Consider the following 72089-nt stretch of genomic DNA (forward strand, 5'->3'; position numbering starts at 1 on the left):
ACCACCGAAATTTTAAAAATTCGGCACTTTCCATGACCACACAGTAACCAAATACGTAGATTCGTGCCTTTGCCTTCCCATACTTTGGTCACCCGCCACTCATGCTTGTGTGGACATCTGTAGAAATGAATCGACTTAAAAGCGTCCGACGAGTTTGCGTAGCTGCCAGTGCAGCCAACAACGCACCACGTTTCGCCAGCCTTGTTTGGCCAGACTTCGTTTCACTGGACATATTCACACAACTAGTCCAACTTTCTGCTCTCTTGAGGATATCTATATTCACTCAACACATCATCTAAACCTTGGGATTTCCAATTTCCACACAAACCAACGACAAACAGCACGCTCCAATGCGCATTCCAATGACGGCTGGGGCCGGCACATTCCAGCGATTGAGCGAAGCACCGAGAGGCGGCGCCACCCGTTCAGATGTCCGGTCCCTATAGCTGATCCTGAGCTGGCTCTTCCCGGTTCCTTGTCTGATGGAATAAGAACCTGGTAAACGGACAGCTGCAATTCAATATTGCTGCTGCTTCTTAAATCTTTCAGACATTATTTCTTGTTACCCTCGCAAAGAAATGCCTTCCTGCCTAAAAAACATGTACCAGCGTTTAAAACGGCAAATGATTAGTTTTCCAGCGTATAATACCAGCGGTTATCATTTTACAAGAATGACAATTAATTCGTGTGAAATGAAATAAAATGATCAGATTGCAGCATTGAAATTCCGCGAGTTAATAAACCCTCTTAAGATCATGGAAACAAGCGCTATTTATGCTGAGTGCCCACTCTAAGTACCAATTTCGTCTTTGGAATTACGAAAAAAGTACTCTTGCCGGCAACATATGATGGTAAAATATTATTTACTATGCACAGTATAAGATTCAAAGGCTCATGAAGCAGATGAAATTCACCCTAAACAAAGAAATGGTTAGTACGGGAAACAAGCACTGAAACAAAATGTAAGGATAATTTTAATTTCGCCTATAGGGATATGACACGATAGCGTCTCTATCCTTTCGAATGAGCAGGCATTTTTTTAGTTCTTTTATTCACCACAAGATAGACGGGTCATCTTTTAACCGATTTAGAATAACCTGCCTCCGTGGCACATAAACACCGTGCCCGGTTCGCAAATTAAGGATCCTGTAGCAGATTTCTTTCTCAACGCATTCGATTTCGTTCATTGTCTTACACATCATAATGACATCTTAATCATGTGGGGACTATATATTCACAGTTTATCTGATGTTGTATTCTATTCGAAATCCGTGTGACGTCACGACCCTGTAGAGCACGGAGCAAATGTGCATTGACGTCAGCCATATTGTTCTGAGTTATCGTTGTAGGGTTTTTAAATCGCCCGCCTGATGTCACGTGGTTGTAACGCCACTTCTCTCTCTACCAGACAGACTTTCCGCTCTGAACACGAATAACTTCGACCGCACCGATGAAGGCGGGGTTTCAGCTGTAAGGGACGTTTAGTACTGTCGGGTTAAAAGTAGCGGCGAGTACACTTTGCACGCAATTGCGTATGCAGCGTGTCGAGAGATTACGACGCGCAGTTCTTAGTGGCAGTGTGTTATTCTTTGCATTTTTTTTACGGCTGCGTCCGGTTTTTTTTTTCCGTTCCTGCAATGTGTGATACCTCATTTTTCATATCGCCCCTATACGTACTGGCATGTGGATTACGGAGTCTCCATCGTGTGAGAACTGTGCAATAAAAGGGTAATCAGGTTGCCCCTCTCTTAATCTTTCGAAATCGTTATGCGCAAGGTGTCAGTCATCATCATCATCCGTAGTGTACCCACTGCAGGGCGAAGGTCTCTCCCATTTTCTTCCAATTTACCCGGTACTCTGCTAGCTGTCTCCACTATCAATGCAGGCATCAGTGAAGGAATGTAAAGGCCTTGTTCAACGCCCTCAACCTTAGACTTGGTTCGCTGACTTGACACACTCACCAGCACCGGATAATCTAGCAAATTGTAGCAGTACATCGCGTAAATTGTAACCTTCAGGACAAAATCAAAGTACGAGGTAATGTATTTTTGTGGTAATTCTATGGTTGATTCATCCGAAAATGCCAAATTTTCATTACTTGCCCCTCTAGTTCATTTTCTCGTCTTCACATTAAGCCAACATGGCATCGCCTGCTCCTTTTTTTATTCTATCTCTATCTGTTTAATTAATGCTACAGGTTGCTCAGAATGATGATATTTTTTCTCTTCTCATTCCCTCATGGTGGTCGCAGTGCCGCGTCAGTGACTGCAGTGAAAGCAGTTTAGAGCGGACGTGACACGTTGGATCCAACAGAAGTCGGACAGACACGCCCGAACATATTCGAGCTTCTCAATGTTCTTTGTTGCTTCGTCTGACACGAAGAAGTAGAGGTTTGGGTGGGACCATCATGTCGCTGCCAAACATCAGTTTGAGTTGTTTAGTTTGACGCATAGTGGTATAGAACGGATAGGGCCCGTGTATAGCTACAAGACGAAGTCACTAGGAACAATAAGAAATAAAATTCTAATTAGCAGGCGCATGCTCCCTTATCTTATTAAATGAGACTGAGCCCATTTTTATTAATTCATTCTTTTGCCACTGCCAGTCGAGGCTTGCTGCAATCTAAGAAGAATATGTACACACAAGCCCAGATAGCTGTGTTCCATGAGCGCAAAAAATTGACTCGTGACGACGATCGGTTCTGATTTGACAGGATTTTGCGGAGCACAAAACCCTCCCCCTGCCCAAGTGAGAGCTGAACCAAACCCCACATGAATCAAGCCTGCTCGAATCCCATTACCACTGGCTGTATTGTGGGACATCGGATTGGTGAAAACACAGTCCGAGTGGTCAACAGATGACCGCGGTAGATTTGCTTGCGGTGCACTGCAAAAACAATGGGCTATTGACAGCGTCAACTGACGCCACAAGCCCTGGAGGAAGTCTGTTTCACAACTGTCGCCGTCTCAAATATTATCGGGCATACCGCTACGGAGACGCCGTGACAAGGGTGCAAATGGCGCAAGAGATGTGGGTCATAACCGTTCTTCATCACGCGCAACTGGCGAGCCAACGCCCGCAACTAACGGCGCAACCGCTCTTCTGCGAATTAGGCTGCCTTATCCAAATTCCGACGCGCACTGTCTGCCCGCCCTTCGGCCAACGCCGACATCAGTGTCCCTACAGAAGGAATGAGAGCAGCGGCAATGAGCCGCAGTGAGTCCCTGCGAGGATCGACGGACGCCCACGCTGCACATACGTGATAATCCTACGGAACTCTGCGGGAGGCAGCCCTTCACTTGATATGTTCACATCCCGTCTTCTCCTCGTTCCGTTCATCGCCATTGCGTATTGTGCTTCCACGTTGTCCTTGTTAAAGACTACAGGGAATTCTTTTTTTTTATTCATGCATACATACATTTTTGGGGTCTGCGTAACATATTTTTGGGGACGTTCTTTGGAGTTACCACAGCCTATATTCCCAAAATCAGTTTTATAGGCATTATAATATAAGGATCTATTTGAATTGGCCATACATATTGGTTTCAGTAGGAGCTACGGCAACCTGACGTGAGTATGAGAGGAGCGTCATACGAAAGCAGTAAGCCGCCAGTCGCGGAATTCCCAACGCATTGGGACTTCCGTCAACATATCCGTCAACATATTCTTAGTCACTTGTCAGAAGCAGCAGTCTTTTACTGGCTGCGATATTCAGACGGTTGCGAAGTTCGGTAACCGACAATTAAATGGTCCGGCCGCTTGCGACGGGTGCTTTAAAACCACAGCTATAGTAATCTAAAATACGTATGTCAAGGGAACAAATGCATCTTTGTTGAATGGGGCCTCAGATTCCGGCTTCGGATAACAATAGAGCATTAACGCGATAACACAGCCTCACATCATGCAATCTCGCTTCGCATTATTCCTGACGTTGCTGATTTAAGGAAGGGGTGATGACGTCGCACGATGAAGTAACATTGCCAAATTGGCGTGCGCTCTGGCAGGTGGTATTTGTCAGGAGACGTTACTGAGGGCTGATTGGTTGTCGAGATGTGCGACATCATGAAACCACGTTATATGGCCGAGCTTGCGCTGGCAGCAGCAAGTTGACAGTCATGGGACGTGTCGCTAGAAACGGCGCTGTGTTGTGGTGCTAAGCAGAGGTGGAGAGGGGCCCTCGTTAGAGGCCAGCCATTAAATCATCTTTCACGTTGTCGCCACATTGTGCTCTCTTTTAGCTTGCCGCCACGTCTCATATTGGTGGAATGCGTTTCGTCCTCATCCTCGTCTTGAAGCGTTGACGCCATCTGTACGCCGGGACCATCGGTCTAGAGCCCGTGGACATCGGCGCGCGGCTCCGCCCCAGCACTTCTTGCCTAAGCCCAAAGAACCGCAACTCCAACCGCCCAACCCTTAAGCCGCGTTCAGACTACGTGCGCAACGCGCGTATCGTTCGTAAGGATCGTAAGCGTAAGCGCAAAAAACGTAATGTGTCTGTTCAGACTGCTCTCGCATTGAGCGTAAGATGCGTAACGTCCGCACCCAGCGTGGGCGTGAATGTCGGAGGACCCGCGACTTTTACGACTAGCACAGATACGTCTGTTACGCACGACCAATGCGCATAGCCGTTTCGGTTTTCCCTTTCCGGTCACAGGGCTTCCAGTCCTCCCAGATTTCGCGCGGCAACCACTAGTAGGCGACACCATCCAACGCTCCTACTCTGTGTCTCGGCTCGCCGGTGTTACTGGTGTTGTGTCGGTGATTGAGTCTGTGTCGGTGATTGTGTCTGTCCGCAGCTTGATCATGTGCAGTGCGGAATCTTCGCTGTGCAATTATCAGCCTCTCATAAGACAAGTTCGGCAGAGGCCGGCTCTCTACTACGAGTAGCTGAAATCGCACAGAGAGAAGTGCAAAACGATGCCTGGCTGCAAATTGCCAGTGCGCTGAGTCAAAGCAGTAAGTGGTTTATCAATCCGTTTTTTTTTTTCATGTGCGAACAAGCTCTCAACAAGCAAATGTTTCCACTAGTTTAGAAAATTGAGGTTATGGAGGCGGGGGATGCCCGCTTCATCCCCGTGCATTCTCGCATCCCATCGGCTCCGTTGACAAGTGAGGAAACAGTTGGCCTGCAGCGAAAGGCCGATGCGGGGCGGCGTTGCGGTCGGGCCGCAGAACGGAGCTGGCGAAGACTCGTCGAAGTTTGAAAGACGCTCACCGTAAAAGAGAAAAAGAAAACAGCATTTTCTGAGGGAGGATGAGGTTCCGCGGACGTTTCCGTGTCTGCCGCGCGCCCCAGCTCATTGCTTGTAGTCAGTACTACGGCCTTTGAGTCACCGCCCCGATCCGTCTCCAAGATCGCTCCGGGGCACTGGTAAAATCGCAAGCAGGGATGCAGGCGGACCGTACGCCTGTTTTGGTGCGAGGGAGTGCGATCACAGGACAACGAGCAGGAGTGCGCAGTACGTCGACAATAAAATGCGGGCGCGTGAAGAAATGTGCGAAGGAGTGAGCGGTGCGTCAGCACGGTGAGCGGACGTTTGAAAACTGTGTGCGAACGTGCGTGTGCGAAACGAAGAAGTGCATTTTTAATCGATGGGTAATTGTTAATATACCCATTGTTCGTTTTCGTATTTTATTTGTATGTCTTTCCTTTCACATCTCATTTTGAGCTTGAAGAGCCCCGATCTCCGCTATCAGCCGCTCGCTAACCGGCGCCATGTTGAGAGCGGCGATTGGCCGGTCGTAAAGAACGCATCTTACCGAACGGCCCAGTGTGAACATGCGCGGTCGCAAGCTACGTAAACGAGAGGTCCAGCCACTATGCGCACTGCGATGGATGCGATACTTACGACGGATGCGCACGTAGTCTTAACGCGGCTTTAGCCAGGACCTGAAGACAAGTAGGACCTGAAGACAAGTCGTACACACGACCCGATCACAGCCACGAACACGTCAAGGGCTCGAAGGACACGAACACACAACTCCCGCTCAAGCCGTCCGACGCGACCTTGAGCCGTCGAGCCTATGAGGCGTTGGTGGCGGATGGTCGAACAGTGCCGAGGAGGAGAATCACCCAAGCATCATTTAACGTGGTGGCAAGCACACTATTTACTCCTGTATTTCCTTCGACATACCGTCATGTTATCCTCAACATCGAGCAACTGACCGGGACCATCTCTAGGCGGCCCCGAGGAATGTTGCGAAGAAGATAGGCGGTGGCGCGAGAGCAGCCTTGGCGCTAGGCCAGCATTTCAATCATCTTTCATCTTGACGCCATGTTGTGCCGTCTTTTTGCTTGCCGCCACGTATCAATATCAAGTGACAATTGGAGAGAATCAAGTGTGGTTCAGCTATCTGTTGGGAAAATAACCGAAGCCTCTGGTGTTGACCTGAAACCTGCTAGAAGGGCTACAATTTTATTTTTGCAATCTAAAAACTTCTGTTAATATCTCTACGGCCGCCAAAACCATGTACGGGCTCCCAGAAAATATTTCTACAGCAGTGACGACTCCATACAAGCAAAATCAAGGTTTATGAAGTCTAACAACATTGATTACCAGCATCCGAGAGAAAACAGAGCAACTACTTCCCATATCGTTATTTTCCTTGACAGTTACCTTGTTGGTTATTCTGTTAGAATGCCCGCTCATAGCCCACTGGCTCTTTTTCTAACTTGCGGGTTAGTTTATTAGTAAATAATTCAAGCGCTTGTTGCTGCTCTCGCACTCACCGCCCTTTCCTAAATTCATTCACTTCCATATAAATCGTCGTAGGTGCCACACCGGGCATTAGTTTTGTGCCGCTGTCATACTTGGTCGCTACTTTGTGTTCTGTGTGTTTGCACCAGCAGTAAAGGGATATGCGTCTGACAGATAGCACGAGTTAAATAATCACTCATGGTAATGTGATCCCGAGAATCATCATAAGAAGGTGTTGCTGCGTACGTGTGTGCGCGTGTATGTGTGTGTGTGGTGTGTGTGCATTTTAAGATGTACGAGCACGACACGTGATGTGCGGTCACGACAAGCATGTCCTGACTAATCATGACTAACCACGGGATATAGAAGTCCAGGCTGGACATACTCTAGACGTCCGGTAATTTTTTCACGCCCATTCATCGATTTATTTGTTTGTGCTTTTTTTTGCTCGTCAGCTTCATTTTGCTAGAATTTCCCCTGTTCGCCAGTTAGAGCGCGCCCATGTTTTGTGATATGCTTTGAGTATTGTCCGTGCATTATTTAAGGGTAAAATAAAAGTGAGATAGCTATGTTTCCTCATCGCCTTGGCTTTATGGTTGGGTGATATGCTTTCATTCCAGCGCATCGCAATTCAGTAACCTTCTTGTGACTATGTTGTGATGAAAAAATATTCACACAGATTAATGAGATCTACCCGACATATGTGCGATATCGTCACTTTTCTCCACAATGCTCCACAATTTCGTTATCGCCTAGGTAAAGTTATGAAAGAGACATTGATGCTCGTGTATGAATCATTTCCGGCGCGGTGGCATTTTTTTTTTTCGGAGGTCTTGTAGGCGTCTACATTTTTTTTTTTAGAATAAGGTTTTGGGCACAAGCCGGTTACGTAGCATTATCGTCAAGCTCAGCTCGAAGAACCGCGAAGAAGCGGGAAGCTACACTCCCATCTCTCCTAATTCAATAATTACCCAAACAGAAGCTGAGAACCATCATTCATTCATTCATTCATTCATTCATTCATTCATTCATTCATTCATTCATTCATTCATTCATTCATTCATTCATTCATTCATTCATTCATTCTCAGAGAAATAGACACTCGCATTTCACTTCTCAGCAGCGCATGATTTTGATTTTTTCCGATGCGGGGAAGTATGAATGGAGCTGCACGAATTGGCAGCTTCTTTCAACTGGATCATGTCATATGATGTCATGACGCCGCACAAGCCGCCTGCCACTCAGTCACAAGTCTGACGACATCCACTGCCAGAAGAATACACTTGATTTTTCTAGGGTGTGAGGCTTCAGATGATCGACGCCGACGACGTCAATTGCCAGTTTTGTTTCGAAGTGGGCGTACTCACTAATGCCTTCGTGTAAGAATGTCGCTGGTTTCAAAATATGCAGGTTACGAAGTTTTCGTCTTGCCCGCTAGTTGCTTCTCAGTTACTGCTCTTTAGTAAAAGCCTCCATAGTTATGCTACTCTATCCTTTTCTCGTTCTACGTGCAGCCGCGGCGAAGTGTTATCTTTCCATGGTAGGCAGCTTCTTCTTTCCTTCTACGCGCTTTGTGCTTATGAAACTGAGCTCACGCGAAGCCGACCTGATACGACTGTGGCACATCGTGACAAAGAGGGCTCTACGAACTGTGGCCTGTGCTACATTACATCGCGTAACACTGGTTTTTTATACTCGAGCTCTTGTCTGCATGTGTAGCCTGCTTTACGCATGCGCATTTGTTGCTGATATACGCTGCTAGCTGAATAGCACAGTTTGTCGGTATGCTTTATATTTGCATTTGTATGGTTCATATAAAAAGGCGCGCATATATGTGACCCGTCCTATTGAACGCTGTATTACGAACAGTGCGGCTCCGTCAATGATTTATAGGCGATTGCAGTCTTCTGCTACACAGTCTATTTGCGCAAATATTTACAATAAGAACTATGCTTTGTATGCTGAACCTGTTTCTTTAAAAGTGTTGTTGGTTTGCTGCCATCTTGTGCTCTTTTTATTTCGGCCAGATATGCTGGGTTGCCAACGGTACGCGAACAGAAAGACTCAAGTACATTTGAATGACAAAGGTGGCCGAACGTTGGAAAGCCACTCTTAAAAGCACGGCCCCGTAAATAAAGCAGGGTGATCCAGAAAAGGACCGCTTCATAATATGCGTCAATAGAAAAGTGAAGGAGATGTTATTCAACGTTCTGAAATTACAATAAATAAACTGAGAAAATAAATTGTGTTTGAAGTTAATACGCACTCTTTATAATAATATGTTAGTTGATGTTTACCTTACTTAAAGCGAGGCACGCTATCAGAAATCTTTGTTCTGAAAACGAAAGTTTGATGCCAATCCTGCAAGTGGCGCCACTGAGACACTTCTTTGTGCATCAACTCGGAATGGGAATGCTATAGAGCACGGACGATTCAGCCACAAAAGCAATACCCAAAAATCACCAAAAAGGGTTTTCTGCCAGAGCCGCAGTGTGGCTTTGTGTCCTCTCCCTGGAAGAAGTACATTCTTTAGTATTATTTCTTTTGTCAAATATTTTCGTTTTGTTGTTATCATGGTTTTCTTGTTGCTGCCCTGTTCTCTCGGCCTTCGTACTTGGGAGAGTTTTTTTTCGGTCACATCCCAAGGGCGCAGTGCTCTTCCTGGTACACATTCCTCGCCACAGTTATTGTCCAAGTTCGGACTATCCCCAGTGGGTTTGCGTCCTGGATTCCGATGCTAGTGGTGCTACCCTGTATGAGCTCTGAGAAACTTAAGGGTGTTTGAGCAAAGCACCACCATTGATCAAAGAAATGTTATAACAATTGGGAACTTGGGCGGCCGAGCTTCGACTGGGCACAGGGGCTGTGTTTACGCTCATACTCGTAAGCTTCACAGACGAAAAGTGATTTTGGTTCTGTTATTTTTGCTCTTCTGAAAATTGTATGCTTTTAAGGCGAAAACCTTTATTGGTTCATACTCGCGGCGACAACCCTGTTCGTCGGGCAACTACATGGAGGAAGGAAAAAACTGGGGAGAGGCCCCATGTATCCCAGATGCATTGCAAAAAACGCGCCGGAGGTCACGTGCTTTTTTTTAGCCTAGATATGGGGCAAATAGCAACAGCGTCTGCGTTGCTATGGGGCAGCGTGGCTGTCGGCGCCGGCGTCGCGTCGGCGTCGGATCGCGCGGAGAAGCGCTCAGACGGGGAAGGGCACAAAGAGGAGTGCGAGGGGAAAGCTGCCCCATGTGTGGCGTCACAGCATTTCCCGGTCTCGGGACGGCGTCGCGAAAAGTGACGTCACGGTCTCTCCTCGGGTTTTTCCTTCCTCCATGGGCCACGAGAACTGCCACACTTCTTCGCGAGATTCCGCGGGATACCACGAGATTGTGACGTCATCACCTGGTGAGGTCATAGGCCAGTGTACCGTGTGGAAGATAGTTAAAAATATCTGCACCGGGAATCTAGCCTCCATCACTTGGATCCCCAGCCGAGCGCTTTAATCAGCAGCTCCACGCCCGGGATCGTGAAGTGGACATCATATTTCTTTTCCTTGTCTAGCGTGAGGATGATACTAGAGATCACAAAGACGCTACAAATAATGATAATGACATTAACGACATTAACGACATTAGCCGTGATAATTACTGTGCATTATTTGAAAATGATAATGAGAGCAAACGCGATGCACCGTATGCAACAACAACGCTTAATCGTTTGCATTTCTGCAGTGTAGATTCCACAGTGCTCTAATAATTGTTCCTGCAATTGCCATTTCTCTCTTTGTAGACTCGTCCCTCTTTCTGCGTAAAATGAAGCCTGTTACATGGAACGTTCACTGCATTTAACTCATCTTCTTCTATAAATCTTTTTGCAGTACCGAGAGTGTGCTTGATTACATTTTAAAGAATCTGCGAGCCTTTAAGTGGTGAAGAGGAGAAGTGCATTTTCGGATCTTTAATGCGCGAATCAAGGCTAGGTGCTTTTTTTATTGAAAATGGGCATCTACTAATAAATAGGGGAAAGTACAACAAATTATAGGCGTCCATTTATTTTTCTTTTATGAAACGTATGTAAAACCAATATACACAAAACATGATCCACGACGGCACCCAGAACATCGAACACAATTCCCAGCATATATTCAGCAGACCAAGCAAGAAGGGAGAAGGACGGCTTACTGACGCGTGACCGTCCTTTAACGCTACAGCGTTAAGCGCTCCATTCTCCAGAACATTGGCATCCGACTTCTTGGCGCCGGCATCGTCGCCATCATTGTTGTGAACGAAATATTGCGGCCAGAACCTAACAGGTCCTGTTTGCAGGTGATGCGCCTGTACACTGACTGATCATTTTATGAGACATCAAGAGACCACAAGACATGGCTTTTGCGGCAGGTCCTGCCAAGTGCCGCTTTGCCTTTGAAATTGAAGGAAAGGCACCTGAGCGAGTCTTTTAGACCTCTCGGAAGACTTCCAGCAGAGTTCACGTAGGTGATAGTAAAAGACAGATCTGAGCCATAACAACGGCCATCCTGATCTATATTTAGTGGCAGACCCAGGCTTGCGATAGAAGTTTCAGGGGTGCGTTGTAGAGGAGTATACGGAGATGCCAGTCCTGAAGTAGCTGATGCCAGAAAGTAACGATAAGAAATCACGGTTTAGACGACAGGTAATTCTTGATGAATGGGCATGGCCTGCAGAATTAGGCCACACGCGACGCCAGGTTATTTAGGAGATGAGATAGCGTGCGGTGATAAAGGCCTACCCGGCTCAGAATCCGTGACAGGTGCTTGCAGCAGGTTATTTGAAAATAAGTTGGAGTATAAATGACATAACCACACACGTTGCATACTGGCGGGCGGGCGAATGTAGCCCGACAGCACACTGACTGCCTATAAAATGCCTATAAAATGGTAACTTACGTCTTTATGACAATAATATCAAGGGAGAAGTACTCAGGAGTACGCTATAAACAATCAGCGGTTAAAAGAGTAGCAAGCCAAATGAACACGAATGAAAAACCGCATAAGCAGCCGGAAAAAGAGAGTCACTAACGCTGTCTCTTCATCTCCATCAACGGCGGGCTTAAGTGTCCGCCAAAATTTACAAGTAAATAACGAAAGCTTCAGCACTTCGAATTCCTTGTAGTTCCTATAAAAAAGAATAGAGTGGACCATGTTCATCCTCATCCTGATTACTGCTTTTGCAGTGTGCCCTCATGTGTCCTGGTCCTAATATTGCGTCAATAGCCACCCTTTACTTCATTCGCCGAACATTTATATCTCGACCGCTTTGACCAATGTCACAAATTCCGCATCATAACCGAATTCTCACCCCATTATTCCTGAAGGTCGTATACTAGGCACTACAAATTTCAATGGGGAGGGCAGTTTTTGAGCGGTGGCATTAGCAACACATTTTCTAAGTTTGCAGGGTTTATCCACCAGAGTAGCTATTACTATAGGACGTTGCCTTCCTCCGCCTCCTTTTCAGACGTTTGTTTCAGCTGCTGAACGTAGCGCAGTGCCAGCATCTAGCCACTCTTGTGCATGTTCTCAGACAACGTTCGTTCACCAGTGTTAGTACGTTGCTTACTTCTGTGCCGTCGGCGTTCGGCGCATCTGCTCCGGTTCGCATTGGCATAAGTTTCCACGTAGAAAAGTGGGAAGATAAATTCTCCTTTCCACTATACTTCAATTGGCCGACAAGGAATTAAAGGATAATAGAAGAGGGATAGAGCGGAGTGTTGCCTAGGGGTTTGCGCATCCGCCATGGCTGCAGCAAATGTTTGGCCAGAAACACGAAGTTGAAGAAGTGTTGGCACAAGCATTCACTTGCCCGGCGCCCGCATTCCTTACGTGTGCGCTCTTCAATGAGGCTTCGCAAACACTGCGGTGCGCTTTCGGCGGGCATAATCAGTTTCAAATGCCTGGCCTTCAAAGGTGGATCGTGACACCGCATCATGCGGACTGCAAATTCATAGTCAATATAAATTTACAGTCCGCATGATGCGGTGTCCAGTATGCCCAACAATGACTTGTGGCTACAACTGATTAGAAATTACTAAAATGGCTATTAATGTGTACAAATGACAGACATCACTACTAATGATTTGTCTAACGACAACTTTGAACGACTACAATCGAATTAAAGTTAGTAACATGACCAGTATATCTAACTACGACTTGTAACGACTACAATTGACTGTAAATGACTTAAAAGGCTTATCAATGAGTAGTAATGAGTAAAATGACCGCTGATGACTACTACTACTGCTACTAGGATTTCGTCATTCACCTCATAAGAGCGATGTTTACAAGCCGAAGGCCATTTTCCTCTGGCGATCATTACCTCTTATGATTGGAATCTTGATTTGGCCACCTTCAGGCCTCGCTGCCCGTCGAAGTCCGCAACATTTTGGCAGAGGATCCCTACGACCAACTGAAAGCAGCCATTTTCGTACGCACTCCAACCGCAGGCGGTCGTAGAGCTCCCTTCTGCGCCAGAGCTCGACGAACGGAATCTATCGCAAGTAATTTGGCACATGCAGCGCCTGCTTGGTGACCGCGCATCCACTATTGACACCCAGAGTCATGACGTACTGCTCAGCAGGTTTCATCTGCGATTTAGCGTTGGCGCAGAGCTTTCAACATGACTATGCGGACGGCACAGAAACGTGCCGAGGAATCACTAATGACGACGAGTGGTTCCCCGGACAATCAAAGTTGCCCCATCCACATTACCGACTCTACCAGCGGACTCCGATTTTGGCTTCTCTGCTGTGTGGAGGTCAGTGTAATCCCTGTCAACGCTGTGTACCGTACTGTACGCCACTGTGTCATCTCCAGACCGTGAACAGTTCGCGAATTCTAGTTTACAGGAAGCGACCACTCCTCCTCAACCTTGGTAACGCCAGTCCTTTCGTTGGATTTTCTGAGTTCAAGATGTTAACTACACCACCCCTGGAGCAAACTTCCCCTGCCATTGCTCCCTTCTGGTAGACATGGAGCGGAAAATCTCTGCGATTCAACCACTGGCCTCTCCGTGACTGGCCTGCTCTCCCAGTTCTGCTCATTGGGCTTTGCCATTCGCATTACTGTCTCTTCACTTTACGGAAAACTGCTAAGAGAGTTTCTGTCTTTGAGAGCCACTCCTCACTGGAGAAAACCTGTCAAGCACGGCATTGTGTGCCGCATCATTACTAGTGGTCCAAGAGCATGCCACAGCTCGCCGCCTCGCTTCTGATTAGCTCCCTTTGCCGTGAAAATTTCGAGCACATGATGAATATCGGCATCGTTCGCCCATACTCCAGCTGTTGGGCACATGGTCTCAAATAAATCAGGCGACTTGCACCCCTGCGGGGACTACCGCGCCCTCAACTTCTCTACTCATCCTAACCGTTACCCCTTGCCAAACAAACGTCCAAAACTTTACCAGCAATCTGCGTGGTAGCATAACATTTTTGAAGCTTGACCTTCACAAAAGCGTACCATCAGACTACGGTTACTCTTGACGACGTACAGAGCCATTATCACCAATTTCGGCTTTTGCGAATTCACGAGAATACTGTTTGGCCTGCGAAATACAGTGCAACCTTTTAGGCGTTTCGCTGACATCGTTCTTCGCGGTTCGTAGTTTGTGTCCGCGTACATCATGTATTTGTCGCCAGTTCTCTCGCCGAGCACCTTCGTCATCTTCGTCTCGCCATCCAAACATTTTGCTCACCACGGACTCATTCTTAACTCCGACAAATGGGTATTTGGTGTCCCGTCCTTGAGATTAATCGGGCATCTGGAAGACGCCAACGGTAGCCAAATGCTTCCAGACAAGTTTCATCTCGAAGACGCCTAACGGTAGCCAACCACTTCCAGACAAGTCTAATGTAATCGCGCATATGCCCCGCTCGGACTCACTACGTCAGCTCTGGCGTTTCCTTGGCCTCACCAACTACTACAGGAGTTTTATTCCTGGAAAGTTTACTCGGCCACCCAAACCACAAGCACTCGCTCTCACGGGAACGGGTGCGGCCTGTTCACTCAAGGACCGCCTCGCCTCTCCCACCCTTCTCATTCATCCGGCGCACGATAGACCCACGAGCTTCACGGTCGATGCTTCAGGTTCAGCCGTTTGGGACGCCCGTTAGCAATTTTCTGACGGCGAATGGTGTTCGCTTGGGCTTTTATCTTAAGACGCTCTCATCATCAGAATAGCAGTACAATGCTTTCGGCCGCGAGCTGCTCGCGGCGTACCTTGTCGTAAAACACCGGAAGGTCGAAATTGTTTGATCATCACGGATCACAAACCACTCATGAGCGTTTCCTGGTCATCCAAGACCATCGCCACTCATCCCGAGAAATTCCCCATTTTTCTTTCCTGAAGGAACTTTGTACCGACATCCGGCATATCGCGGATGCCCATAATATTTCCGCTGAGACTCTTAGCCGTGTTTCTGCCTGACCAGCTCCTTCCGGATCTTGCTCGTTATCAGCAGCAGGATGAAGAAAGTCAAGCACTCTTTTCATCACGTTCATCATCCTTGCACCTACGCTCTCTACATTGTTCTGGCGTTGATTCTGGCGTCGACATTATTTGGCACGTAAACCCTGTCAGTGCACTCACACCCCCTTATATTACTGTACCTTTACGCCACATCCTTTTCAACGACCTTCACCGCCTTTCGCATTCTGATATCCATGCCTCTCCGCACCTCGTTGCGGAGCGTTTTGTTTGCCCTGGCCTTAACGCTGCCGATCGCAATTGAACTCGATTGCGGTTTGTCTGCCAATAGTGCAGATTCAGCCTCGCACTACTACCTCTCTGGGAAATTACAAGCTGGCGCACTCTCGTTTTTCAGTTCATATAGACGTGGTTGGACCATTGCCATCATCGCATGATTACCGTGATATAATCACCACAATTGATCGTTTCACGCGCTTGCTCGACGCAACTCCTATACCGGGCATCACCGCTGAAACGGTTGCCTTCGTTCTCGTTTCTACGTTGATCGCCAGCATAGGCCATCACCGAGGCGTTCGATGGTCTCCATCGACTACGGCCGCTCGAGCACAAGTTGGATTCGGCGTATTTTGGATATTCGACGAACGGATGCGGAGGATATCAATTCTTATAAGGTGGGCCTTCCTCGTCTCGTTACGATTTTTGGGACTGTGATGTGTTCGACGAGCCACGAGCTAAGCCTGAGATTAGGCCTAGCGGTGAAAAGCCACCGGCGGCGGAAGCTCCGCTCGGAGACTGCCTTAACCATGAGAGAGACCGTGCAAGGTACGGAGGTAGATCCAGAAGAATTGAACGTGCTGGGACAATAGTACGTTAGTAAGAAGAAAGGGAAAGTGGCTGCCCTAGTGAACGACGAGGCACGCAATATGTAACGCCAGCGGGCCGCCGAGAAGCTCGCAGGCAGGAAGATGGCGGCAAAGTCGATTGAAAGGCAATTTGCCCGTATTCCGGACGGCGCCGAGGAAATATTCATGAGACCGCGCGGCGGTATCGTACGTCTGATGAAATACGGAAGTGCGTATTTGGCTTACGAATAATTAGGGCGGCTGGCGTGAGCCCAGACGCGGCCGGGGAAGATGTCATCTCATTGAATGTGAAGCAACATTCCATTCTTGTCGCCACCGTAAGCGCGGATAGGAAGAGAAAGTACGCTGACTTGAAGCTCCTCGCGTTTGAAGGGGAAAAAATCGAACTGACTACGTACATCGCTATGCCAGAAGATCGCGGGAAAGGCGTCATACATGAAGTCCCTTTGTCCTTCTCGGACGAAGATATTTTGAAAAGGCTGCAAGTCTACGGGAATCCTCCGGTCATGGGGGTGCGAAGACTTGGAAGAAACTCGAGGACAGTTTTAATACTGTTTGAAGACAAAGAGGTGCCGCGGTGGGTGAGACTCACGCCCGTGGCGCAACGCTGCGTTCTCTACCGGAAGAAGTTTGAAGTTTGCAACGCCTGCGGCAGGCCCGGACACCGCGGAGACGTCTGCCCGGACCCCGAAAATGTGAAATGCCGTGGCTGTGGCATGGAAAAACCACCACAAGACCATTTCTGTGAGTGCAAGTGTCAACTGTGCGTTAAAGGACAGCCGCTTGGTGACAAAAAAATGTCGAGAACTCTACCGCGTTCCATACGAGGTGAAGAAGAGGAAATCGGAACGCAAGGTCAACATGCAACAGCAGCAGCAACAGCAAGTCGAAGCGATCGTCGAGCAAATTCACTGAGGTCGTTCCAAGGTCAAGCGTGGAAACGAGGACTTTCGCGCCAGAAACGACTCCTTCCCGAGGCTGGAGGAGACTACCGAAGGGCGACAGCTGCGCCGCCGGTCGAGTTCCCGCTCCAGGGGGCGTTCTGACTCAAGACGCAGCTGGAGATCGAGTTCCAGGGACCCGGAGAACCCGTGGACTAAGAAGCAGAGCCTGAGCAGGAACCGTAAAAATGTAAGCTTTGAGAGTGGGGCTTCCCAGGCAAATGCTAAGAAGGACGAGGAGATCAATAAATTAAGGAAAGAAGTTGGGGAGCTTAAAGATATCATTAATAAGCTCACTCAAGGGAGCAGGAGGACACCGCAGGGCGATGAGGGGCCTCCCAGAAGCTCTGAGGAGCATAAAGGGGCTAAATTTCAGTATTTATGCGGATGACATCAATCTCTGGCTTAACCAGGGTAGTGATGCGAGCATTGAGGAGCGCCTGCAGGCGGCGGCGGACACTGTCGTAGACTACGCTGCCAGTAGGGGTCTATCATGCTCGCCGCAAAGATCATAATTATTCGTCTATAACCCAAAGTTACTCCGATGCAAGCGTAGCTGGGAATTTGACATTAATGTAGAAGAAAAACCAGTTCCAAAGGTAGATCAAATCAAAATCTTAGGACTATTCATTCAGGAAATTGGATATAATGATGTAGCAATCAGAAAGCTGGAGGAATTCGCCACACAAGCCATTGGAATATTTAGAAGAATCGCATTGAAAGGACGAGGCCTGAAGGAAAGAAGCTTGCTTAAACTCATCCAAGCTTACGTAATAAGTCGCGTGAGCTATGCCACGCCGTTCTTAAATATCAGGTCGGAGGAGAAGATGTTAGACTCTCTCATTCGACGGTACATAAAGAGGGCCCTGGACTTACCAATTACCACATCCACAGAGAAGCTCCTTTCTATGGGAGTGCACAATAGCTGGGAAGGAAAAGCGGAGGCTGTCAGAGTTTCGCAGCTAGAAAGATTAAGTCGAACGACCACGGGCAGAACTATACTGGAAATGGGCTTGCAGACAGATAGGGGACTACGAGAAAACTCAAGTATCCCACAGGACTGCCGAGAAAATCTAATCATTCCCCCCCTCCCTCGTAATATGCATCCCATATTCAACACAGAGAGGAGGGAGAAGAGAGCAGAAGCACTAATCAGACGCTTCGATACGATGGACAGCAAGTCGGTTGCGTACGTGGATGCGGCAAGTGGCAAAACGGGGGCGGCGGTCGCCTCGGTGGTTGACGGCCGAGGTGCCCTGGTATCAGCCGCCACCACTAGAAGCCGCAACGCCGCAACGGCTGAAGAAGTTGCAATAGCGCTCGCTTGCGTCGAAACGCAAGTCCGTTTCATAATCAGCGCCAGCAAAACGGCTATTTGGAGTTTTGGAAAGGGTAGGGTCTCGCCGGAAGCGGCAAGGATTCTGGTATAATTAGCGCGAATACGAAGACAAAGGATAAAAGAAAGCCACAGTACAAGCGCTTGTACAGTGGCTTTCTTTTATCTTGTCCTTTGTCTTCGAGTTCGCGCTGTCTATATTAATAATGAATAAGTACCAACTCGCCCAACAAAGTATCTTGGTAAGGATTCTGGCCAGTAGACGACTAAACAGGAAAATTCACCTAATTTGGACCCCTGCACACACGTCCGTTCCTGGTAACGAAGCGGCCCACGAGTTAGCCCGAGCTCTCTACTTCCGGATAACTGTGGAGCCGCCCGATTGCCGGAACATGGACGAGCGTCTGCAAAATTATACGGAAATTCTACAAAATTACAGGTTGAGCAGGAGACTGGTGCCACCACCGGATAAAAGTCTAAACAATAGGAAGGCAGTCGCATGGCGGCGCCTGCAAGCTGGGAACTTTGTAAACCCGGTCTGGGCATATTATGTCCAAATGGACGATAGGAGAAACGATAAATGCAAGCACTGTGGGGAGAGAGGGACCCTCGACCATATAATCTGGGAATGTACTAGCTCCCCAGGGGCTAAAACAAATATAAATTGTAGAGAAGCCTGGGAAGCCCTGCTGTGGAACGAGGTCCCTGCTCCACAGCTACAAGCCATCTGCCTGGCGGAAGAAGCCGCGAAGAGCCAAGACCTCTTTGCCTGCTTCTGATCGCGGAGGTCTCTGCTCCCGTCCCTTAGGCCTGCGTGCCGGGGGCGGGAATTGGGGGCCTCCTTATCTGGTGGAAAAATAAGATAAGATAAGATACTTGTAAAGAAGACGAAGAAGAAACGACGCTGTGGCATCGCCATCACCATCGCTGGTCTCCGGCACCCATCTCTCTCGCGCTGAAGCTGTGCCCCGCGGCTGGTATTCCGATCCTGCTGTGCCCGAATTACTGCCAGCGCTAGACGATCCAATCGACTATTAAATCCACGTTTCACTTGGTGGAGGTCAAGCTGAGGTTCTCTGTACCCATCTCGCCCTGGAGCTTCGCAGCAGAACGTTGACTACCCCAATGACGGAGCCTACTTCGTCGCAGCTACATCCGCCAGTCACCTGCACAGGTGCCCTTCGTCAACGGGACCCCGCTACCTTCAGTGGAAGAAGCGATGACGACGTCGACGATTGGCTGTCCACTTACGAACGGGTCAGCCGTCACAATAACTGGGGCGACAATCGTAAGCTCAATAATGTTATCTTTTACTTGAGCGACGTCGCTAATCTGTGGTTTCGAAACCAAGAGTCGGACTTTACCACCTGGGCACATTTCAAGACCAAATTTTCTGATGTCTTTGGCCGCCCCACCGTCCGAAAACTCCGCGCGGAACAGCGTCTTCGATCGCGACTACAGCTGCCCGGTGAAACGTTCACCAGTTACATTGAGGACATTGTTGATTTGTGTCGCCGCGTTGATCCGACCATGACCGAGGCCGTTAAAATACGTCATGTCCTCGCAGGAGTTGATGACGGCGCTTTCAACATGCTCGTCGCCAAAGGCCCCACTACGGTCAAGGAAATCTACGACCTCTGTCAAAGCTACAACGAACTCCGCAAGGAGCGTGTTTTGATTCGCCAGTCTCAAGCATCACTTGCTGAACTAGCCGCGGAGAGGGAGTCATCTAGCCTCTCTGAAGACATCAAGGCTTTTGTACGTCAGGAGGTCGCGCGACAACTGTCTCTGCAGCCATATATTAAGGAGTCGACATCAACTGGCCTTGTTCCGGAGCTTCGCCGCGCAATCCAGCAACATGTATCTGAAGTCGTCCCTAATTCTTCTCCTCAATCAGCTCCTGTCGCACCCTCAATGCCGTTCCTCACGCCCACAATTTCATCGCTCGGCGTTGCGCCACTGAGCTACGCTCCAGCATTTGCGCCGGCTCCTCCTCAGGTATTGCGTCGCACGTATGCCGAAGTTACTTCAAGTCCACCTCCTGAGCCAACATATGCCTATGCTTCGCCCCCTGTCCGTTCGGCACCAACAGCTTTTGCTCTCTCCTTGCGCCAGACACCATCTCCATGGCACACTTCAGACAACAGGCCTATTTGCTACCACTGCGGCATCCCTGGACACACTACACGCTACTGCCGGCGCCGAATAAATATGGCCTTTGCTGCACGGCCTGCGCGACATTATTTGGCCCCCCAGTTCCCCGTTCCATCGGGTCCTCCAACAGCATCCCCCGATCCTCCGGACTTCCTGCCTCGTCGTTCGCCATCACCACGTCGCCGCTCCTTTTCGCCAATGCGCCGACGACCCGCTACTCAGCCGGAAACCTAACCGCCGCAGTTCGCGAGGCACGAACTGCGTATTCGACAGAATTTCAAAGTCCTCGTCTTAATCCCGCGAATGTTACTGCTGTCATCGTGGAAGGTGTTTATACTCTTGCGCTCGTCGACACCAGTGCCGCTGTATCAGTTATCAGCCAAAAACTCTGCCGCTCCCTCCAAGAAGTGACTACGCCCCACGAGGGACTATCGCTTCGTACCGCATCCGCTCACAGTATACAGCCGACAGCTGTCTGCACTGCTCGCGTCGTCATTTTTGCATCCTTGTACATCATCGAATTCGTCGTTCTCCCCACATGTTCTCATGACGTCATTCTCGACTGGGATTTCCTGTCCCATCATCATGCTATCATTGACTGCGCCAATCCTCAAGTAGAGCTCATTGAACCAAGTCTGATGCCCTGCTCCACGAGTCGTGTCCTCGTTTTGCAGCCAAACTCCTCGTAGCTCATGACACAACCATCCCACCCGTTAGCGCTGTTCTGGTTCCCCTCACTGCCCCTTTTACCACCGCCGCGACAGTCCCATTTGTGCCCTCTAACGTTGTCGGTCGCCGCCGCCACTTACCGCTGCCGTTTGCCGTCCTTGACATGAACAACGGCGCTTGCACACTTCTGGTAGCCAATCCTCTTGCGTCTCCCTTTATGTTGATCGAAGGGGAGTGCCTCGGCCGCATCGAGCCCGTGGACCTTCTGTTCGCCTTTGATGATGTGTCGTTCCCTGTTTGCCAAGTTGACGCCTTGACTCCAACTCGTGTGGCTTCAGATCCGCTACAGCGGGACCTTTTTGAGCATTCTGTGGACAGCGCTCTAGAGCCGCGCCACAGCGAGCAACTTCTTGACCTTCTACACCAATTCCGCTCCTCCTTCGACATCCCGCAATCTTCCTTGGGCCGCACGACGACTGTTTCTCACCTCATTGACACTGGCGCTCACCCACCTCTCCATCAGCGGCCGTATCGGGTGTCCCCGACTGAGCGCCGTGTTATTGCCCAACAAGTCGATGACATGCTGCAACGCGGAGTAATTAGAGAATCCAGTAGCCCGTGGTCGTCTCCTGTGGTCCTAGTCAAGAAGAAGGATGGCTCCATACAATTTTGTGTTGATTATCGCCGCCTCAACAAAATTACTCGTCGTGATGTGTATCCCCTCCCACGAATCGACGACGCCCTAGACTGCTTGCAAGGCGCAGAATTCTTTTCCTCACTTGATTTGCGCTCTGGATATTGGCAGGTGCCCCTGGCAGAGGAGCATCGCGCTGAGACCGCCTTTATTACTCCAGACGGACTATACGAATTTAATGTTATGCCGTTCGGACTGTAACGCCCCAGCCACATTTGAAAGAATGATGGACACTGTACTGCGTGGCCTGAAATGGAACATCTGTTTATGCTACCTCGATGATATCGTCGTCTTTACAACCGATTTCCCGACCCATCTGACTCGACTTCGCCAGGTCTTCATCTGCCTAACCCGCGCCGGTCTTCAACTGAACCTCAAAACGTGCCGCTTCGGTGCCCGCTAGCTCACAATACTCGGACATGTTGTGTGCAAAATGGAGTACTGCCTGATCCTGATAAGCTCCGCGCCGTTGCTGACTTTCCGAAACCGACCACTTTGAAACAACTGCGAAGCTTCGTGGGCCTCTGCTCGTACTTTCGTTGTTTTGTTCGCAATTTCGCAACCATCATAGCCCCCCTTACACAGCTCTTGAAAGGCACCCCTAACCTCTCCTCTTGGTCGCCAGCCTGCGATGATGCATTCGCGACACTGCGCAATGTTCTGACGTCACCGCCAATCCTTCGCCATTACGACCCTACTGCACCTACAGAACTTCACACCGATGCCAGTGGTGTCGGCCTCGGCGCCGTCCTCGCCCAGCGCAAGCCTGGCTTCTCCGAATACGTTGTCGCCTACGCAAGTCGTGCTCTTACCAAAGCCGAGTCCAACTACTCCGTTACCGAAAAGGAGTGCTTAGCAATCGGGTGGACTATAACGAAGTTCCGCCCTTACTTATATGGCCACTCCTTCAAGGTAGTTACAGATCATCACGCTCTCTGCTGGCTCGCGTCTCTCAAAGATCCGTCTGGCCGTCTCGGGCGCTGGGCCCTCAGGCTTCAGGAATACGACATCCGTGTAGTGTACCGCTCTGGCCGCAAGCACTCTGACGCCGATGCTCTTTCTCGGTCACCGGTGCGTTCGCCTAACTCATCATCCCCTTCTCAAGCCTCCTTGTCAGCACTCACCATTGAGGATATGCCTTTCGAGCAACGACAAGATCCTTGGGTTTCTAACCTGCTAGATGTCCTTGGCACTACTTCTGCGGCTATGCATCCTCGGGCACTCCGCCGACAGGCCTCCCATTTTACCATTCGGGACGGCCTGCTCTACCGAAAGAACTGCAACTCGGACGGCAGAAAATGGCTTCTTGTCATTCCGCGCCACCTCCGCTCCGAGGTTTGTGCCCACCATCACACTGACCCGCAAAGCGCTCATGCCGGCGTCCTGAAAACCTATGATCGAATTCGTCAGAGGTATTACTGGCGGGGAATGTACAATTTCGTACGTCGTTACATTCGCTCTTGTACCGCCTGTCAACAACGCAAGATTTCTCGCCACCCCGCTGGTCCTCTCCAGCCTTTACCGTGTCCAGCTCGCCCGTTTGATCGCGTGGGAATCGACCTCTATGGTCCGCTACCATGCAGTGCCGCCGGTAATCGATGGGTCATCGCCGCCGTCGACCACCTGACCCGTTATGCGGAGACTGCTGCACTTCCCGCGGCGACAGCCCGAGAGGTAGCCCATTTTCTTCTGCACCACTTCATTCTTCGACAAGGCGCCCCGCGCGAGCTACTCAGGGATAGAGGTCGTGTCTTTCTTTCCGAAGTAGTCCAAGAGCTCCTGTCCTCTTGCAAATCGATACATCGGGCTACAACCGCGTACCACCCGCAAACCAACGGCCTCACGGAGCGTTTCAACCGTACGCTTGGGGACATGCTCGCAATGTATGTTAAATCTGAATCTGGGAGCTCCAACTGGGACCAGGTACTGCCATTCGTAACATTCGCGTACAACACTGCCACCCAAGCAACAACTGGTTTTCCGCCCTTCTTTCTCTTATACGGCCGTGAACCATCTTGCACTCTGGACACAATTTTGCCATACCACCCAGATGCCTCTGAGTACAGTGCTTTGTCCGATATTGTACAGAAGGCTGAGGAATGCCGTCAGCTAGCTCGCACGTTTACCTCCAGCACTCAAGGCTATCGCAAAGATCAGCATGATAGCGATACCCCTACTCCGACGTTCCTGGCCGACAGCTTCGTTTGGCTATGTGTTCCTGCCACCAGCAAACTAGAAACGAAATACCACGGACCTTATCGTGGCTTGGAACGCACATCCCCTGTTAACTACGTCATCGAGCCAGTCACCCCTTCTTCCGTCCACCGCCGCCGCGGCAGTGAGGTTGTCCCTGTTAGCCGCCTCAAGCCGTATTACAACCCTCTGGTTGTCTCTTCTCCATGAGTCGCCAGGATGGCGACTTCTTCACGCGGGGGAAATGTAAAGAAAACGAAGAAGAAACAACGCTGTGGCATCGCCGTCACCATCGCTGGTCTCCGGCGCCCATCTCTCTCGCGCTGAAGCTGTGCCCTGCGGCTGGTATTCTGATCCTGCTGTGCCCGGATTACTGCCAGCGCTAGACGTTCCAATCGGCTATTAAATCCACATTTCATACTGTTTATTTTCATGTTTTTCGAAAACATGGGGAGATCAAAGAAAAAGCTGCTGAACAGCAGCTTGACAAGCTTTCGCCCCCCCCCCGTTTTTCACACAGACAGCAGCAGAGCCCACAAAAGACGTGTCCATACAGATAATCCACACAGAAACCATACAGTGATAAATCTATACAGAATTAACCTTAACCTCCATGAAACCCACAAAAATCAAATTGTTATCATCATCATCATCAGGCCATAAGCGACGGAGGCCGCTAATTCGAGTCCACACATTTCGCTTGTTTGACTTAGCTTCTCAGCATCACAAACTAAAATCTGCAGCTTACCATATGCAAGCCAACGGTTTGATCGAGAGGCTTCACCGTCAACTGATATGGCCTCCCGGAGAGCTGAGCTTTACCAGTCGTCCTTTCAGAATTCGTCCGCCCGGCAAGGAAGACCTCGAATGTGCTTCTCGTCTCGTCTATGGCACATCGTTGAGTCTACCAGCCCATTTCGTATGCCCCCTGCCAAGAGCCTCGTCTGTCCCAGAATTCCTTACGTTAAACAGCCAACTGCCCTTCTGCGCGGTGTTTCAGCCCTTCCGACACGCATTCGCCAGTGCAAGTCGACCGTTGTCTTCCGCGATTTGAAAGACAGCACCTACGGTCTCTTAGGCGTGGACGTTGGCCGCCGCCAACTTCAAGAGCCCTATACGGGATCCCATCGCGTCGTTCGGCGGAGCTTCAAAACATAAATGCTGCACTGCAAGGGTCGCAACACAATTGTGTCCCTCGATCGTCTAAACCGTGCACATCTTTAAAAAAGCCACGCTACAATCATCAGCCTCCTTTTCAATTCTTATTCCGTTTTTTTTTCTTTCAGCACCGTCGCGCATTTAGGAAGAAGTGAGGGAGCAGACGCGCAGCGGCTGTAGTTATTCAGTTTGCCTGCTGCTTTTGTGGAAGCAACATTTTCAATCGACATTTGGCTGTAACATAAGATATTTGTCTTTGTATTCGGCGCCACCGCTATAGGGCCATATAAACGCATGCCCTGAAGAGTCGCTTCATCAGTGTTTCGGCAGGAGTGTAGTCAAACACGCTGGATCTCTCCCTGCAAACAAGACATGAGAGAAAGGTGTATCCTGATTTAGGATGGTGATGATGATGAATAGCTTTATTAACACCCATCAAGGAAAAGATTCCTTCCCTTTCAGCAGGCTGGAATTCCTTGGGATTCTGCGGTGTCCAGGGTCAGATGGATTATTTTTGTTGGGACTTTTTTGCTCTGGCTGATCATTAAAGCCTCCCTCGACCCCATATTCCTGTCTGGTTCGTTGTATCTAGGGCATGTCCACACCATCTGTATCATACCTGCAATTTCGTTACAGTGTTTGCACCGCGGGTCCTCTATCACCGGATACCATCTGCTTAGTGCGAGTGGGTTGGGAAAAACCCCTGCCTACAAATTTCTCCATATAACCTCTTCTTGTCTGCTTTGAATTTTGGTTTGGTTTGTGGGGTTTAACGTCCCAAAGCGACTGAGGCTATGAGAGACGCCGTAGTGGAGGACTTCGGAAATTTCGACCACCTGGGGATCTTTAACGTGCGCTGCACACGGACGCCTCTTCGCTTCGCCTCCATCGAGACGCAGCCGCCGAGGTCGGGTTCGAACCCGGGTATTCCGGACAGTTGTCGGACGTCTTACGTCTTAAAGAGGAGCCTTAGCGAAGGGCTGCGGAGTAATTTCGACTACCTGGGGATCATTAACGTGCGCTGACATCGCACAGCACACGGACGGCTCCTGTGGATACCTGAACCACGCCGTAAGGGAAGAGAGGAAGGTAGGAGCGAAAGTGGAAAGAGAGAAAGAGGAGCCGTACGGGAGCGCTGAGTAATTTAGGCCACCTAGGAATCTAACGTGCAATGACATCGCACAGCACAGAGGACGCCTCTTGATTTCTCTTCCATCGAAACACAGCCGACGGCGGTTGGGTTCGAACTCTGGTACCCCGGCACAGTAGTCGGGCATCTTACCCCCTACATCACCGCGGCGGGGCATTGTGAAAACTGGTAGGCGCTGCTATGCCTGCCGCTAATAGGAATTCTGCTTCTTTCGTTACCGCGCCACTCGCTCGTCTGACACACGAGACGGTTTGCACTGCAGCCTCGTCCTGCAGTACCACCACAGATCGTGTTTCAGCGATGCCGGCGTCAACAAACGCCGTAGATGCTCGCTCTCTCCCCCTCTCTCGCACTCGCTGTCCGTTAGCGCATTCTTTTCACGCTTTTTTCATTTTGAGAAAATAAATTTGGCTTTGAACCTCCATGCTTTTAAGCCACCAAAAGTGCCTAGCTAGGCCAATCACGCAACTTTCTTTTCACGCGAAAGCCTTTCTTGGCCCATAAGTGGCTTCCAATAAATATGTGATGTTCCCTTACAAAAATGTCTATGATCACTTTATGCAATGTCTTTAGACAATATGATCATAGAAGCTATCGACCATCAAAAGAAAGTCTTTAGAACACGTATGATCTATGTATGATCTCCCTTCCGACAATTGGCCACCGTGATTGAATAGAATGTATTTACATAGAACGTATTTATACCTCCTATGATTAGCCTATTGATAGCGTACATGGACACTGTAACGACTGTGTTCCGATAATTGGCCACCGTTATTTTAAAGAATCGTGTTCATACAAAGTATTAATACCTTGTGTTATGCTAACTATATTTCAAGTGTCCAATAATAATGTGTAGTTTACTCACTATTCACATGCATGTAATATTTCGTGAAAAGTGAGTGGCGAAAGAAACAGATGCAAATTCATACCTTCTTTTATTGCACAAACCCTTGACACAGAAACACTTCGTTTCCGACGGCAACGACATTGTGTGTTTGATGTACCAGCCATATCAAAATTTATCATGGTGTCACCTAGAAAAGAAATATACATGCTCAAAATTTTTCTGCCAATTTCGCACGCTTTGTGCTAGCATCACACACATCTCTCTTCACTCAGATGCCTGTTTTTCCTCAAAATATGCTAACTGGTTTCCAACCACTTTCTGTACAAACTAGTACCTGCAAAACACCCTCAGGAGATAGAGACTATTGCTGTGTTTAGTTGTATTCCTTTTGATCCTCTATATCATTCGACATTAGTTTATCACAATAGGGGCCCAGGAAACAAAGGAGTGAAATTTACACGCCAGTATGCTTGGTCATCAGATACTCTCTCCTCTGCCATTTGCTGCATCAAGCAAATACACATGTTGAGCGGCAACGTATCAGTATGTATACATACATTTTGGTGCATGCTACCAGCAAGTGATGCCACTATGCCTGTTTGCTCCCATTTTTCCTGAGTGATGGCTATGTTTGCCATAGCAGATGACACACACACATAAGTAATTACTGAAGGAGACCAGCTACACCAAGCACCTAGGGGATACAAGAGCGATAATAGGGAAGAAGTATATTATAGTTAGCCTACAATATGCAGTCACACATACTTTTTGCTACATATGCAGGTAACAAGTCTCAATAGTGTATTCCCAGAGAGTAAGAAAATAAGAAAGTGCCACTCATGCCCATCTTTTCCTTTCAAGAGCTTGTCACCAAGGTAAAATCTTTATCACATATGAAAGCAAAATTTAGAATACCTTTCTTTTATAAGAAGTCCACATGGATGCTGCTACGTACCACTGCTACTTGTCCAGGAAGTCAGGTTGCCTTGTTACTTGTCGGCACAGACCACGGCAACAGGGTGTCTCCAGATATGGTCGAATGAAGCAACAAGAGGACTGCATGTACATATGAGAACACTAGTCAGAACAGCAGGAAGAAAGATTTTTTGAATAATAAAGGAGAAGTCAACTGCACAAGTAAAAGAAACATAGGAGGAGTATTTCATATGGTTGCTGAGTGACAGCATGAAAAGCCCAGAATTGAAAACGCAATGCTCCACTGAGGAAAATTACATAATCATAAAATACATAAATACATATTAATCTAGGTAATCTCAGGAATAGTGGCAAGTCTTATGTAGGCACTATCTTTTGGAGATATGTGGAAAGACAAGTCATATGGGGTGGTAAAAAATGACTGGTTTGGTTTATGTGGTTTAACATCCCAAAGCAACCCAGGCTATGAGAGATGCTGTAGGGGAGGAGTTCAGAGCGTTTGACGAGCTGGGGCTCTTTAACGTGCACTGACATCGCACAGGACATGAATGCCTTTTTGCTTCAATTTTGAGCTTACTGCTGAACTGGTCGTACTCAAAATAGGTTGGTGCTACTTTTATTTAAATTTAGACAAGGTCCTTTTGAGGATACAAGACTTGCATGTGTCCCAGACACATTCAGGGAGACACGTTGGCCCTGTACAAAGGCTTAAAACGTGGAGAGCTTGTCTCATTAAAACCCACCCGGCCCCGCATAATCACTTTTTGGTACCTAATATTGCCTGCTTTGGCTCGTCAATAGTAGGCTACCGACAATAGGAGCAAAATTAATTCATCCTTAAAAAATCATGCAGCTTACTGCTGGAATATGCAGTCACACATAATTTTTGCTACATATGCAGTTAACAAGTCGTAATAGTGTATTCCCGAGAGTAAGAAATTAAGTGCCATAAATGTCCATCCTTTCCTTCAAGAGCTTGTCACCAAGGTAAAATCTTGATCACATATGAAAGTCAAATATAGGAGAAATACCTGTCTTTTATAAGAAATCCACATGGATGCTGAAGAAACCATGCAGCTACATCCCACTGCTACTTGTCCCGGAAGTCAGGTTGCCTAGTTTTCACTTGTCGGCACAGACCACGGCAACAGGGAGTCTCCAGATATGGCTCAATGAAGCATCAAGAGGACTGCATATGCATACGAAAACACTAGTCAGAACAGCAGGAAGAAAGTTATTTCAAATAATAAAAGGAAAAGTCAAATGCACAAGTAACAGAAACAGACAAGGAATACTTCATATGTTGCTGAGTAACAGCATAAAAAGAGAAGCACAGATTTAGAAATACAATGCTCCACAGAGGCAAACTACAGTAAAATGCTTGTACACAAAATTATCTTCTAGAGTGGAAGATTCAGTGATATATGCAAGGGGTTACGTTTATCTATTGTGCATGCATACGGTACTATAGGAATACAACAAGGTTGACGACTGGGCACGTTGGTATGGGTTCATACTTCCCCAGCCAAAAGACGAGACACAGCAAATAGGAGGACAGGACAAGGCTGGACTATCAACTGAATGTTATTGATAAGAAGAAAACAACGAAGACTTCTTCCGAAAAGCTCGCGCACAACCCAACCGGTGGAATGGCAGGAAATTGGGAAGAAGATGAAGAAGAAAATTCAAAGCCAATTCCAAGTCAAGGCCTAACTAACGACTTTTCTAATAGATGAAGTTCCTTACAATGAAGGCTAACAGACGCCTTAGCCACACACTTGTCCTCGGCTTTAGCAATGTAAAATGCTTCAACGAACTCTCTGCAGAGTTGATTACCATTGCTGTAAACTACACCCGTATTATTGAAGTCAGGCGCACAAAGGGACGGGTCATGCTCCGACTTACACTCTCGGGATTGCACATGTAGCGCAAGATTAGAACTCGCCTTCCCTCCCAGAGAATTGGAGTGCTCCGTCAGGCGCACATTTAGACATCTGCCTGTCTGCCCGTAGTAGCACCGGCCACAATTCAGCGGAACGTGGTAGACCACATTCTTTCTGCAGGTGGTGAACTTTTTCTTAGGTGACACTGCACAACGAAAACTATCACGAGGTACACTGTCGAGCCCCTTTCTAACTCTAGCGCACAAGGCTCCTATCTTGTTTCTCGCTGTAAATACAACGGGCAGACAGGCAGATGTCTAAATGTGCACCTGACGGAGCACTCCAATTCTCTGGGAGGGAAGGCGAGTTCTAATCTTGCGCTACATGTGCAATCCCGAGAGTGTAAGTCGAAGCATGACCCGTCCGTCCCTTTGTGCACCTGACTTCAATAATACGGGTGTAGTTTACAGCAATGGTAATCAACTCTGCACAGTTGGTTGAAGCATTTTACATTGCTAAAGCCGAGGACAAGTGTGTGGCTAAGGCGTCGGTTAGCCTTCATTGTAAGGAATTTTATCTATTAGAAAAGTCGTTAGTTAGGCCTTGACTTGGAATTGGCTTTGAATTTTCTTCTTCATCATCTTCCCAATTTCCTGCCATTCCACCGGTTAGGTTGTGCGCGAGCTTTTCGGAAGGAGTCTTCGTTGTTTTCTTCTTATCAATAACATTCAGTTGATAGTCCAGCCTTGTCCTGTCCTCCTCTTTGCTGTGTCTCATCTTTTGGCTGGTGCAGTATGAACTATAGGAATACATTACTGTCTGGGAAGTTAACCTCCACATCACCAGGTATCAAACTATCTCAGAGGTTTCTGAAAGATTTCTATGCAATGACAGGAAGATCTTTCACTATCAAACACAGTTGCAAATAACACTAAAATCTAATGAGCCCATGTATGTTTCTCTTAAAAATGTGCGGACGAATGAAATGTAGTTGCTGCTCCTTTTATTTATTTACTTGTAACTAATACTGCATCATTTCCAGCTATAGCATGCGTGAACACAATGCAAACAATAGAGGTGAGCAAGCTTATCTAAAGATTTAAAATGACTTTTTGTAATAAAATGAACAGAAATCATTTAACTAGCCATGTACAGGAGACAATGCATGTACTAAAGGAGAGCTGCACAGATTTAAGAGCCTTAAAAGCTCTAGCAAAACACCCTTCTTGTCACATTTGCCTTTTCACAAACACTACAGGCTGGCCGAGAGCTAGCTTAGGTACAATACCTCTAATTATCGCATTCAAACTGACCACTTTTTCAAATACATTGATAAACACAGGTACACATGGCTGAGCTTTCAAAACATCATCTGTTGGACAAAACCCTCATTATACTCTTGGATAGGTCTGATAATAAAGATCAGCATGGCGAACAGCCATTCGGCGCTTCCATGCGCTATGCAAGCTTAATAGCCTTATCATATCTTAACAGAACACTGTTGTAATTTTCAACACCTGAGAACCAAATTCCATGGGGGTTTAAAGGGACACCTTTGAGCAAAGTTCACTGTAGGATATTGCCCCCCCAAAACCCAATCAACAATAACACATGTTCGACAGCCTCTGGCTTTCTGCACAAAATACAGATCACACCCCATGGCAGAAAGATCTCTCTCTGCCATCTATGTTTATCCAGGCAGAACCCAAACATGCAATTTAAAAAGATTTTTTAGCAGGTTGTAAAGGCATTCGCTTTACATGTTAGAATGCATTATTATTTGATAAACACAAAAGGGCCGCCACACTGATACTTCCCTTCGTCTTGCAGCCCACCCCTTCTGTAACAAGCCCCCTCATGTTTGCAGAACTCAAAAACACACAAAACAAACAGAAAATGTTCTCCAACAGATAAATATCAACATATTACTTTTGTTATTGCTAGTAACTATTTGGCTCTAGGGTTAACGATGCATTTATTTAGGTTGTGAATAAAATGAGTTCGGAAGTTAATTGCAAATCTTGGTGACTAGCAAGAAAGTAAATATTTGTGTATATGTTGCTTTGAGCAAAGTAAATGTTCTCATTTAGTCACAGAAAAGCAGAATACCACTTGAACGAACGTCACTTCGACGATGTATTCAGTTGTACGAACTTTATTAAATCCCCCCCCCCCCCCCTGAAGCTCTATTGAACACTATGCAAACGCACTTCATTTTAACAAACTTCAGTTATTGCTCATTTCAGTTCAACGAACATTTTCCGCGGTGCTATCCTGTGTCTTCAAAGTCATACTGAGCGCTTAAAAAAGCACAGTCTGCACTCCTTGTAGCATATTTTTATGTTAAGAACCACTCTTCATTATCGCGTGAAGAAAAGTGGCCGTTATTTAGCTGTAAAGTGAATTGGCTGCCTAAACTAGCTTTTAACCAGATGAATCCATAGCTGTCTGCACGCTTAATTAGCTGTACAGTCATAGCCAGTCAAAGCCAGATCTTCAGCCCTACCAGGCCCTTTAGCTCCAAGAATTGCAAATATGTGCATTTTGGTTAACCATGATCTGCTTGGAGAAAATGAAAGCCTTGTCTCCTCAGAAGGCCGTTGTGATAGGCAAGATTCTCAGGAGCTTGCACAGTAATCGAGTTCAAAACCACTGTAGTCCTTTCAAAAGTGCTGCGAAAGGTTACGGATTCTTCACTTGCAAATCAGCGCAGTGACAAATAAATGGGCTCAGATAAGATTTGAACAACCTAAAAATCTGTGACAAATTTTCTCTTCTTGGGCTCCAAGATTACCTCGGAAGGAGACTGTAGCCATGAAATTAGGAGACGCCTGCTTCTGGGCAAGAGAGCAATGGTTAGCCTTGACCGCCTAGTAAAGAGCAGAGACATTAGTCTGCCAACCAAGATCCGTATAACTCGTGCTATGGTCTTTCCAGTTGTGATGTATGGATGCGAGAGTTGGACTGTGAAAAAGGCTGACCGCCGAAGAATTGACGCGTTTGAATTGTGGTGCTGGCGAAGACTCTTGAGAGTTCCTTGGACTGCCAGAAGATCAAATCAGTCGATATTGTCGACCATAAACCCTGACTGCTTATTGGAGGGTCAAATTCTAAAGTTAAAGCTCAGCTACTTTGGTCATCTGATGAGAAGAGAGGAGTTGCTGGAGAAAGATTTGATGTTGGGAAAGGTTGAGGGTCGCTGGAGAAGGGGTAGGCAGCGAACGCGATGGTTAGATGGTATCCTCGAGGCACTGCAGATGAAGTTATGTGACGTTAGGAAGATAGTGAGAGACCGGAAAGCGTGGCGTGACATGGTCCATAGGGTCACGAAGAGTCGGACACGACTGAACTGAACATTTCTTGAAGCTAATGGAAACAATCTTCCACGCATTTATTTCAGTCCAATGAAATTTCATTTCAACAAACTTTTTCCTAAGGTCCCTTGAACTTTGTTCAAGTGAAACATCACTGTATGTGTACATATGCTGAGGCAGTCTAAATAAACAGTAACTGAATGTCAGCATGAACATGCACACATATGCACAGTGCAGTCAGCTATATTATGACACCATGTTTGTCACTGAGCTATTAAAACACAGGTTTACTCAATTTTGCCTCAACTAGAAATAGTAGGTACTACTTCCATAAAACAGCCAAGTATATCTCCTGTTTTAAAGCTCTGAAGAGGCCATGAAAACTTTTCTTTAGTGCAGACTGTGAGCAAGATTCACCAACATGTCAGTCGCGCTAAATACACAGCAAGAATGATTTAACAACACCGAGCTGGTTTCAAGCTTTGCTTTAATGAAGCCTGTTACACATCCGCCCTTTATACTCTCAAAAGAAAACAATAAATGCAAAGCATGAACCAGTAAAAATTATACAGTTATAAAGCAAACACATGAATGCAAAAAACACGAGCATGTGATACCTACCAATTCAATGTCTCCTTTACAGGAAGGATGCTTTAGGGCAGGGCACCCATGGCTGATAGAATAAACTGCCTCAACAGATTCATGACGCTGTCTGCTTCATATTCAGGCAGCACTCCCTCGATGGCAGATGAAATCTGCTGCAAAAGCAGTGTGACAATACAATTGCATCAGCTGGACTGCAAGCATTATTGCCAAACAAGCCGTAAATGCAGTAAAAGAAAGACTTCATTAAATCCATGCTTCTCAAAACCCATAACATACCATTACTTTCCCTACACTCCTAAAGAAAAGCTGTCTCAGAAAATGAATTCCTAGCAGCTCTAGGTCACATGCCATAAGTTACCAAAAAACTCGATCCTATCATCTGTTTCAATTCTGACCCTTGTCAGCAATGTCAAACATTAATAAACGAAGAACTTCCATAGTTGAAATTCACTTTTCAAAATATGCTGTTTCTCTGTGAAGCTTAAAGGTTCTTAGAAATTAAACAAAACAGAAGACTAAGTTTGAAAGCTCTAATCGCTTAATTCACAGCCAATTGTTAGCTTGACCCACATAACTTGCCACGCCTCCTTTAAAAAAAAAAGAAAAAGAACACTGGGCCTGTACTAAAATAATACGTACTGACCCACTAAGGATATAAATATAACTATTACTGCGTTGAAGTCTGCGAATTGTTATAAATAAAATTATATATCACCCCCCCCCCCCCCCCCAATCTGTGCTTACTCTAAAGGAAAGCTTAAAAACCTAATTTTACGCGGAAAGTCGTTGCTTATGGACTGTTCCAATAAAGCGGTAACCGCATGAGGCGACAACCCCTAGCGATCCGTCGCAACGCCTGTCGTTGTCGCTGGTGCATACCGCACGGAGCGACGGCGCTCAGCGACAGAAGCGCGTTTTCAGCGTTGCTCTGTTACCGCCGCCTCGTCATTCGGTCAAGGGGAATGCAATCACGCTATATCGCATTTTCAACACTAAACAGCATGAAGTACGATAAAACACTGATGAAATTTCTTGTAACGCATCGTATTTTAAAGGGTCACAGGGCAGCGGTGCGTTACTATACACTGCGATGCCGACTTGCATTGCAAGCAGCGACTTTCTCCTGCTCCTTTCGGAAATTAACAATATCAAGCCACGCTAACCTTTTTCTTTCTTTTATTACCCTTCCAAGCTTTTACTGAATTATCTCGATGCACTCATATATATACACGGATCAGACGAAGTGAGCGCGTGAAGGCACCAGGTTCTTCGCCCAAACCGGACTAGGAAAACTAACTTTACACGCAATAAAAAGAAAGCCAGAACGAAAGTTGAGCACCCTAAAGCCCTCTGCGATTGGCTGCCTCGCGAGCTGCTTCCGGGCGACACGCGAAATTTTCTAAAAACCCAGAAACCGAGCGACGGCGACGAGCGGCAATGCTTTGGCGGCCCTCAGCCCGTCGCGCGGCATGTCGCCGCGTCATGCGGTTAGCGCTTTAACCTCGAATTACCGGCTCCATGTGCAAATAGCTCAACGAAGAAACGCTATAAATAAAACAGATAGGTAGCGTGCGATCGCACACATCAGATGGAATTTAAAAATGACAGGTTTTATACGTCTACATAGCTTTTACGCAGTACAAGGCCTCTCTCAATATTTGAAATTTGACGGTTATGGCTGCGAGGCCAAGCGGTTGTTTACCTTTGAAGAATTAGTAATAACTCCGCAAAAAAACGCCTTAAAGATCTGAACTATGTTGCAAAATGATCGGAAAGAGGCCGCGGACAATCGAGGATCACTTTTTAAAACCTAACTAGGTGATAAAAACGCTAAACAATGAAAAATATTCCTAGAGCATTGGGCGTGCTGTATGCAGCAAAGTAAAAAATGGGTAAACACTTGTAATGTAAAAACTGCTCACTTCTGAAACAAAAAATTTTGAGCGAGTATGCGCAAAGCGTTTATAAGAAAGGAATGAAAAAGTTTGTCAACTTACATTGAAGATTTCTGGCAGAAAGAACTATTTTCCACGCTCGACGTCGCCACACAGCCAAACGCCGCCTCTCAGTCGTGCGCAATCACGTGACACATGAAGCTGCATCACGTGTTTTGTGGAGTTCGCTTTCTTTCTTTCTTTTTTTTTTTCCAGTCGCGCTGCCACGCCGCGCTGCTCCATCACGTGTCTTGTGGAGTTCGCTTTCTTTTTTTTTTTTTTTCCAGTCGCGCTGTCGCGCCGCGCTGCTCAGACGAAAGGCGGGATTAGTGGAACGCCGAGCGAGCGTCAGTTCTGTGCGTTCGCTATCTTGTGCGTTCGTTCTTTTTCTTCCGGTGGTTTTGTGGGGTAGCTGGTATTCGAGGCGACGCAGAGACTCGGAGTGGCGAGCCCACTTCAGCGATCGTGTGTTTGCTTCCTTCATTGTAATGAAAACTTGAGTTCTTACCGTATGCGGAGCCGCACATATTGAGTGCCTGCGCATGAGTTATTTGCACGCACGCGCGCTCGCACACATGCAGCTTTGCAGAGGCGAAAAAGAAATAGCTCTCAAGACTGAGAGCATCATACATTTGTGCTAAATAAACACTAAAAACTGATTGCTGATTTCGTTACTGTTACTCGGAGACAACTTTGCTCTGTGAATATTTTGTGAAACTTTAAACCCATCTTTTTTGCTGTATTGATGACATCACTGCGGTAATACCGTGAAATTGCGCTGTTATTCGGTGAACACATATCTGTTTTCCTTTTCTTTCCTTTTTTGCTTTTGCTGCTGTTCATCTCTGTAATGTCTGCAATGTTTATGCCTGTGTTTATGCCTGTAATGTGTTCCATGTAAACTAGCTTCCTGTTGAGCTGTCACCTGCTGATGTTTGCGAGGGTCCTCGGCACTCTTAAGCAGTGTGCAACTGCTTTCTCGCTGAGGTGTCCCCTCCCTCCCCCCCCCCCCCATCCTCTGGATTTGAAAACAAAAAATTGATTGATTGATTGATTGATTGATTGATTGAAGGGCGCGTAAATGAAGCCGTCACAGGTTTGATACCGCGCGCTGTCTACGTTGGCTAGCCTGCCCGCTTCTCATTTCATACCTCCCGCACTTCTAGGAAAAAAAAAAGAATGCGTGCGTGCGTGCGCACTGCTGTGTGCTTTGCTCGCAGGGCGGCTAGACGCCCCCCCTCCTCCAGCTCGAAGCCGCGCTCTGATGGCCAAGCGCCTCCTTGCATCCTTCCCGCGCATTGGATTTGAAGGACAGCTTCCAGCCAACCTCTCGAGAGGGTGGTTGCAACTAGAACTAGCATAACGTTCCCAATGGATCACAGCGGAAGGATGAATATGTTCAGCTACAGCTGGTCGATATTCCGTGGTTCGGGTCAAGTGCGTGTTAATTGTGCCGTAAGGGCGCTTAATTGATTTACAGAGGTCGGTGCCGCGGACCGCAGGTTGCGCGCTGATATAGTTCACGAGGCTGCATGAACGCTATGCAAAGGCTGCGAGCGAATATGCGTGTTTCTGCTGGCGCATTCTGTGCCGTTGTGTGTGTTAGTTCGCCGCCCCCCCCGCCCTCCCCAGCCGCCGCGCCTTCTCTTCCCCCCCCCCCCCTCTTCCCTTACCATTAGCGCGCTTCCTTACCCTACCCTTGCCCTAAGCTCGCACCTCACCCAGACACCACCTCCAGCAAAAACATAAACAAAAGCAGAACCTGTAGAGCGCTCGCTCGATTGACGCACATGTCCAAAGGCTGCTGGGTGGTGTCGGATAACCTCCGCGAGCGAAACATACGATGCGCGCGGTCAGGAACAGATGGGCTAAGATATGGCCGCTGCCTTTACGGGAGCGGCGGCGCAGAAGTGAATAAGAGAATAAGACAATGGCTAACATACTGAGCGCGGCGAGAGAAAATGGCGGCGGGCGCCGATTTGTTTTCATAAGTGGTGGACAGGAGCGTATGCTATGCACAGCGGGGTGGCTCGGATGCGTCTGGGAGCACACTTCTAAACACGATCGGGTCGATAAAGAAAAAAAAATACAAATTCATTTTTTTTTTTCGGATGAAAATTTGGTCCTTGCCAGGGAAATGCACCCTCCATTTTCCAGTAATTTCGGCGCGTGAGAAGGAAAGCGGAGAAGAGGGGGGGGGGGGGGCTCGTTCGGTAGCTTACTGTACATGTGCATATACCCAATCATTGTGTGTATGCCAATATATAATTCTAAAGTTTCGCCCATATAGCTTCTGAGGGATAAGCTACGTGGATCCGAGAGTCCAGGGCGTGCGTCTCAGCATCGCGTGATGTAACCCGACAACACCCACAGCGCGCATTCTCCACTGTAAAGTCGGCGGCGCGGTGCGTTTACCTTCCATTTGGGATGTTTTTGTATTTAATTGTGCGAGCGAGCTTGATAAAAGGACTCAGTGCGTCCTCAACAAGAGCGGACGCTTGACTAAGAAATGCGCGATGAAGAAAGAGCGAAATTGTAACCAGTTAAATTTTCAAATTATAACCTTATAAGTTTTATCTATAATTCATGCAAATTGATCGTATCAATTTTCCATTTCCATTTCTTTTTAACAGATGCTATTCATAATAAAAAATGTAATTCAAATATGAGTTGCAATGAATAGCATTCACTCGGTCAGTTAATACTATATACTTTCGATCTGAACATTTTTTCTGACATGCTAAATTGCTTCAGTATATTTTAATAGCTGTGTATGAGTGGTATAACCAGAAATAATTTTCGAGGGCGTTATACGGCATCGATAAAAAAATTGCAAAAAAGGCCGAAAGAAGGAGTTCAAAAACTTTCGGAAGGGTTTCTGACATCGAAACAGAGCCCTGGCTACGCCCCTGCTGTATATTGATAGGAGTATATACAGAGAAGTATATTCACCTAACAACTTGCTATGTACAAACTTTATATGAACTGATTTAAATACACAAAAGTAACAGTGTATGAACTTCGTATTTACACATGTTCATACAGATTAAAAGTACGTACAATATTGATAGAGTCAATAAGGTGTTAATACAGATTCTAAAGACTGTTCACGACCATTTTTGTAAGGGTTGTGACCGCGCATGGTCCGCGCTTGCGCGCACTATTGTGCGCCTGTGGGCATGGTATTGATACGTGCTGTTGGTGCAACGGGCTCTAAGTGAGCGTGTTCACATGAATCTTTTTGTGTGAGCATGCTTTGCTTTGTCGTGACCCTACAACTGCCAAGTTGGCCCTGTCAAGGGAACGTCAAGAAGAATGCAAAGAAACGTCGCCCTGTGAGAAATAGCCGGAAGTGCTTTTGTTCAACTGTTCCCCCTTTCCGTCGAGAGGCGCTATTGTCAAGTGAGGAATGCCTATTGTGCAAAGGAGACGATCTGAGTGACACGTCGGCTGACGTACAGGACAAGAAAGGAGCATGAGGATTACGGCCATTAAAGGATTTCCCGTGAATGCAGGAAAGAGTGGCAATTGCCGGCAAGAGACAATGTTGGGAGCAGTATTCGTGGCGCGCACGTACCCTTGGGTTTCTGAGAAGGAAATCCACTTGCCGGAACCAACATAGCGTATCTTTGCAGAAGAATCGAAATTTACCTCCTCGCCGTTCCCAAGCTCTACCCAACAACAAGTGACCACGCCCGACGAAACAATACTGGACCAGTCACTGCATCAGACCATCAGTGCAGTGATGTGTTCGATTGGTTGCCGATATCTGAGGGGTGTGCCCTGGAACTGATTGGTCAGCATCTTCAGAGAGGGGCTGGACATAGGGGATTTAAGGACGTTGCAGAGCACGAAATGACGCTCTGAGCCCTGGGTAAACGGCTCATCCAGACGCTTAACGCTTGCCATTTTGCTGATGTACCCTTTTTTTCCATGTAAATAAGTTTTCTCAAAGTGCCATTAAACCAGCTTGTATATATTTTACCAACTTCGAAGATTCAATCCTTCATCAACCCGGAGTCTCTGCACGCTACCAAGTGAAGGCCGGGTCGACTTAGTCCCAGCGTCACGACAGTGACCAAAGCGTGATGCCGATTGTCGGCGGATGTGTTTTGGTGGAGGCGAAACGAAGAGGTGTCAGTGTGCTGTGCGATGTCAGTACACGTTAAAAGACCTTCTGGTGGTCGAAATTGCTGCGAAGCCCTCAACTTCGGCATCCCTTTCTTTCTGCTTTCACTCCCACCTTCTTCCCTTCTCTTACGGTGCGGTTCACGTGTCCACAGTACACTTGTGACAGATACTGCGACTTTCCTTTCTTGTGAACCAATTATTCTTATTGTGAGCGTTTCCCACTCGCACTTCAAAACCTTCGTTAAGTTAAATTGGTTCACAGGAAGGGAAAGGCGCAGTAACTGTCACACTTGCTCTGTGGACACCCGAACCGCGCCGTAAGGAAGGGAGGAAGGTGGGATTGAAAGTGGAAAGAGAGAAAGAGGAGCCGTAGTGGAGGGCTACGGAGTAATTTCGACCACCTGGGGATCTTTAACGTGCGCTGACATCGCACGAATCAAAAATTTTCCTTACAATCTCCTGCCCAGCGCGCAAACCACTATTCCACGCCAAGCTCGTGAGAAACATCGGAATAGAGGGTTTACAAAAGTACGTCTGGCAACCGTGAGCGGCACGCTGATCCCGCGCTGGCCGCCATATTTTGTTCGCTCCATCCGTTCGCTTCGTGTCCGTCCGTCAGCGCTCGCCGTTCTGTTCGCGTTTTTCACGTTTTAACCTAGTGTGCTGTGCTTGGACCTCTCTTCGGTCCCTGGCGGTTTCTGTTAGCGACGCCTAGAAGCGTATTTTGGCAGCCGAGACGTGGCGGGGCCCACCGGCCACGCTGCCGAGCGCAGTTACAAATTGCTCTACGAGTCGTGCATGGGCCCTCCCTCGGCAATCCGCAGCGTCATCCCTATCCAGGTACAGTATCCAGAGTTCTGTAATGTGGATTTTTTTGTCTGTGCGCCTTTGCTGTTTACTTAAACGCCTATCAGAGATCATCGCGAGTTTGTTTGCTTTGTTTGCGCAATCACCGTCGCTCATCCCACTGGAAGATACTTGGTTGGTGAAATGAGCGAGGATGCATTTTATTTTATGATAAAAGGATCGTGCGTAATTTGACGTAAGTTGGACTGGCGCTTAGCACTTTCCTTCCCATGCCATCGACGCAGTAGTTGGCATTAGTCTCGGAAATAATCGGGGGCTGCGTAAAAAAAAAAAAAATTGCCATGGTAATTTGTGCTTCCAGTATTGAATAATGATTGGTGTGCGATAGGCGATGGCGAGTTAATAAAATCTTTGTAATTAATTGATCAATTGATGCAATAAAGAAACGAAAAAAAGGAAAAATTGGAAAGTAAGGGTTTCAAGGTGTCAGAATGAAAAACCAGTGCTTGGTGATGCTAAGGAAGAAAATTTAGAATGTATAATTGATTAATTGAAATAATTGAAGAATGTGTTCAAAAGTGTTAAATTCCTCAGAATGGAAAGCCGATTGTTGCTGACGCATGCGTATTGGTGTAAAAAAAATATAAAACGTCAAATAAAATAAAAATAAATAAAGGAATGATAGAAATATAACATAACATACATAACATAGAAATATAACATACATAACAACATATAACATACTACACTTGTGTGTAGTATGTTACTTTTGATGAATTCATATTTCACTGCATTGTATTCTTTTCGCCCCTCCTGCTAGGGCCCACTTAGGCCCTGCAGTATTTGGTAAATAAAATAAATAAATAAATAAAAGAGCTAAAATATAACACGTGAAGAAAGAAAACATCGTGCGTGTGTGTGTATGAGAGAGAGACACTATCGCGTTATACCTTTAACGGCGGAGCTTAAGTGACCCCCTAATTTTTCTATAACAATATGATATAATATAAATCTTATTTTATGAACACAGCCAGTTGCACAAAGCACAAACACTTCGCAATAATGTGAGTTGACTTTTCAAATTTCTTTTCGTTTCAGCCGAGTTCCTCCTCCTCCGAGTTCCTCGAAGCTTCCAATGTCAGCGTTTTCATAAGAGATTACGGCTTCAAATGTTCACTTTCTGAGAGAGGGAATAAACAATAAATCGACATATTTAAAAATTCCAGTGAATTTCAGGTAGCTGTGAATTAGCGAACCATCGGGTGACTCGAAAAAACACGCAAAAGTGAAGCGCAGGCTTCGTTATTTTCTCGGCCGCGCTGGCAGGTATAAAACCTGAGCTGCGCGCTCTGGACGTGGACCGGTCGAAACGGGCTGCACGTGAGCATGTTACAACACACTAGTGGGATGTCATCTTTTCCTGCTTTTCTAGACGGCGCGGGTTTGGCAGCCACTTGCTTTTGCAGCGTAGACAACCGTATTCGTCTCTGCACCAAGCAATACCATTTCGTACGACTGTAAAAAGTAGTTTCGGTAATCATGCCCGTGTCTTAAATCCAATACACAATGGTAAATGCAACCTACGTACAAAATGTTTTAGAGAACGTATTTGCATGCTCCTTCTCCCATGTCCTCCATCGCAGCATAAGCTTATCCTTCAAGTTCACAAGACTCCATAGCGCGCAAACCAACCTTGCTGTTTTAGGTGATAGCACAATCTGTGAGCTAGCTACCAGTCAGAAGGACGTGCAGTAATGCTTTACATGATGCAAGTGACCCTTGTAAAGCCGATTAGGACTGCAAACGAACGGTCGCATACATGCGTATACCTTGATTCCGTGCGCGTCTACGACGGTGCGCTGGCTGCAGAAGGGCACGCAGCAACATGCTGGCATCATTCCGAATAGAGCTTGGAGCTAACAGCGACTGCTGTGATGTTAAAAAATGAAACAATCGCTTGTGAGCATTCCAATGCACCTTTCGGTGCATGCACGGGTCCTACGAAGGCGCACGTTGACAGCGTACTCGATGGGAGGCGCGGGCGGACTGAGCAAAACATGGCCGCCGCGCACAGTTTCTGTTTCATTCACTAGATGGCGCTAACTTTTGTAAAGCCTCTATTGTTCTTTCCTAGCGTAAAGATTTGGATATGTGGGTGCCTTTATGTAACAAGTGGGCATTACAAAAAAACATTCTAGGGGGCACTTTGGACCGCTAAACTGCGATGAGGTGAAAGAGAGAGAGAGAGACAGAGAGAGAGAGGGGGAACTTTTATTCGTCCAACAGAGTGACTATCCCGCTCTTCGGGGGTTAGACCCAGAAGGTGGGACAGTAGCCTTAGTTGCAGGCCGGTAGTTCTTGGACTCCGGCGGCATCTTCGGCCAGTCGAACAATTTCTCTTTGGGCTCTTGGGTCTGAGCTTCGCAGAAGGGTCTCCCAGGCGTCTTTAGTTATATTTTTAGCCAGGCCTGGTGACTTTGCACATTCCCATATTATGTGATCTAGAGATCCTCTTTCCTTACAAAGTGAACATAGGTCTGATCGTATTTCTGGCCATATATGGTTGACAAGAACTTGTTCGGGTATGTATTTGTCTGTAGCTTTCTCCATGCTACTGCTTCCTTTTTGCCTAACATGGAGTCTGGTGGTGGTAGGACCGTCCTGCTCAGTCTGTAGTGCATTGTTATTTCGCTATAGTTAATCAGGTCCTCTTGTTTGCCTTGATCCGGTGGCACTCCTCCAGCCCGGTGTGTGAGATCTCGGGCTAGTTTGTGTGCCGCCTCGTTTCCGGGCACGCCTGCGTGGGCTGGCGTCCAAACAAGGGTGACGTCTCTTTCTATTCGCTTTTGATTGAGGATTCTACCCGCAATTATTGCTATTACTCCAGTGGTGTAGCTCCTGATTACGCTTTTGTTGTCACTGACTATGTATTTTGCCTCGGTCTGAGCAAGAGCCAGTGCTATTGCAGCCTCTTCCTCTGTCTGTATTGATTTTGTTATTATAGAAACTGCTTTAACCATTTCTCGCTTGCCATTGCGTACGAGTGCATTCATGTTTCCTTTGCCGCAGTATGCAGCGTCTACTAATGCAATTCTACCTGAATTTTCCGTCTCGAATCTCCGTGTCTGTGTTTCGGCCCTTTTCTCTCGTCTTTGCTTATTATATTCAGGGTGCATGTTCTTTGGTAATGGGGAGACACGGATCCGTTTCCGGACCTCTACTCTCATTTCCTCTGTCGTGTCCCAGTATTCCTTCGGTTGTATACCTATTTCCCTTAATATGTTCCTTCCACCCTTAGTTTTCTCTAGCCTTCTTTGTTGTGTAGCTAGTGTTGCCTCAATTATTTCATCTAAGGTGTTGTGTATTCCCAGCATCATTAGCCTGTCCGTGGAGGTACCTGCCGGGAGGTGTAGTGCTTTTTTAATGCATTTTCTGATCATGCTATCGATCCTGTCTTTTTCGGCCTTTTTCAGGTCTAAGTATGGCGTGGCATACCCGACCCTGCTTATTACGAAAGCTTGTATGAGCCTTAATAGATTACTTTCCTTAAGGCCTCCTTTTTATTAGCTATTCCCCTTATGAGGTTTGTCGTTTGCATGACCTGTCCTTCCAGCTTCTTTATCATTTCTCCGTTGTACCCGTTCGTTTGGAGGACCATTCCTAGCACCCTCATTTGCTCGACTTTCGGGACTGCTCGTCCCTCCACTTCTATATTTACGTCCACTTGTTCTTTTTGCCTCAGGTGTTTCGGATAGTACATAAACAACTCCGATTTTTCTGAGGAACATTTCATGCCCCTCTCTTTTGCATATTGTACAGTGTTGTTTGCCGCCTCTTGAAATTTTTGTTCGATTTCAGCATCGCTGCCTTTGTTTGTCCAAATGGTTATGTCATCCGCATATAGGCTGAATTTTACGTCTTTTATTTTCTTTAGCTTTTCTGGAAGTCCACGCATGGCTATGTTGAAAAGTGTGGACGATAGCACCGCTCCTTGTGGTGTGCCCCTGCTCCCCAGTTCGAATATCTGAGATTCTTTCCCCTGGTATCTTATTTGTGCTTTTCTGTCTGTTAGAAAATTTCTTACATATTCATACATCCTTTCCCCTACGAAAAGCCTCTAACTCGCCGTGGTCCGAAGTGCTCACAACGAAACCTGTCAATCTTTGTTCGCTCCCATCTTCCTTCTTTTCTTTACGGCACAGGAAAGGTGTCCGCGGATAATTGCGAGAGATACTGCGCCTTTTTTTCCTTTAAACCAATTTTAAACGGTGCTGATGCCTGGTGAACTGCGTATACTGGTGCGGCGTTCAAGGACGCGCCAAACGATAGGCGCCGCACGGACGCCTCGGGCGGGATCAGCTTCGTATATACGTGAATCGCCTGGTGACGTCAAGAGCAGTCGTGGGGTCGGGGACGTCATTGGGACGTCAGTTTCGGTTATTAGACCTGGCCAGAGACGAGTTCCGAGGATTGTGACGTCACACCGTTCCCATGGCTATATCGACGTGTGTGTGTGTGTGGTGCGTGTATGTGTGTTACCAGCTGACGCGTAGGACACAATACGACTGTTTCATAGCCTACAGCTGGCTTTGCAGTCGAATGGCGTGCTATGGGGTTATACAGTTCATTAAAGTGTTTTGTTTTTTTTTTTTTCAACTTTGCGCTTCAATCGTTTTTCACGTTGTCAGGAATAAGAAGAGAAACTCACATTTCTTACCACTTGTATCTGTAATATAAACATTTCGCGGTATGGCAGAGATGATATCAAGGACCTCACCACTTCTAGAATGTTCTGGAATATGCTCAAGCCGTGGGTCAGGTAGCCAAGTCTGGTACAAAATGATGAGCATGTCTGTGGCAAACATTTTTCATCTAAAAATTAAAATTACTTGTATATATTGCGCTGTAAACTCCTTTAATCCCCTGCCCTTTTGTAGAAAATGTCTTACAGTTTTTACAGTTGTCAAATTCGCAGGTATCTTAAACGACAGACCTTCTTCGGTCTCCACGCCCACTCTACAATTATCATTATGCCCTGTTTTGAACCTAAAATAACAGATACAGAATGTCGCTCCGAGAAAGACGCTCTTCTCTAGTTTTAAACAGCTATCTCTAAGTGGTGAAAGGTTTGAATACAACACATCCTGGGCTCTGTACGTGACCAGACCGATTTCATTCTGAGAAAAGCGATCAATTCTTTCCGAACATTTATCTCCATTGCCACATACTACCTTTCCTTTTGCTTCTAGGCGATCTGTTTTCGTCTACGGTACTACAATGGGCGTCTAACGGAGGAGTTAGCGTTTGTGTATAAGTTGCCGCCATTGTTTACAAGCTTGTAGATAGCGCGGATGCTTTACTTCCGTGTTAGCCTCACTTCTTTTATCGAGCGCTCGTTATCGCAGTCGCAGAGACGGTCAGAATGGTTTGCTTGATTCCAAGTTGTCATGAATCTATTGTGCAAACACATTTTACGCGATACAAAAAATGTATAAGGTTGTTTGAGCCAGGTACTACGACATGACTGCCAACAAGGACCGCTTGATTGGCAGTGCTCCTAAAACCCCAACATTGGCATATGTACCAGAGCCAGCTGGCGAAGGAATTTTTAGTGTAGCAATACTCTTCCAGATCACTTCATCATGCTGTAGAACACTTGATCTCAAATATACCTAAACCGAATTTGGTGGTAAAGCTTCATTATCCACCACCTATCCGCATAGACGGCGAGCTGGAGTTTTTGGACCCGGGCGGCATATTCGGCCAGTCGAGTTAGGCCTAGTGGAATCTCAAGGTGCGAACTTTACAGTAGAGGTTCCCACAATTCTTCTGTTTTTGTCTCTTGATCTAAACCTTTGATCTCTGTATTAGGTATGTATATATAGGTCCCCTGTATTCATACATAGTTTTACAGTTATCTTAAAATTGTTCCAGGTACCACTGGCTAAGCTTAGCCGCAGTCGCAAATTTTCTTGTTTGTAAGCGCCTACAGGCTCTTCGGCAAACTCGGATGTTATAGTTTTGAAAAAAAATCTGGCACTCTCAGGATTGTGAGCTAAATATCTCTGACATGATTCAGTAGATGGTAGCTTGCCGGTGTGAGGGCCGAACACTTATTTGTCTGTTGGCGTTATGACGTAACGAGATGACATGATATCACAAAGTTGGGAGGAGCTGCACTGAGGTGGGAGGACTGGTTGGGAATGACTTTTTCACGGCTCTTGGATAACGAGTCAGGCACTCTTCCGTAATCCGCGTAAGCAAGTTCTTACGGCTTGGTTAAAGCGATGCTTTCTGCTTAGTTCTCGTAGTCGCTAAAACCGCTTTCCGGATAATGTGGCCACTTAAATCTGTATGCTAAAAAGAATGTGCGAGACATGAGAGGCACAAATTAAGTATCTCGTAATTAAGCGAGCAGAAACTACATGCACGCGAACGAGGAATAGCTAGTTTAGCCGCTAATGGCAGCCTATTACGCAGTCACGTCAACCCTTTTAGGCAGGTCTTAAGTATCCCCCATCGTTTTTCGTATTCAATATCTAAGACATCCCTATGAGAATCTCGTGCAATTGTGTATCACTGTTGTTTGCCCTCGTGGAACTTGAGTTTCGCAGAGCATTCGATCTATCGAATGGAGCACCTGGCTCCTTCATGTGGAGCTTCTTTATGCAGCCAGTTTTCTTTGCGCAGCGCTACTGCCCAGCTGGCGGTGCTGTGAAACCGCGTGAAGAGGTAAACGCGGATTGTGCTTCAAGTTGGCTTTGGATCTCTCAGGCTCGGTTTCCACGCCAAATCAGTGCCATGAAGTGAAGCCAATTTAACTAAAACCTCACGACAGCTGTCGCCTTGCGCATTTTGTTCGCTTAATGCCCAAGGAATTGCAGGAATGAACTGAATTGAATTACAGTATTTACATTTCAGTTTTTGAAAACAAAAATAGACATTTTTTATGGGCAGTGGCTAGTTTCAAAGCACCGCCCTCTCTAACTTCGAAGCAGATGACTTTATGCCTGTCAAAGTCTGGAGAGCGGTGCGCTGACAGTATTCCGGAGGATGGCGCATCGATGCAAGAAGGGTTTGGTGCAATGTGTTCTTGTTTCATAGGATAAAGATGTTGAATTCATTATTTATCTATTTATTTCTGCCTTGTAGAGTAAGAGACAGTTGAGGCACAAAACAACCTGTCAGATGCAGCTTGACAAAGCCGCAGCCCCTTTTCTCTTGGCAGTGGCTTGCAGAAATGAAGGCTTCTAAAACAGTGTCAATTGCATGCCGTAATAAACAGATATACAAATGTGAACATGTGCAAAAGAAAACAAGACTACGTTACACAAAAAGACAAAAATCACAATATGTAAACGCGGGTGTCGGCAGCAAAAAGAAAACAGTAGACGGAGAAAATTCTACACATTAACATACATAGCATGCAAATATTTGTTTGACGAACAGAACAGGTCAACATTATTATATTCATAATTATGTTTTACCGATTTTCATTTATTCTCACGTATTACTAATTGCTGTACATTTATTCATTATCAGAGTGAACTATTTACAGATCCCTCTTCGAGTTCGATGCTTTCCGATTTTGATTTAGTCTATTTTCCAACTCCGGCAGCACTTCACATGATCGAAATTTCGGACAAGCACAAAATTAAAACGTTTCAATTATCCACTCCGTCTGATTACGTCCACATGAATTGTCTTCTCCAAATGTAGATCAAAGAATACCATCTTGATGTCACGCTCGTATTAAGACACTTGCATGGCGCACGTTATACTGAAGTGATAATGGCATAATGGTATTACTCTCACCGCTCTCTAAAATGTCTGGTGTCGATGTTTGCTTCATGAGTAAACATAGCGAGCATGTTAGAGGCAGGCGACAAGGCGGGGCAATGATTAGTCGGTGCTTTGCGTGACGTCACGATACCGCATGACGTGGGCTAGTAAGCATGAGCCAACGCAGGCAGCTTTTTGGGATAAGAGGCGCGAAAGAGACCGAATCATCCGAGTGGCATTATAAAGTCCTATGTCACGAAGGCCCGTTCGAATGGCAGTGTAAAGTGGAGCTTCGCATCTACATCGGCAGGTGTTTCACGTGATGTGGTCGCTCACGACTGTACCAATGCTCATTAATGAAATAATAGAGCTATACTTGAAGACATCGGTGATTCAGCGAGTTTCAGAGAGTATGTATGCGAAAGTGGATCCACGAGGACAATTAAAACAGGCAGTCAATAATCCTATCGTACCGTAACCTTAAAGGTGGAGTTTAAATGTCTCCCATTTTTTTCTGCCCGATATTTATAAGAGTCTTCAGGCGAGCTAACAAGTGAAAACTCTTCATTGTCAAAGAATTGCGTGAATATACAAAGATGAAAAGGCAAGAAAATACATGCACAAAGCACTGTGTGTTCTTTCTTGTCTTACCTCTCTGATATTTAATTTGATGAGACGGGTATATAAGAGAATCGTCTTAAACGTTAGCAAAATATGGGTATCAGGAGGATACCGGACGCTTCCAAGGACGCCACCCGTGATGCCACTTTTGAAACTTGGATAGCCACCTACTTCTCCAGGCATGTCAGTGGCGCTCTTTCTCAGAACTTCCCTCAAAGATATCCACAAAAACATCAAGGTCTTCTAAGAGGAACATGAAAGGGAAGCCTGCAGTTTCAGGCAGCAAAAAAGCATACGGGATTTCTTGACGCTGTTGCATATGATACGGTAATGTGACCATAGGGCAATTCATTAAATTGTAAAGGTAAAATGGAAATCGGGGTGCTTCCCCAACCGCCGTTCTGCCACGCGAAGGCGTCCAAATCTCAACTGTCCAGCGAGCGTTAGGGACATTCTGACCTATCTTTGTTCTGGTACAGCAAATTTCTGGGGGTTAGCGGGCCATTTTAAGTAGAGGGAAGGGGGGGAATTCGGCCTTGAACGTGAGTCTAAAAATGTCTGAATTTCAATTTTCGAATTCATCATCATCATCATCATCATCATCATCATCATCATCATCATCATCATCAGCCTGATTATACCCACTGCAGGGCGAAGGCCTCTCCCATATTTCTCCACTTAACCCGGTTCTGTGCTAGCTGCATCCACTTGACCCCTGCGAACTTCTTAATCTGATCCGCCCACCTAACTTTCTGCCGCCCCCTGCTACGCTTTCCTTCCCTTGGGATCCAGTTTGTTACCCTAAGCGACCATCGGTTATCCTCTCCTCGCACTACATGTCCTGCCCATGTCCATTTCTTCGATACATTGCAATGCAATGTATCGATGCAATGTACCACCTCGAGAAGTGATACATTGGGTGACGTTGGGGCTGGCCAAGTCCAGTAAGCAAACAACATCTAACCTTTTCTGCACTTTTAGAGACATCTATTATTTATTTACCCTGCAATCTCAGAAAGAAATTTTTGCAAGAGTGGGCAAGAATTCAGTGCAAATATTCAGGAAAAATGAACGAAGTACACAGGCCAAAAATAAGAAACAAAAAAGCAGTAAGAAAAAACTATAATGTGAAGAAAGGGTTCGGTGCAGTAGTACAATAGATTTGTTATAGAATACACTAAGTTTTAAGACATATTAAAATCGCTCATCAAGCAATAGAAAAAGTTAATAATCATCACAAAACACACCAAGGCGATAAAAATTTAATTACAAAAGAGAGAACCCAGAATGCGACACAACGGAAGCCTTACTGAACACCAAGGCTGCCGATGAATGATATTTGATTTTGCTGCAGAACTTCGTCATTAGTAAATTGTTTCAATTCATTTACGGTTCGAGGAAAAAACTGAATGCTTAAAGCATAGATTACGCTGGATAAAAGGAGTGATTGTAAGATTGTGTTGTTGCCTCGTAGTATAATCTGTAGAGAAAGATTGCCGTCCGCCGTGGCTTTCGCCGCGCGAGGCGGACTTACAGTTGTCCGATGGCGGAACGGATCACTGCCACATCGGCGCAACTATTTGAGACCTATGACCCGTTTCCCAAACATTTCACCCCAAAGAGCCGAGCATCAGGCCGGAGGAAAACTTGTACCCATTGAAAATCCGGTGGGTACCCGGCGGCACCAGGGATCGAGCCTGGTACCTCGCGAACACGAGGCGGATGCTCTACCACAAGGTCACGCTTCTTTTTTTTTTCTTTATTGCATGAATTGGTACATATACATCAGTAAAAGATGTATATGTACCGCCGCTAATTTCGTTCGTTCAAAGCACGACTGAGAGCACCACAATCGCGGCGCACAAATGCGATAGTCACGTGGTATTATTTGTATTTCGCGGGCTTTCTTTTCAGCCCAGAAAAAAAGATACACGTCAGGTTTTCTTTAACGCAATTAATGGAATGGGGGTTTCTGAAGGTGCTCTACAAGTTTCCAATTCAGATGTTTGGTCTAAATTCGATATTTATTAAAGTAGAAAAATTAACAAAATTAGCTATTTAAGTCATTGCAAAATAAAATATTGCCTGTAGTGCGCAAGGAGGCTGGCTGTTGAATGCAATTAGTTTCACTGACCTACCTCAAATGTATGGTTTTGTATCCCTTGGTTCACGTTAGCTGGGACACCCGGTATAATATATATATATATATATATATATATATATATATATATATATATATATATATATATATATATATATATATATATATATATATATATATATATATATATATATAAAGGAACGTTAGGATCCCTTAAATATATTCCCTCTGCACGATAAATAATCAGGAAAACAATCACGGATAGCGTTAATTGCACAGGTAATTCACAGCACGTGTACACTCTGTCTCCCCTCCGCAATAGCATATGCTGCACGTGTTTCTCCAAACACGTTTCTTTCTTATCACTTCCTACTTTAGTTAGCCATTGAACATTTTTTTTTTTTTTTTTTGCCTGGACCATGAGGTTCACTGTCCTGTTATTATTCTGTTTCTTTGTCCTCCCTCTTTTGTGAAAAGCTTTCGAGAATAGTTCTCGTGTAGCTATACTTCTTATGAGGACCCTTTGGATTGCGTGTCCCTTTTCAAGAAAGGTGTGTCTGCACAGAACCTGCTTTAGGTGCTGACTAATCATCCACCCAGCATTGTAGTTTTTCCCGGTACTACCGCTTTTATTTCCTTTTCAGGCCACATGGTCACCGGTTCAAGGCTGAGAAATACATACTGAAGAAACATTTTTTTTATTCACCCACCATGCCTTTACACCATTCCTTGACCTATTTTCTTCTCACCCACCATGCCCTTCCAAGTTTTTCTTCTTCAGGAGCAAAAGCGTATTTAAACTCTTGCCAGTGACGATCGCTCTGCCCAGACGAAGACAAGTCCACTTGTCGAAACCTCGACCTGCGAACTGAGGTTTCTCCCTCCACCCCCCTCTACCCTTGTTCAGTGCTCTTTCATACCGTGTTACCATCTTCTCCCTCTCATTCTACCTAGTCCAGTCAAGGTTGTCCGTAATCCATAATCCTAGATATGTTCAGTGTGAAACTTCGGTAATAACATAATCAGAAAAGTACTGGAATGGGGAGGGATTTTTCTTGCGAATGATTTTCACGCGCGGATGGAAGCTCATGAAGGCGACGACAATCAATGCACAGCGAGAGAGAGTAGGAGTAAAACACATGATACGATTGGCAGCGGTTATCGCCACGACGATAAAAAAGCGGCGGTATCTACCGGGTTCCATGCGTGTTTTACACTAAGAATACTTGTGTTCTAATCCGCTCTACTAGCCCTGAATTAATGTTCACCACCACGTGCTTTCAAGGCCTCTTTTTTGTTTGGTGGTTGTATTCTAGGCTGCTGCTATACAAGATTCACACCCTGCTCAGCTATTGCAGCTTGCTCGGGAAATATACCTTACGCACTAAACCATACCCATTCTATTAATGGGATTCGAACTCACGACTACGGAACTGGAAGATTGAACAGCCGTCGCCGCAGGTCGTTTGGTAAGCGCACCTGACACGAAATGTGGTGTTCGTGGGATCAGATTCCACCGGAGGCACGTTGACGGTTTCTGGAGGGAGAATTTATTGGGCTAGTTTCGCCAACCTCGTCGGATGAGACCATTTAACCTTAAATCCAGGTACATTCGGTTAGGTTTGAAATTATGTAGACCACTCATTACTTCGTTCACCAGTTATTGCAACAACCTTTGGCCGTGACATTTCATATTTAACATGAAGGATGACAACAAGCGTAACCTATCCAAACGGGGCTCTCGCTCTGTATCTAAGTTTTGGACAGTTAAAAGTCGATTATATTTATTTTACTTTGTAACTATCTTCATGAATTGCATTACTATCCCACACTTACAAGCTGCTTGTCGCCACTGGCTGCTGGCTCTCTTTTTATGCATCTCATAAGAAGCTTCTCCTTTTCCCGCATTTGTTTTTCACAAATATAATTCTAAATTTCAGACACATTCAGTATATTCGACAACCTCAAAATTGCGTGCAAATCACCGATGTGTTTATTATGCTAATGTCTAAGACGGCTTGCTGTAAACAGACTAGCGTCATGTCCAGATAAAAAAGGATTCAAGTTCTCCACAGATAAACCTGCTGCTGTTCTTTTCCCTCTTAAGCGAAAACTGCACACAGATACCACCTTCTGTTAGAGTAAGATCACGCTGTCAGCAAAACAGGGGCGCTAATTTTATATATACGAGAAACACATTATTTGCACAGGCGAATGTATTAAAAAAGAAAAACCCCAATCCCCGAATATGCTTGCATGAAAACACCGAGAATATGGCAGGACAAGGTATCTGTACCGTGTGGTCTGGGAGACCAGAACTGGCAAAGGTTTAACCGTAGCGGAACCGTGTTTGACAAACTATAGCTCGGTTCAAAATGGTTTGCAATGGTTTGTTGTTTATTTTTTATTCTACTGGCTGAGACCTTTTTCAGAAATAGGTCGCAAGTGAGTAATTAAGTGTAATTAATAAACCTACAGTTGCTGCACTGCGGTCGCACCTTATTTTAGGCATTCAATCATACATGAGCTCCGTAAACCCCGCTGCGACCCCCCCCCCCTCCCCTCCCCATTCCACAGTTTTTCAGCGCATCGATACATGACATCAGCAATCCGACGATATTTGGCTTGATGCTGCACTGAAGTTTAATATTTACCGACATTTAACTATTTCATGGTAATAACTTAGACGTATGATTAGTCTATTGTTATTATACTCGACATTCTAGCCATGTATGAGTTGATGTTGTAGCTTAAAGTTTACCACAATTAATGAGCTGTTATTAAGGACTGTGTGTAATCCCTAAAGATCAATTATACTTAAAAAAGCTGCACAACGATATAACACTTGTGTTCTTCTGGTCTGATCTGCAAATTTGATATTGAGGCTGAGCTAAATGAGAGACAGGTGCAGTCCGCTGGTGCTCGACTTCTGCAGTAAGTAAAAAGTCCGCTCTAAAAGGCAAAATTTGGCGCATGACCTAGATGTTCTTATCTCGGCTAATGAAGAACATATACGAATAATCTTTACGGTGAAACAAGTGAGCCATCCTTCGCAAACAGAGTTTCGTAATAGCTAATCGATAATTTTTTTTTTTTACTCCGCTTCGAACACAAATGTAATGACTTAAGAATACTTGACACTATTCTCGATATATAGGCTTCAGCAGACTATGTCCATGCTTGAGGTACCTGCAAAAAAACGACCCAGTTCTAGATTGTGGCTTGCAAGCAGACGCAGCGACAGAAAAAAAGCAAAGTTCGGAAAGTGGCATTCGAATACCACTGATAATGCTTCCTCGGACGACTGCCGAATCTGTCGCCGGCTGTCACATTTGCGCTGGCAAGCGTCCCACTGTTGCTGAGTGCTCACTTCCGATCTCTACAACTATGTTGACTGAGCTACGTTGTTGCCGAGGCAGCAAGAGTAAAGGGGTGCGCGACAGGCGAAATGTTTCATGCCGCATCAGCTGCGTTCTATGTCAAGCACCTTCTGCTGCCTCAGCAGTGCGGCAAGAAATGAAGAGGCGTCAGGTGGAGGCAATAGCGATCTCAATCACCAGAGACCTTCACAGAATCGCCATTCTGAGCAGTGAGATTGAGTGTCGTATCTTCAGAGTGAATCACAAACACGGTACCTACAAGCACTTCACTGCGAATATACTGATAAACACCATTATTAAAAAAACTAATTTTGTGGCATTTACACGCATAGGGTTGCCTAATGTCCGACCAATGTCTGGATGATAGTCATAGGCTGGTGATAGCAGTATAAATAGACAATATTTAAGTTTCACAAAGTTGTTCTCTATAATCCGCTTGAAAACTTTTGCGGAGTTGGGAGCGGTTCTATTCTGAAAGATACAAGACAGCTTTGAGGGGCCTTGGGGAAAATTGTGTGCTTGAGGACAACATGTCTCGGTCCCTTCTCTCATCTCGACATGGTGACACTAAAAATGGTAACAATAGCATTTACGAACCTGTCGGGTAGTGTGGTGACTGAGCAGATTATGAACATTGATGAAATATGTACGAAATGTCTCCAGTCAGAAGTTATGTTGTGAAAATATTTCTGACGATGCATCCATGTAATTATGTGCATTCATTTGGTTAAAAATTTTGTATTCTAAACCTTGTTTTTTATTTCACAAAAATTAGACCTACAGGTAGGTTTGCAAGATGCACGTTTATTTTTGTTATCAAAGCATATGGACGGCTGATAATACCTAACGTGGTTTGCAATAGAGAAACGATATTTGGCTGTCGTTGCCATGTCAGGTCTAAAGAGGGTTTTTTAGTTCCATGCGCTTGAACGCCGAGTTCATTGTCTTCAGTGTTATGATTTGTGGTCACTCAGCAGGACTTAACATTACTTCATTAAAGCCCATTGCCACTGGGGGAAATATTTTGGCGCTGTCATATCCTTTAATGTTTCCCTTCGTGTTTAATTTTTCGCATTTTACGAAACTATTTAGCTTTTTACTTGAGATTGAGTCATCCAGCTCAAGACCAGTGCTTTTAAATTTTGATTATTACCATTTCCAGAAGGATTAATAATGGGCAGAATTTTATTCACCCGGTTTCTCCTTGGTTAACCGTCAGAGCAGGGAAATATCACTTTTAACCTCGAGCGTGATAAAGCATGAACGAAACACATGGCGGTGATGAAACCGCAGGAATCACGTGAGTACGGCGCAGGACCGTAATTAATGGGTGATTTCATGTTGTTATAACGGTCGCTGCATCATCGCATTAAAGGCGCCCTAGACAGCTGTGTAGTTGACTAAGGCGGCGAAGTTTTTATTCTGTCAACTCTCTCGCGGTTTTCCTGGCAGCAGAAGAGTGATTGCCTAGAGAAAACAGAAGAGCAAGAAACCAAAACAGTTCCTCATTGCAGAAAAAAAAATTTACTAGCAGTAGTTTGTGTGCATTCCCGCTAAAAGTCGCCATTTATCACAACTGTCCAAGTATGGGGAAAAAGTTCGAGTTGAAAAGCGCATCTCAACGTTAACTAATGATCACTTTTGCTTGCACCCAGAGTAGGTGAGGCCCAGTTTGGCGAACGGTCAGAAAGCTTAGGCGCTATATATGCGATATTAAATATAGTTGAAAAGGCGGATGAAAGTACAAAATTCATGACGTGCACACTAGAAATGCCATAAGAAGACTAACCTCGTAATCGGATGCAGCAGTTGGGACCAAAGAATTATTCTCTACGGTAACGCGATATTGTTGCCTGAAAGGTGTCAAGGTGAGAGGTGATTTTCTTGCTGTGTCCGCTAATAGCGATACTGTGAGACTCAACGAGGTAGGAACATAAATGATAAAGAAAAGTTTTGTAAAGGCCTCTCGTTTATCGGGCAAGCTCAGCGAGAGCCGTGCTTACTTACAGTGAAGGGGCAAAGTTGCTGTAAACAGTTGCGTAGCCAACATTCTGGCCGCTGAAGGTAATAACCAACTAACAAGCATTTAACAATTGCGCAGTGCTTAACTAACCTGCCGATTTTGCAGGCCATATCCCTGTACCGCCTATTATCCCAAATTAGAACCATTGCGCAGTAACAATTTGTTTGTCTTTGCAGAGTGTGTTCATAGCTCAAAATATTTCATTGTCAGTTGCATCTCTCTAGGTTTCAGGCGGCTGCTCTGCGCATACCAGGGAGGCAATGAGACACTGAAGACATTCGTTCGTTGTTGCGGTCTGGCGTCGCGCACAACCGCCTTAAGAGTGCGTTATGTTGTTGCTCGGTGAAAAGAGAGCGGGGATGGAGAACAAAACCGCCGTCCACGCTCCCTATACCTAGGCGTGCTTTCTACAACTCCAGACCGTTCAGCGGCAAATGCAACTCAGCTTATACTGATTGCTGTGTTAAGCTGCTTAGGTTTCATCTGCCATTTCTTTTCTCTTATAGTATAATATCTGGGGGAAGCCTTAAAGCGATGAAGAAGAAACTGGGCATAGGCAAAAATAAGATTTGTGCGCTGAGGGACCAGGCGGGCAATGTCATCAAGAATATGGACAAGGTAGTCAAGGTAGCCGAGGAGTTCTGTACTAATCGCTAGAGTAGCCAAAGAAGTCAGGACAATAATGATATTTGCGGTACGGAAAAGCAGTCAGACGTTCCTCCAGTGACGAAGGACGAAGTTAAGAAAGCATTAGAAACTATGAAAAGGGGGAAAGCGGCTGGAGAGGGTCAGGTATCCATAGATTTGTTGAAGGAAGGGGGGACATCGTGCTAGAAAAACTGGCCACCCTTTATACGCAGTGCCTGGTGTCATCGATAGTACCGGAACCATGGAAGAACACAAACATTATCTGAATTCATAAGAAAGGGGACGCTAAGGACTTGAAAAATTACAGACCAATCATCTTACTGTCTGTTACGTATGCGGTATTTACCAAGGTAATTACCAATAGAATTTGGACAACCTTAGACTGCAACAAAGCAAAAGATCAAGCACGTTTTTCGGAAAAGGTACTCTACTATCGATCATATTCATACCATCAACCAACCGCCGGGGTGGCGCAGTGGTTACGGTCCTCGACTACAGTTCCCAACGACGCGGGATCGAATCCCGGCCTCGGCGGTCGTTTTTAGATGGAGGAGAAAAGCAAGGTGCCCCTGTGCTGTGCGATGTCAGTGCACATTAAGGAATCCCAGGTGGTCTAAATTTCCGCAGTCCTCCACTACGGCGTCTCTCACAGCCTATGAGTCGCTTTGGGACGTTAAACTCCATAAACCAACCAACCATACCATCAACCAGCTGATAAAAAAATGGTCGGAATATAACGAACCCTTATAAATAGCATTCATTGATTACGAAAGTGCGTTTGACTCTATAGAAACCTCGGCAGTCATGCAGAAACTGAGAAAACAGGGTGTAGACGAGCCGTACGTGAAAGTGCTGGAATTAATATATAGGGGCTGTACAGCAACCACAGTTCTGAATAAAAAGTACTAAAATTACTATAAAGAAATGTGTTAGGCAGGGAAACACGATCTGCTCAGTACTATTCACAGCTTGCTTAGAGGAAGTATTCAGAGGCTTGGAATGGGAGCAGTTATGGATAAAGGTAGATGAAGGATACCTCAGTAATCTGCGATTTGCTGATGCCATCGCCTTGCTAAGTACCTCAGGGGAGGAACTGCAAATAATGATTGATGAAATAGAAAGGAAAAGTAGAAAGGTAGGCTTGAAAATCATTATGCAGAAGACTAAGGTAATGTTCAACATCCTCAGAAAGGAACAGCAGTTTACATTAGGTTGCGAGGCACTGAAAGTAGTAGGCGATTATGTCTACTTAGGACAGGTAGTAACCGCAGATCCGGACAATGAAAAGGAAATAACAAGAAGAATAAGATTTGGATGGAGCGCATTTGGCAAGCACTCACAGGTTATGACTAGTAGCTTACCGGTATCGCTCAAGAGGAAAGTATACAACAGTTGCATCTCACCTGTACTCCCCTATGGGGCTGAAAAGTGGAGGCTAACAAAGAAAGTTCTACATACATTGACAACGCGGAGATCTATGGAGCGAAAAATGATCGGAGTAATATTAAGAGATAAGAAACGTGCAGAGTGGGTCAGAGAAATAACTCAAGTTAGTGATATTCTAGTGTAAATCAAGAAGAAATGGCCGTGGGTCGGACATGTAGTGCGAAGAGAGGATAACCGAAGGTCGCTTATGGTAACAAACTGGATTCCAACGAAAGGAAAGCGTAACAGGGGACGGCAGAAAATTAGGTGGGCGGACGAGGTTAAGACGTTCGCAGCGGTCAAGTGGATGCAGCTAGCACATGACCACCCACCTGAGGAATACGGGTGAGGCCTTCGCCCTGCAGTGGGTATAGTCAGGCTGATGATGATCTGCTCAATTTACTGTTCGTTGCCTCACAAATAGAAGAGGCGACATGAATAAGGTATTAGAAATGACCAAATATTTACATGTACTTATTTCTGTGGCTTTGTTATTATTTGGCTAGAATATAAGTTCATCTTAGGCAGTAATAGTTTCAACCTCTAGAATAGCATTTCAGATCATGTTCACTACTTAGGCGCTGTTTCTCAAGCATAGAATCTGAGCAGCGCGACCCTTTCAGAAATGCAGTTATTTTGTCTTTCTAGTTAATGCACCGTGCTTGTGAGTAAAACTATGTGCCTTCCACGCGCTTCTCGCAGCCTTTGTTCAATTTTATATCTAATTTTGCGAACTCAATATTTTTCAATGTTTAATTTCGGCTGGGCCGGCACAACACTACAATAGCGGTCCGTAGAATACTTGCACCTTTTTTTCTGAATGCATCTTTAACTGAATGTTATGTCTTACTTCTGAATGTCTTAATGTTAAGTATACTTCTCCGGCCTAATAAATTGAAGATATAGATCAGGGCAACGTCTTACGTTAGCAATGATGGACGCAAGCATAGCTAAAGCCATCTCATTGAGCCTCCGGGGCGCTTTTTATTTGCACCAAGGGGCACACGTCGGGCATCATGGGGTTTTACACCATTCCCTGAAGAATGCCTCTTCTACAGCTTGAGAATGATGGTAAAACACCTTTTCAATCTAGCTGAGACGTTGTGCAATTATACCTCAAAATTATGTCCTATTGCATGCTGCAGTTCACACGATCAGGATAACAGCATTCTTACCTACCGATTCTTCACTAACGCTGCCACGAAAGGCGTACCACATGATAACGAATGTGGTCGACGCAATTAGGGGCACATAATCATATAAAGGCGTGTGTTGAATACATTGTTTAGAGATTAATATTCCAAATATCTCAAGCTTCGAGACACATCAGGCTACGTTGGTGAAGAGCGCATGCAAACAGAATAACACTACACAACTAAATATGGGCTTTTAAGGTGAATATACTTCACAGCAAGACGCTAAGGGCTGTAGGCAAGGAGGTGAATGAAGCAGATTTCTCAAGTACTGAGTGCGTGTGGATGCGATCATTAAGATTAATACAGGTTTGGGGAAACCTGACAACTTGTCCCTAAATTATATATGGGCTAGGGACAAGCTTCCGTTTGCATTTACGCAAGTGGAAAGCTTTCCTGAGGTCTCTATGTGTTTTTAAGCACCACAAATGGCGGATATCTACAAAGCCTGACTGAATTATTGGTAAGGAAAGGCAAGCCATCCAAATCGGCACTAATGACTAAAACATGGTACACATTCTTTACCTCAGCATTATTAAACATTTATTTTTTCCTTCAGTGCAGTAAAAGCTCGGAACGTCACTTTGTTTAAGCATAGCTAATCCAGCGACCAGTAGAAGAGAGTCTTGCAAAGCAAGATTGAACGGGCCAGGTTTACTCTGACATCAAACCAGAGTCTCGCACAGTCTTAAACAATGACGACGAATATATGCAGGTGAGAAGATTGAAAGTGCATGTGGACATGTGTGAAAGATGAACCGTCGTACAGCACTCACACTATTTACTGGCAATCGAGTCGAGTTCGTATATGCTTATTGCCAGCTGAAGCATGGCAAGCAAAATAAGCTCTTTGTACTGTAATAATGTCATGAGTTTGTAGAAGGTTGTGAATAACGGTTGTACTTACTTAAAGTACTCTGTTTCTTACTCGTTCTCTATACTAGCGCGGTTGATAGCCCACTAATTTCAATATCGTTGCTCTACGTTTTACGCCGCTTTGGCAAATACGACCACCAGGTGCAAAACACGAATTTTGTTAAGTTTGTTCAGTGGGTAAGCATTGAAAAATAATTGAGATTATACGTATTTTTGGTGTCCTTGCCAATTTACGAAATAAAAACAGAATAAGTTGTCAGAGAGTAATTACTCATTGCATCCACCCAAGCGCAGCCATATGGCTACAAAGGAAAGCTACACAGCTTTCTCAGAAACTTCGTAGTTAAAAAAAAGATCGTCCTGATCCGGGAATTAAACCCGGCACCACCGCCTTTCCGGGGCAGTCGCGCTACCAAGAACAAAAGAATTTGACCAAAAACAGAATAAATTTCGAGAAATCAATTTTCTCCTAGGAGCAATGAAAAGTAAGTGGGGCAGAGTAATGAGGAAAATTGTAGATGAAAGTAAAATCTTTTTCCCTTAGTTTCCTCATTTTGTGCATGCGAATAAAATGTAATGTACATAAAACTATCCTCCACATTTTTTCTTAAGAAATTAAGCGTCAAGTGTGTGTGTCTAGTACGAAGATGGCATAAATTAAGTTAATTCATTCAATTTTAGTGTGTGCATGAGTTACATTATTTCATGACGGGCTTTACCACGTACAGCCTATCAGTATTTTTATGATTCAGTTTAGTGTGCCAATTGTCAGTATACACTTTACTATGTCGTTCTAATTTCTTTGCTGTAGCGTAGATTGTTCCTCGTCATCACCAATAATCTCCGTTGTCCAAAATCTGCGTCCCATTTCGTGCTCACGTTTGTAGTCGAGATGGAGATAGTTGTGCAACGAAAACAAAAAAAAAAAAGCTCTATCAATAGACCAATGCACAGTGGCCATCGGCAGCTCTAAATCGCTTAGGAAATCACCCTCTAGCAACACGTTAGTTGATGGCGAAACTTGCACTCTGCCCTGTTAAAAAAAAAAAAAAGTTTATGCCACTAGCCGCATATGCTCATATCCTGTTCTAGCGTCTCACTGCACTCCAAAGGCTAGTAATCGCTTTTTGATCGCGCATTATTTGGACCTTCTCATTGACTGTTAAATCAATCCGATCTTGCCTGAACTCTCCTGCATTCCGCAGTATGCTCTGACATTGGTATGTGCGGCATAAGCACTACTCTTCCAGACATCCCGTCAATCGTTTACCGTCGACATGATTTTGCTTTGAACATATTGTAGAAGAAGGACGTTCAGGACGGCGTCGAGGTCGACGGGGAAGCAGGGCGATCAAGACCAACACGATCTGCGCGATGGCAATTCCGCACCTTGGTCTTTCTCATCAGCGTCCAGCGAAGCGACCCATCTTTTTCTTCACAATGCCCCCCAGGGAAAAAACAGCCATCCTGGCGACTTACTTAAGGGGACGAAGACACAATGGGGTCGTAGAATGGCTTAAGGCGCTGCACATGAACAGTTTCACGGCCACAGCGTCGCAAATCGGAAGATGGCGTAAGCGGCTCAACAACATAGTTCACTGGTGAAGTGCGCTCGACGACGCGGTAGGGCCCATGATACTTGCAGATCAGTTTTGTTGAAACGCCGGGGCTAACGGATGGAACCCATAGCCACACGAGTGAGCCGGACTCGAAGTGTGGTGCATTCTTCTGAATGGTGTCATGGCGATATTTTTGGCGCCACTGAGAGTCGGTTGTGAATGTCCCTGCAATCTGGCGGAATTCTTCTGCGTGCTGTGCAGCTTCGGTCACTGTGGTACATTCTGATGCGTCAGGGTTGTAGGGGAGGACAGTATCAAGGGGAGCAGATGGATGCCGACCATACAGCAAAAAGAACGGAGAGAAACCCTTGCTAGATTGCGTAGCAGTGTTGTACGCGTAGGTGATGTAAGGAAGGACAATGTCCCAGTTTCTGTGGCTGGATCCGACGTACTTCGCGAGCATGTCACCGAAGGTGCGATTAAATCGTTCAGTAAGGCCGTTTGTCTGCGGGTGGTAGGCGGTGCAAGTCCGGTGAATGATTTTGCACTGCGCGAGTAGGGCTTGAACGACCTCAGATAAGAAAGCACGGCCTCTGTCGCTGAGTAATTCACGAGGAGCACCGTGACGGAGAATGAAGTTCGTCAATAAGAAACCGCCCACATCTCTGGCTGTTGCAGCTGGGAGCGCGGCGGTTTCGGCATATCGCGTCAGGTGGCCGACGGCGACAATGATCCAGCGATTGCCATCAGCTGTGTACGGAAGAGGGCCATAGGGGTCAATTCGAATGCGGTCGAAGGGTCTAAGCGGGCATGTGAGAGGCTGTAACTCATCAGCCGAACGGTGAGAAGCTAGTTTGCGGCGTTGGCAAGTCAAGCACGATCGAACGTACCTAAGAACCGAGGTGTACATACCGCGCCAATAGTAGCAAAGACGGATTCGAGTGTACGTCTTGAAAAATCCGGCGTGACCGCACTGCGGATCGGCGTGAAAAGCTGTACATATTTAAGTCCGTATATGGCGAGGAATCACGAGGAGCCATTTGCGTCCACTCGAGGTGTAGTTGCGCCGGCAAAGGAGGTGATCCCGAATCTCATAGTAGGAAGCTTGACGGCGAAGAGTGCGTGGAGGGGTAATCGCTGAATTGTTTCAAAGGTAGTCAATAAGAGATGCGATCCATGGATCCTTTCGTTGTTCAGCGGGCATGTCACTGGATGTCGAGGGAAGATAACTCAGAGTCCGAGACGGAGAGCCTGGCAAGGTCGGCTGGCAGCGGTGAGCAAGACAAAACGTCGGCGTCGGTATGCTTGCGACCAGATCGGTAAATAACACGCATGTCATATTCTTGTAGACGCGGCCGAAAGGGTCCTTGAGCGATGAAAGCCAGCAGAGGACATGATGGTCCGTGACTACATCAAACGAACGGCCATAAAGGTAAGGGCGAAACTTTGTGAGGGCCCACACGATGACCAAGCACTCCTTTTCCGGTACAGAGTAGTTCGATTCGGCTTTTGTGAGAGTACGGCTGGCATACGCAACTACGTATTCACCGAAGCCGGAGGGGCGCTGAGCAGGAGCGCCGATGCCGACACACTGGCGTCTGCATGCACTTCGGTGGGCGCCTGAGGGTCAAAATGGCGGAGGATGGGCGGGGCTGTGAGGAGGCGGCGCAATGTGTTGTAGGCGTCCTCGCATGCTGGTGACCACAGCGAAATATTTGAGGTATTGCCGAGGAGCTGAGTCAGCGGGGCGACAATGGAAGCAAAGTTCCGTATCCAACGCCGAAAGTATGAGCACAGGCCCAAAAAACTTCTTAATTGCTTGATGATAGCAGGCTTCGGAAACTCGGTCACAGCTCGAAGTTTGGCGGGATCAGGACATATACCCTCCTTGGACACAACGTGGCCTAAAATGGTCAGCTCACGAGCAGCGAAACGATACTTTTTCACGTTGAGCTGCAGGCCGGCGTTCGCAATGCATGCCAAGACCTGCTTCAGGCGAGAGGTGTGGGTCGCAAAGTCCGGCGAGAACACCACGATGTCGTCAAGGTCACAGAGCACGTCTTCCACTTCAGGCCACGCAGTATAGTATCCATCATACGCTTGAATGTAGCAGGGGCATTACAGAGACCGAAAGGCATGACGGTAAATTCAGAGGCCATCGGGGGCGACAAATGCGGTTTTAGGGCGATCTTCCGCAGCCATGGGTACCTGCCAGTAGCCGGATCGTAAGTCGAGCGAAGAAAAGAGTTCAGCACCTTGTAAGCAGTCCAATGCATCCTCTATACGCGGAAGGGGGTACACGTCTTTTCTCGTGATTTTGTTCAGGCGACGGTAGTCGACGCAAAAGCGTATAGAACCGTCTTTCTTCCTCACTAGGACAATAGGAAAGGACCACGGACTGTTAGACGGCTCAATCACGCCATTCTGAAGCATAATATGAACTTGGGCTTCAATAACTCGGCGCTCGGTGGCAGACACTCGATAGGGACGCTGGCGCAGAGGAGCATGGGAGCCGGTGTCAGTGTGGTGGGCAACAGTAGATGTGCGGCTCAAAGCAGGCTGATGAGAGTCGAATGAAGCGCGGAACTGATGAAGCAGTGCGAGGAGTTCAGAGCATTGAGGGCCAGGAAGACTGGCATCGATGGAGCGGAGAAAAACGTCGGCAGAAGACTGGTCCAGCGCAAGAACAGGCTTGTGAGTGCAGCTAAGTCAGCGGGCTGCGAAGAGGGTGTTTCGTCAGAGGTGAGAATAGAATCCATGAGCTGGATGGTGCCGAGGCATTCACCGCGACGCAGGGATACGGGAAATGAGAACGGAATAGAAATTTAGAGCGCGGTGAGGCCAGCTGATATAGAAAGTACGGCATAAGGCAGGGGGAGACTTTTGCGGTTTAGAAAGGCAGTTGATGGGGTGAAAAGTACATCGGTACTGCGGGAAAAAGCAGAAGCGGTGGGCACAAGAACGAAAGAGCATGCAGGAAGATCAGTATCTTCGGCAACGACGAGTTTGGGATAAGGAACGTCCGGCGATAATTCGTCTAGCGCGAAAATCTCCAGTTCGGCACGAGCACAGTTTATCACTGCATTATGACGCGATAGAAAATTCCAGCCCAAGATGAGATCATGCGAGCAAGAAGTCGAAACGACGAACTCTATTGCGTACACAACTTCCTGAATGACGACTCGTGCTGTGCACACCGCTATAGGCTCTATAGGCGGGGCATTTGCCGTGCATAGTGAGAATCCTGAAATTGGTGTCGTCACCTTGCGCAATGAACGGCAAAGACTTGCCGCCATGGCAGAAACAGCAGCGCCGGTGTCGACCAGAGCCAGTACTATAACGCCGTCAACAGAAACTTCAAGCAGATTTTCAGGATACGTGAGGCCTTTGACAGTTCGCCCGTTGCGCAGTTCTCGCCTCAGGAACTGCGGCATTCAGTTTTCCTCTTGCACAAGATTGGGACGCCGTCGCCGAGGGGATAGAGAACGGCGACGCGGCGAGGTTGAGCGGCGAGGAGAAAAGGTGGTACTGTCATCCGCGACGGAACTTGCAGATGGATCGACGGCGACGTACTGACCTCGGGGCGGCTGCCAGGAAGCTGACATTCGGCGCGGTAGAAAATCATCGGGAGTACGATTTCGGCAGTAGCGGGAAATATGGTCAGCAAATCCGCAGGAATAACAGATGGGACGGTTATCACTGGTTCGCCATGGATTGCGGCGCAGCGGACGTGGTGGAACCAAAGGCTGTGCCTGAAGAAATTCTTGCACAGGCCCTGGAGGCGTAGCGTACACCACCGGGTAGCTAGGTGGCCGTGGTCGTGCAGCGACGGCAGCGTACGTCAGCGGTGCGACAGGAGTGTCAATGGTGGAGCGACAGGGACGTCGGTGTATGCGATGGGCTCCGCGGCCGGCGCGGTCTGAGGCATGGGCGCTGGTGGAAGGGCAGATGGAAGGGCCTCCGCCATGCGGTCGGCGATGACTTGTCGAAGGGGCGCCAAATTGCGGGACAGCTCGCAGTTTGTTGGCGGCAGAGATATTTGGCGAGCAACTTCCTCGCGGATGAAGTCTTTGAGCTGCTGCAGCAGCGAGCTGGTCTCAGATGTTGCGGAGAGGCCAAAAAGTGACTTTGCAGGCGCGGAAGGTTGTCGGGGGCGGATGCGCTGCTTGCGCAACTCGTCTTAACTCTGGCAGAGGTTTATAACTTGAACAACAGTAGTCAAATTCCGGGAGTTTAACATCTGAAAGGCGTCATGTTCGATGCCCTTCAGGATGTGCTTTATCTTCTGTGGCTCGAACATCTGAGCATTTACGCGACTGCACAGGTGAAGTACATCTTCAATATGGCTGGTAAATGTCTCCCTGAGCCGCTGTGTTCGATCCTGCAGACGTTGTTCGGCGCGGAGCTTTCGTACTGCTGGACGACCAAAGACACTTGTAAGACTAGCCTTGAATGAGTCCCAAGTCGTGATACCGGCTTCGTGGTTACGATACCACAAGTTGGCAACGCCGGTCAAATAAAATATGACGTTTTTTTAACTTCGTGGCGTCGTCCCACTTATTGTACGCACTCACTCACTCGTACGAAGCAAGCCAGTCTTCGCAGTCAGTGTCGTTAGTCCCGCTGAAGAGCGCAGGGTCTCGCTGGCGTAAGGAGCCAGAGCAGACAATCGGCGGGGTCATCGGGTTGGCTAGGGGGTGTTCGTCGTTAGCCATACGAGTTACTGGGAGCGTGCGGGTGCGAAGCTCCAGCCTGAGACAAGGATATCAGGCCGCACCTCCACCAAATGTAGAAGAAGGACGTTCAGGACGGCGTCGAGGTCGACGGGGAAGCAGCGCGATTAAGACCAACACGATCTGCGCGATGGTAATTCCACACCTTCGTCTTTCTCATCAGCGTCCAGCGAAGCGGTCCATCTTCTTCTTCACAATATTAATTTTTCATTTTCCACCCCGAACACTCAAACTTTGAAGAAAACTATACAACGGATACACCCTTGTTCTCTCCGCTCCGGACTGAGCTTAAAAAGTACGTCAGCAATTCACATCCATTCACTACATGTTCCAATATTTCTCCCAGTTTTTGTTAGTAGTAAAAGACCGCCACAGGTTGCTACGTGAACACAGCCGTTGAATTCCTCGTTCGGAAATTTTAGTGTGTTGAGGGTGAGGCTTCTTAAGCAATGTTTATTAGACATTCCCAGTGTAGTCCCGTGACAATCAGTTCACAGTGTACTCTTGCTATTCTTACTTTCTATAGCCGTGGTCATATTCCCATAATCCCACTTGGTGTTCTGACTGGCGGTCTTGTTCTCAGCCTTTCTAGCGCTTTGCTAGCTGAGCCCTCTATTTATCTGAGAACTTAGCTTGCATTATTGTGAAGTAATGTGAAAGTAAAATAAATAAAATGAGTACCTAAATGTTTCATAAAAAGCAATTCGCTGAGTTCCTGTTATTGCTAAGCGGTCATCGATTTGGCAAGAGCCGAAAGGACATCAAGGTTTTGGTCGCACATTTGTTGCTTTCTTCGCTGATGGAGCTTTCACGATCAGCGGTCCACAGAGGCGTCAACCACCTCTGGCACTTCATGAGTACCAAGATCAATTTTTTAAAGGAGCGTAAAAACGAGCCATTTGTTTTCACTATTGATATTTTTCAAAACAAAAAGAAATATGACTTTCTTTCTCTGGCCCTATATATGACTACGATTTATCTTCCGTTTCTTGCGAGCATCAATACCTGTGGAGGTTTTCCCAGATTTAATAAAACGGCTTTCGAGTTCGCCGTTCACCCTTTTTTCCGACGTTCTGTTTACTCTAGCTGAAAAGCTGTTCGTGAAATGCTATTTGATACATTATTAAATTAGGTTGATCTCTGGCAGCACTTTCGCTTACTTGCCAGGCCCACTTTCCATGTGTCTGCCTGCCTTATTTCCTTGCGATTTGTACACAGGGCTTTCCAGCTCCAGTGAGGCCATTGAGAAGGCCAGCACAGTACTAATGGTACCTGCACTGTCACCTACGAATGAAAAATGGCTTCAGAGAACAATTTCGTTCACGTGTTCATTCCTAATTCACTTCAGTGCGCGCCATTGGCTGAAGCTGCTTGCAATTGAGACACATGGAGAAAGCGGCCCGCACGATCATTTAGGATTCAGTCATCTCTTTGTTTTTCTTTGTCAAAAATAATGGGCCTACTAGCAGTGTTCACTCCAGCAGTTTTTATACGGGTCCGTATTATTGATTTATAATTGTGCACATGTCATGGTACATTGCAGGCAGGATTCATTCAGTGCACAGGGGATTACGCTTCGACGGCCCGGCAGGTCACGAAGTTCGCGACACGATCAGCTCTCCTAAATGCCTGTCCAAAGTTCATTTTTACTAATGTTTTAAGCCCAGAAACGGAACCCTAAAATATGAAAGCATTACTGCAAGGGCCGCCTCACTCCCTTTTCTTTCCTTTTTTTCCATTTATTCAGGTTGATTGCTTCCGCATCTTATACATGCCAAATTTCAGCACACAAGTGTCTTTACTTTTGTTCTTCACAAAATGCAATAATCGCAAAGTAACCTTTAATTCTTTGTAGGTGATGTCCTTGTAACCAAGCGCGACGGGTATACTCATGATAAAGAAATTAAAATGTTGTATGTCGTTTATTTTGTGTGCGCATTAAATACCAAGATTTCAGAGTGACTATAAGCTATATGCACTTTATTTTTTTTTTTCCTTTTCCATATTACCGGTCGAGGAGGTTGAGCTTGGAGGTGAAAAATAGATAGCACTGTGTCACGAATAGTTATTACTCGTTCACACTTTCACTTTCAATTCTAAAGTATGAAATGGGCTGTACTCTAAGATGCATTGAAAAAGGAAAGAGATTCTCCTTTCACTGTCACGCCGATGTGAACAGCGACTATACGTCATGACCGGAAGAACCACACGCCCCCTGAGTTTAGCTCTAGAAGTAAAAGACAACCGCGATTCATAATGTGCCTCAAACGATTTTTTGAAGTTTACATCCAAAGGACTGCCCATGGCCGTCGAGTGGCGCACTTCTACCAAAACGAGGCAAGAAATTTTGGTGCTTTCGAATTCAAGGCGAAAAATGGGGGGGGGGGGGGGGGGGCGGGGGGTGTAGTATGTATGCATGGCTTCAACCAACTGATGCAGTGAAAGTTGTGAGCTTTGCAGCGATGCTACGCTGTAATACCGCCTTTTCAATTCGCGTTTAATTTTCATAACTGGTGATTGGTTTATATTACTTCAGTACCTGTTACACTTGCTTTGTGAACATCTAAACCACGTTGTAAGAAAAGGGAGGAAGATAGGATTGAAAGAAGAGAGAAAGGTTTGCCGTAGTGTAGGCTCGCATGCTAGCAAGGTGATGTTGAAAATCCTCCAAGGTAGGCTGCAGCAGTATGTGGATCGGGAGCTTCCGGACGTGCAAGCTGGGTTTCGCAAGGGCAGAGGAACTAGAGACCAAGTTGCCAACCTTCGCTGGATCATGGAAAAAGCAAGAGAGTTCCAGAAACCCATCTACTTCTGCTTTATTGATTATGCGAAAGCGTTTGACTGCGTAGATCACAGCAGATTGTGGCAAGCTCTCCAAGAGATGGGAGTTCCAATTCACCTCATCTGTCTCCTCAGGAACCTGTATGAAGGGCAAGAGGCCGCAGTCAGAACTGGGCATGGTCTTACTGATTGGTTTCCGATTGAGAAAGGAGTGAGGCAAGGCTGCATACTGTCGCCCTGCCTATTTAACCTATATGCAGAGTGCATCATGAGGAAGGCCGGTCTGGACGAGTCTTCAGCTGGAGTGAAGATTGCTGGAAAATGTATCAACAACCTTAGATATGCGGATAATACCACTTTAATGGCAGAAAGTGAAGCGGAACTCAAGAGACTTCTGATGCGCGTACAAGAAGAGAGTGAGAAGTTTGGGCTTAAACTGAACATTAAAAAGACAAGGATCATGGCGTCTTGCCCTATCAAGTCCTGGAGCATCAAGGGACAAGAAGTGGAAGCTGTGACAGATTTTCTCTTCTTGGGCTCCAAGATTACCTTGGAAGGAGACTGCAGCCATGAAATTAGGAGACGCCTGCTTCTGGGAAAGAGAGCAATGGTTAGCCTTGACCGCCTAGTAAAGAGCAGAGACATTAGTCTGCCAACCAAGATCCGTATAACTCGTGCTGTGGTCTTTCCAGTTGTGATGTATGGATGCGAGAGTTGGACTGTGAAAAAGGCTGACCGCCGAAGAATTGACGCGTTTGAATTGTGGTGCTGGCGAAGACTCTTGAGAGTTCCTTGGACTGCCAGAAGATCAAATCAGTCAATATTGTCGACCATAAACCCTGACTGCTCATTGGAGGGTCTAATTCTAAAGTTAAAGCTCAGCTACTTTGGTCATCTGATGAGAAGAGAGGAGTCGCTGGAGAAAGATTTGATGTTGGGAAAGGTTGAGGGTCGCCGGAGAAGGGGTAGGCAGCGAACGCGATGGTTAGATGGCATCCTGGAGGCACTGCAGATGAAGTTATGTGATGTTAGGAAGATAGTGAGAGACCGGAAAGCGTGGCGTGACATGGTCAATAGGGTCACGAAGAGTCGGACACGACTGAACGACTGAACTGAACTGAAGGGTTGCAGAGTAATTTCGGCCACCTGGGTCAAAGCCTAATTCTATGGGATGGCATCGCCGAAATACTGCCCACCTAACACACATGGCAGCTTCTCCGACACATCATTGACCCTACGCGCACCACGTCAGCAACACAGCACTACATGACACACCTCACACATGAACATATTGAAGATCCCCATGCCATCCTTGACACACTACAAACCACATGCACTTCTCCGCCCCCCCCCCCTCCCACTCTACCCCCGTACACAGGACAGCCCAATTCGACGCTGGACACTGACATCGCGGAGATGGAAGTCAGAGCATCCCTTGTTATTCCCCGAACTAACTCCGCTCCTGGCCTAGACGAAATCACAAACGCCATGCTCCGATTTAAAAAAAAAATCAATCGACCTTCAAAATTACACCATACTTCAACCAGTGCTGAATGGAGGGCGTCCTCCCGCGGTCCTGGCGTCACGCGAAGATTATATACATACCTAAGCCCAACAAATCCGTACACTCAAAAACCTTGGTCCTATCTCGCTAACCTCATAGCTCGGGATGTTTTTCGAGCCCGTTGTGGTAGTGAGACATACAACACGAATGATAGACAATATACATCCGCACAGCATGGTGGGATTCCGTCTCCATCTATCCGTACAGGACGACGGGCTCCAACTGACCCGCGACATATTAAGGCGGAATTGGATTGGTAAAACGTTTATTTGTGGCCTGCAGTAGAACGCGCGCTCGCGCGCACGCGCTCCAGACGGGGCCTACGTCGTCCTCTGGGCACCGGCCGCGCGGCCTGCGTCCCCGCTCAACGTGGCCGGCTCGCTGGTTCCCTGCCGGGCCAGCGCCTTGATGATCTGCTCGACGGCCCAGAGTTGTTCCTTTTGATTGCAGCTCCTGCGCCTGCTTCCAGTCGCGGCGGGATCCTCCCAGACTTAGCTTCTTGCTGGTACTTGTTGCAATTCCACAGATTGTGTGCGAAGCCGGCCGTCTCCTTCGGCAGACTCTGCATTTGTCTGTCGGAAGCTTTTATTGGCTCCTGAGTGTCCGTACGTTTGTGCGCCCTCGA

At 46.6% G+C, this 72089-nt stretch overlaps 1 long non-coding RNA gene across 1 annotated transcript; it reads right to left on the reverse strand.

The window, feature by feature from the left end:
* Positions 1-27238: 27238 nt before the first annotated feature.
* On the reverse strand, positions 27239-36024 carry LOC146184961 (uncharacterized). The gene is made up of 5 exons (XR_014707954.1): positions 35904-36024; positions 33922-34058; positions 29135-29292; positions 28083-28223; positions 27239-27354 (listed from the first exon to the last, which is right to left on the reverse strand). It is a non-coding gene; the product is annotated as an uncharacterized LOC146184961 (long non-coding RNA).
* Positions 36025-72089: the final 36065 nt, after the last annotated feature.

This window comes from Amblyomma maculatum, chromosome 6 (assembly GCF_055883805.1).
Source record: "Amblyomma maculatum isolate TAMU_Amacu chromosome 6, ASM5588380v1, whole genome shotgun sequence".
In the NCBI taxonomy this organism is placed as follows: domain Eukaryota; kingdom Metazoa; phylum Arthropoda; class Arachnida; order Ixodida; family Ixodidae; genus Amblyomma; species Amblyomma maculatum.